The sequence below is a fragment of the Trachypithecus francoisi genome, unplaced genomic scaffold, assembly GCF_009764315.1.
Source record: "Trachypithecus francoisi isolate TF-2019V2 unplaced genomic scaffold, Tfra_2.0 Lachesis_group8, whole genome shotgun sequence".
In the NCBI taxonomy this organism is placed as follows: domain Eukaryota; kingdom Metazoa; phylum Chordata; class Mammalia; order Primates; family Cercopithecidae; genus Trachypithecus; species Trachypithecus francoisi.
In genome coordinates, this window is record NW_022681473.1 from 86,694,876 (window position 1) to 86,766,964 (window position 72,089).

The 72,089-nt window shown below is 36.5% G+C and overlaps 1 long non-coding RNA gene across 1 annotated transcript; it reads left to right on the forward strand.

The window, feature by feature from the left end:
• The first annotated feature begins 791 nt into the window (after window positions 1–791).
• Window positions 792–57,303, forward strand: LOC117080535. Its single transcript, XR_004435885.1, has 3 exons — window positions 792–909; window positions 1,947–2,109; window positions 56,081–57,303. It is a non-coding gene; the product is annotated as an uncharacterized LOC117080535 (long non-coding RNA).
• The last annotated feature ends 14,786 nt before the right edge of the window (window positions 57,304–72,089 follow it).

A 72,089-nucleotide genomic window follows, 5' to 3' on the forward strand; every position in this document is an offset into this window, starting at 1 on the left:
ATTAACCTCTTTATCCAAAGGAAAATAAATTCCTTCCATGAAGGCCAACTGTGTTGACTCTACCTCACTTTAAATAAAGTGTGAAGAAAAAATGCCTTACATGGACACATGCATTTTCAATTTATGTCAATTTTACCTGTATTTTTTGGTATGAGAACTCAGTGTTTCATTTAAGCAATATTTAGACTTTTAATTCAAATAGCCCTTTCATGCTAATTTATATGCATTTACATAGGAATTTTAAAGGTAAAGGCAGTACTCTTATATTTCAATATTTGGAAAGGAAACTTCTGTCTAATGCCTCATTTAAGATTCAGTGGAATCTTTCTTGCTTCAGTAATTTTCCTATTAAATTACAACTATTAGTTCTAGTTCCTCACCCTAAAGGAAACTAATAAAATCACCCAAATTAATGAAGTTGTTTCCAACAGCAAACTCCTCGTTATGGGGGTACTTCTAATTACTGTTAAAATGAACTGGAACGGAATGTCTCCAGAATGGGGTGTCCCAGAGCTATAAACCAAAACTGTAAACAGCTGTGCAACTCCTAATCTATTCATTTCACCTTTGCAATTGCAGCACAATATCAACTAATTTTTAAAATGTTGGTAGACAGGGACAAGAATGGATTTGGAAACAAAACAGCAAACACTGATAAGAATCTTCTTATGTTATTATAACAAAGGCATATTGGTTATAGTTTGTTTTGCATATAGGATTTATCCTCTCTCCTAGATGTTATCTTATTTACTCACACATTTATGTCTCTCTGCATTAATTATCAAGTTTAGATAGTTCTTCAGTCAAGACTACATTGAATAAGGATGGTGATGCAGCTTGTACAGCAGAAAACACTGTTGGTGCTGAAATAGTTTGTACAAGAGAATGACTATAGATCATTTAATTAAGGTGTGTATTGCTTTCCAATTTAATTTTATGCCTAAATCAATAGAAAGCTGAACTTCTATCTGAATCAGAACGTAGACACTCTGTAGATAAACAATAAAGCATACTGCTTTTGTTGACTCTAATTTGTTCTTAGTATGGATTTAAAAACAGAAATGCATGCATCAATTCAGCTGATAAATTCAAATAACTGTAGAAATGAAATACACAGAAAACAGAAACTTGTAAAGCCTTGAAGAAGAAGCTATTATAGAGGAAGTTAGAAGAATCATAGTAGATTTGGAGACTGTGTAAAGGCAATCTTAAAATTCAGCCTCTGCTTTCTCCCAAGTGAAAGGAAAAGAAAAATGACAGTGTGAATAATAACATTATTGAACAATAGTATTGTTTTTACATTTATTGTTTATAAATTACACAAATATATGAATTACATATAAAAACACCAGACTGATGGAAAGGAGATATGGCTTCTAGCTCTGGCTAGAAGAGGTTTCTCTTGCCTGAGAAGGATTGTGTATCTGATTCAACCCACTAACCTTGCTGAGTCTGTTTCTTTAACTATAAAACAGACATAGTAAAATGAATATATGATCTTCATGGTCTCCTCTAGGTCTCCTTGTCCCTCATGCTACTCTGTGACTTGGGGACACTCATAGTGTACACAGGGGCCATTTGTGGAATAAGCAGCATTCAAGATCCATGAAATAATTTTTATTCCATTTGTAAAAATCAGCAAGAAGATAGATGCATAATTATTTCAGTGTGAGGAATGTATGCTTTTATTTAATGATAAAAATGGCTAAACAATATGGTAGGTTTGTATTGTTTCAGTCTTGCTCAGCTGGAACTATTTTCTGACAGCTCCCTTTCCAGAACGTTTCTGGTCAGTATGGGCCACTAGACATTTTGGGAGAGGTTTGGCAGGTGGAAGTGAAGCACCAGCCATAAGCTGCATTGAGACTTATCTGCTGGCTTACCTTGTTGGCATGGGCAGCAGCTGGACCAAGCTCCTTCAGCTCCTGCTGGATCTCCTCTTTCAGCTCCTCTGATTTCTAGGCCGGGTCCATGGTTAGCAACATGATGAAGGATGCCAGCTTCCTGTGAAGATCAAACCATCATCGAAGTTGAAAACTTTGAGATCACAAGACACCAATAGACGTTCCAGTTCATCTTTGTGGACTCCAAGACATCCTCACAGAGTGAGTTATTTATTCCCTTACATAAGGTCTGTCTTTGCTTTCTTATTACCTTATATGTGTACTTCAGACTCCTCCATCAAATATAGATGTATGAGCCTCACAGGCACTATGTTACCAGCTTCCATAATTACATAAGGTCAAATCTCTCTTTAAATCTATAGATATATACACATATATACAGACAGATATATAGATATATAAATATGTATATAGGTAGGTAGATAGATCGATCAATCTGCTGCTGCTTTGGCTGATCTCTGACTGACACAGATCTCAAAAGTTATTTTCCATGCTTCTTTGAGAAATAATTTGATGTCCTTTAACATATTTAAAGAATAAACTGGATGGAATTGGCAGTTGTTGCACTTTAATTGTTCTCGTAAAATTTCTGGTGCAGTCATGTGAAAGAAAGAATAATCGCATTCCAAGTAGACCCATAATATAGATATAGTGCCAATAGTGATCCTTGAAAAAGGGCCATATGAGTATATAACGTAATTCTTTCAGTAACTACTAAAGCTGTTCATAAAAAGGAGGAATTACCTTGCCCTGGAGGTGTTTAGTCAGTAGATTCGAAAGGACTGACAGTGAGGGTATGTTCCCTAATTTCGTGTGTGCGTGTTTGTGTGTGTACACTCACATGTTTGGAAAATCTCCTTTGCTAGAGAATATTATTGCTCTTCCCCAACTGTCCCATCAGTTGAGAATCGCTACTCTAGTATGCCTTGAAACTCTTGTATGTAATCCATATAGTATATTAAGATCCAATTTATAGCTTCATTGAATATAGTTTTGGAATAGGTACATATTTATTTGATACTGAATTTATACTCTGGAAAACAAGCCTTTATTTTGTTGCAAATCATTATAATGTGTTGAAAAACAAAACATACAAAAAGGAGGAGAAGTTTACCATGGATTTTAAACCATGTTTAAAAATATGCATCGGAAGAGCATAACAGAAAGCAATATTTGAAAATACAGGACATTACAAAAACGCATATATTGGCCTTTGTAGTTAGAATTTGGAGTATATGTGACCAAGGTGAAACCTAGAAATTTATTTTTATTTCTAGGTTTCAAATTTTTCTCCCTTCTGTCAATGGTCAAAATACTCCTTTTCTGAACATGAAATTGTTAACACTTCGCTCCCTAAATAATTTATTTGACAGAGCTGTGCTCATCTCTCTGCGCCCCACAAATCACCCTGGCTTATTTGCATCATCACTGGTCATTCCTTTCCAATTAGTCCCTCTGCTTGACATTTAGGGACAATAAAATTGAGAATGCTTGTTCGTGACTTGAACACACACTGTTTTCCCATCTTTCTTGCTGATAAATGTCTGTTTTAAATTTCATAGTCTATATGAAGGACAACTAAATATTGAAGGGATTTATTTGTGTGTGTGTATGAGAAGAGAGGTGTGTTTCTACATTTTAAAAATTTGGGTGTTAACCTTGAATGGGACAACACATAGAAAGCTCAAAAGGAATAGTATTAAGACTTCCCGTCCAGAGATTTATTACAAGTGCTAAGATTACATATGTTACCCTGAACTTATTTCTATGTTTAGGACACATGATACTGTCCTATATGCTATATTCTGTTCTTATTCATTGCTAGGATTGCTTAATTTTACAGTTAATATTGTCATTATCTATATACTTAAATTTTGATTATTTTGAGAGTAATTTATATGCTCTTTGAGCAGTTATGGCATGGTCAGAATTCTTTATCCATAGCACAGGTATCTGTAAGTTCAAAGTTATCTTTTTGTCTTTGATGTTTAGTCGCTGTTCTTTGAGCAACGGGGTGTGTAGTTTTTAGCAGAATCTCTGGGGGCCAAATGCATAAGCATAGGCTCCTATATATCCAAACGCTCTGAACAGAAACTGCTATAAGGGTGAGAGGACTACCAGGTGAGATCTTCTTGGTCAATATCAAGACATTGTGAAAAAGTGCACAGCTAAATCTCTCACATTTTTCATGACTCCTCAGTATGAATCCCTCTGCCCAGTTTGGGTGGGGGGGATGTTTTATGCAGAACCAATATGTTGATATTACAAATTATGACAACTGGTATCATGAATCGATCAGCTAGTTCATTTTTTAAAATAGCCAGAAAAGCATTAAATGGAATTAAAAAGAGCAGTATTATAAATTGTTCTGGTAAAGCTTTAATGCTGCATTTTCATCCCATGAAATAAGGTCCTAACTGCTAGAGTGGTTATAATAAGGTCTTAACAGTGTTTTTTGTTCTATTTTATTATTGCTTTCAGGCAGGCTATGAGCTTTATGAATTTTTAGCTTACCAGAGTAGATAGTTAGGGAAGGAAGAGTTTTTCTTTCCTTATTTGTATTTAGTGTATCTCCACACTTTAAACTTGACTTAAACTAAGAGAACTATACAAATGTCTTGGCATGGCTTTAAAGAAAGCACTCTATAATCAAGTTCAGTACTCTCTTTTATATCTCATTCTTTTATAGTTCTTCCCATTGCAGGACTAGAAAATTCCCCAATGTGGCATATTCTTATAATTCAACACATTTTCTTAGCCTATTTTCTCTAACTCCAAGGCTTTCCCTTGTCCTTCTCTGACAGACAAATACCTCTGAGCCTTCCAGACCCAAATGACGTCTTCCTTATGAGACCTTCCCCAACCCAACCTACTCTCTCTAATACTAATCCCAACTCTATATGGTTTATAACAGAAAAGATGACTGTAACATGTGTTATATTTATAAAGACTAATCATATCTGCAAATTGAACCTAAAAGATACCTAGATTTTAAAATTTTTAACAGATTGAAGATTAAATTGTAAAAATCAAAGTAGCTCTGAACAATATTTTCTGTGCAAAAGGGGACTTTGGAGTGGGATTTTAATTAATGTCTGATCCTATTTACAAATTTAGTTTATGAAACTCATGGAAAGATTTTAAACCATGTTTATAACTTTAGTATGTTTTATTTGTCTTATAAATATGTCAATTGTTTAAAAACCTCGTATAGCTCTAATACATTTTAAAATAGGAAAAAGAAAAAAAGAAACATGGCCCTAGTTTCAAGCCCAGGGGTATCATGGGTAATTTGCAAACAAAATAAAACAAAATACTTAAAATTCTTTAGTGTTCTAAGAAATTTTGTGTTATTTCCAAATGTGAATCTTCACCACAAAGAGTGCAGAATATGGTGTACTGATGGTTAATACATTACCATGTCTTATTGGTTTTATCTGAAATATATCCAACTTTCATTTACTTGTCTCTATCCCTACAGCCAAACATGAGTTCAAGCCACCATTATCTGTTATGTGGATTTCTGTGGTAGTCTTTTAGATGAATTATCTGATTCATCACTTGTTTATCTCCAGTCTGTTCTCTGGAGCAGGGTTTGGCAAATTGAAACCTGATAGCCAACTTTGGCTTGCTGCCTGTTTTCGTAAGCCCTCAGAGTAAGATTGGCTTTTGTACTTTCTATGGTTGGAATTTTTTTTTTAATCTTGAGACACATGGAAATGGATGAAAATCAAATTTTGGTGTCCACAAAGGAAGTTGTCTATTGTTCTGTTGTTTTCATCCCAGACTCTTTTTTTTTTTTAATAACTGATAGAAATTAAGTTATCATAGAAAGCATCCTTTTGGTGAAATTACAAAGTTCCTGTTTAGGTGTTGACTCACAGGTAGTTGAAAACACAAATTTTGTTTTCTGTGAATCTATGAGAAACCATAAGTTGGGTGGTGGGGCTGGGGGTAGAAGTGATAGTTAAAAGAGTGAGAAATAGTTAAGAAAGTTGGAGGTAGAGTGATGGTGGCCTTGTCAAATTCTAAGTAAACTGGGACTTGACTTCTTAGCAGTAGGGTAAGAATTAAGAGAGTTTGACTGCACTGCCTGTAACAGCAGCAGTACAGATAGCCATTGTGCCCCAGGTCCATTCTTTTATTATCACTGTGAATAGAAAAGTCCCTGAAACTGCTATTGACTTTTACCCTCTAAAATTAGGAGTGGCCTGGGAGGAGTGGATTCAAAACAGTGACTATAAATAAGTATGTTATTTTCTTTCTCTATTTAAGTAAATTGATTTAATTGTGTTTTCAAGAAGTCAGGATTTTGGAAAAGACTGAGTAATTTAATGCATTTAATTTGAACTTGGGTTCAAAAAATTAGTTTTTATTTTCAACTCCATTATTTATGAGTTGACTTGGGCACCTGTGGGCAAGCATTTGCTAAATAAGCCATTTTCATTCAGAAACTACATATATTCCTTAGATGCAACCTATTAGTGAAAATGTTTGTTAGTACTTCATTTTTTTTTAGCCTGAAAGTCTGCTCTGACTATGAATGTATTCCATCATGGTAGATTATTTTGATAGAGATTTTTATCAAAGAAACTGTATTGTGAAGAAAATAAGTAAAAATATGAGCTTTTCCTCTTAGACAAGATCTCATCTGACTATTTAGAGCCTACATCTGTTAAAATATTCTTATATAAGCCACACACACACACACATTTTTATGTACGTATCTTTAATTCAGTAACTTTTCTTTGACATGTAACATCATCATTATAATTCAGCCTTTATTGAGTACCTGTGCTTCCCGATCGTGAATTTGGATGCTGGAGAATAAGTGCATAGTTTTAGAAAATGACTTTTTCCTCATAGTACCTATTAGGTCATTTGGAATAAGACACTATCTTTTACTTTCTCTCCCTTGACAATTGCAATAAAATGTTAGTTTCTGCCTGTAATCCCAGCACTTTGGGAGGCCGAGACGGGCGGATCACGAGGTCAGGAGATCGAGACCATCCTGGCGAACACGGTGAAACCCCGTCTCTACTGAAAAATACAAAAAACTAGCCGGGCGAGGTGGCGGGAGCCTGTAATCCCAGCCACTTGGGAGGCTGAGGCAGGAGAATGGCGTGAACCCGGGAGGCGGAGCTTGCAGTGAGCTGAGATCCGGCCACTGCACTCCAGCCTGGGCGACAGAGCGAGACTCCGTCTCAAAAAAAAAAAAAAAAAAAAAAAAAAAATGTTTCTTCATGCTTATGTGAAATTATAATGAACATTAATAAAAATCCATATTTAGATTGAAAATTGACATAGAGCCCTGGAGAGAGTAATTATTTTTTTCATGACTATTATAGGCCAAATTTCCATGCTATAGCTTTAAATAACAATTGTAAAGAAAGAATATATTAAGTCTTTATGATTGTCTTTTGGAGCCACTCTGAATTACTCTGGTTACTGAAGTGAAAAAAAGTACATTGATCACTCGGTTCCTTCATTCACATCCAGTAATGAGAAAGATGAAAGCTGATAGGACATTGCCTGTGGTAGGACATAAAAGTTGGAGAAATGATCCTATCATTACACCATTGTTTCAAGAGAATATGGCTACACATTATTATTTTCTTATATACCATTTCCTTAGTCATTTTATTTCCTTAGTAAAGCATAGGCTATTTCATATTCAGATAATTTTATTGTCAGTTCACAGTATTTGGCTGATTTACAAAGTGTCATTAGACTTATTTAGTGATACATAACTCTGGAGAAGAGCTCGCTACCTTTTTAACAGAAAAAGAAGTGATTTTCCATCCTATGATGGACTGACAAATCAAGGCAAGTCTCTCCCTACTTTTAGCCAAGAAGTTTGAATGGAATTGATTTAGAAATAAAAGTGATGTCTCAGATACATTGGACTATAATAAAAGATATATTAAAAGATGATTTACAGTTTTCAGAACTTTGTCTAATGTTTGAAAAATTAGGCAGATAGCCTCTTTCCTAAGCTAGAGATAGTATGATTATTATTAAAAATTACTATTATTGAAAGTTATCTTGGCTAAACTTGTGATATCACAGACTTCTCTATACTTAATATGATAAAGGCTACCTATGTAAAGGTAAAGGGAAGATTTTTCATGAGAACAGGAATGAAACAAGCATGTCAATCAGCGCTTCTACTCAACATTTTACTAGAGGATTGAGGGTGGTACAATAAAGCAGGGAAAAAACTGTTGCTACAAAGATTGAAAAGGAAGAAATAAAATTCACTATTCAGACTCTATGAATGCATACATAGTTAAAAATCTACAGATAAACTATTACAATTAATATATGAATATAGCAAATTTTCTGCATACAGATTTAATATCCAAAAGTTAATCTCCATTGTATATACTAGCACAAACAGCTGAAAGATAAAATAATGTGAGAAGTATGCAATAAACAAACAGAAATGTGCTGGGGAGAAGGATATGGCAGGGTAATGAGATAGAGAATTGTATGATACATCTTCTTGGATGGTGTATGCTTTATTCCTTTGTATTTTACTGAAGACTTTTTATTGTATCTTAATACCAGGAAGTAGTAGAAAAATTTTGAATTCCTGAAAAGGAGAAAGTGATTCATTTTGAAAAAGGAAAGGGATCACAAGGAGATAGCAGGCTTGGGAGGCTGGGAACATTAAAGAGCTTTCGTACTTTCTTCATTGGTTGGTTGAAGGCAGACCCTACTAATTACGAGAACATCCAAAGTGGTAAGGAAGAACTCTGATTAGAACTTATTTAGAAAATTCATACCAATATCTTAGGAATAGTCTCCAAGTTAAAATAAAGCAAAAATCCTCCTTTTCCTTCTTTAAGTGTTCTATATCAAAATGTATCAAAATGATTCTAGGCATACAGTTAATGGAGCGCTATAAAAATACAGGAGATGTGCAGATAGATTGCCTTTTCTCACTAAAAAGCAACCAGGATATACCTAGAAGCAAAAAAAAAAAAAAAAACCAAAAAACCCCCAGCTTTCAAAATATGAGGATCCTGTTCAATTTTGTGTTTAAAAATAAGATAATTTATTTCCTCTATCAAATTTTATTTTTTTCTACATGTATTATATACACTTGAATTAAATGTGTAAATAGGATTATTTATGCTGTCCTGAATACAGTAATTGAAATTAAACTGATGCCAAATTACAATTTAGGATCACACTGAATCTCATAGAATTAACATTATGCTGAATTGTTTTTGGGCAGGCAAACATTTGCAGAGATACACACTTTGATCAAGCATGCCTCAGAAACCTTCAGGACTTGGTACCAGTGTTAAAAAGATAATTTTGGAATATTTCTAAATCTTCTCTGAAATCAACAACATCTTGGAAAAATATCTTTCATTAAAGTAGTAGTTGTTACACTATATCCGATTTAAAACCTGGTTTTCCATCCCTGACTTGTTCTCATGCTTGTTTCCTCCAGCCCAGACCTTATTTATTAGTGACAGATACCAATTTGGGTTTTTCATTCTTGATGGATATATTTATTTTTACCCTTGTTATTTCTCTTGTTGACACCATCTTGATGCTTTGTAAAAGGCAGATGAAAATGCCGAATCTACTGTAATCCAACTTCATTACTGATTTTCTTAGAAAAACCTTATTTGGGAGAAGTCTTATGGGTATTTAAAAGTATATGTGATAGACCCTGACACTGTAGGAACTTTCAATTCAATTTTTCAATCAAAAAATGACCTGGTGTTTCAACTTTTGAATCAAAATAAGTAGAGACATGTAAAATTTTACATCTGCCCAAGTTATACCATAAAGCCATGTGCTCCAATTATGTAATTTCATACATGAGAAAACATATATAAACTACACAAAAGCTTAATTTTAAGTTCTAGCAGAGCTGCAAATTGAACTAGTAACTGATAATTTCAGGTTGTCCATTTAGAGTTGGGTAGAATCAACTAAAGGACGCTTCTTGCAGGAAGATAATTTTCTTCTTATTGAAGTGAAATCTCTGTACAAGACAACGATAAATGTACAATATGTAGAGTTTGACAAATGTATATGCTTATGTAACAAGCATCTCAGTCTAGGTAGAGCCTTTCCATCCTGGAAAATTTTCTAGTGTGCCATAGAAAAATCACTATTCTGCCTTCTCTTAGTATACTTAAGTTTTACCTGCTCTTGTACTGTATAAATAAAATTATATAGTATCTACTCCTTTGTGTCTGGATTTTTTGATCAATATTTTGGGTTTAAAATTCATTTATGTTCTTAGTATTTCATTTGTTTATTCATATTCCTATTGATAAACATTTTCGGGTTTTTAATTTTTGGCAACATAAGATAAATGCCTTGCCTATAGAGTTGATGCATATTTAACAATATAAGAAAGTGCCAAACAGTTTTTCAAAGTGCCTTTGCCATTTTAATTTCTTATTTGCAACTAATCAGTCTCCACTTACTCCCTGTTCTTACCAATACTTGGTGTTGTGGGCCTTTTTGATTTTAGCTGTAATAGTGAGTGTGAAATAGTATCATATTATAGTTTTTTTCCTGTCAACGAAGTTCAAGAACCTTTTAATGTTCTTATTAATAATTTGGATATTTTCTTTTGTCAGGTATCTGTTCAAATTTTTTACCCATTTAAAACATTGGCCTGTGTTTTTATTATTGATTTGTAGATTTTTTTTCCATATTCTGTCAGATACATGTATCTTAATGTTTTTTTCAAGTGCAAGGCTTACAATTTGACTTTTTTAATGGTGTATTTTGATGAGCAGAAGTTTTAATTGCAATAATCTCAAATTAATAACTGATTCAAGCTTTTTGGATCATCTCTCAGAAATCCCTGTTTACAAAATGCCATTGATATATTACCGTTTGGTATCTTAGAAAAGACTCCAAAATTAAACTTTTATATTTAGGTATATTTATTGGATAATACTGCACAAAACACATCAATCATACTTTATTTTGAAAGGACTTCTGTAAGGTAAATATTATTTTTTCCCTGAATAACTGATAGAATTAAACAGCAAAATATCAATTTCCTGGACTTGGTGTGTCTTTTTTTTTAGTTTTTATCTTAATAAATGCAATTTCCTTAGTATATGTATGGTTAATCAGATTTTGTTTATTCTTGTGTTAATTTTGATAGTTTAATTTTCCATGAATTTGTTTATTTCTTCTATGTTTTGGCAGAATATGGTTCATAATACTTCTTCAATATCCTTTGTATCTGTAATGATGTTCTTCTCTAAATTCTTATTTTGCATTTTCTCTTTTTTTCTAGTTAGTATTTTAGGGGTATATTGATTGCACTAATTTTTCTAAAAGAATGATTTTTGTTTTTTTCTTTGTTATGAATTTTCTATTTTATTGATCTCTACTGTTATTTTCTTTTTTTTTTACCCCCTTTATGTTTAATTTGTTTTTTTCTCACTTATTAATGTGGAAACACATTTTTAGACCTTTATGTTGAATAAATAAGCATTGAAACTAAATTTATTTAAGTACTTCCTTAGGTGTGTTTCATAAATTTGATATGGTGCATGTTCAGTATGTCAACAAATATTTTCCTAATTTTTCCTTTTTTAAATTTTTCTTATTTTATTTTATTTTTCCATAAGTTATTAGAGTGCAGGTGGTATTTGGTTACATGAGTAAGTCCTTTAGTGGTGATTTGTGAGATTTTGGTGCACCCATCACCCGAACAGTATATAGTGCAGCATATTTTATTGCATTTGCCTTGGGGTTTTGGGTCACGAAATCCTTACCTAAGCCAAAGTCTAGAAGGATTTTTCCAATGTTATCTTCTAGAATTTTTACAGTTTCAGGTCTTAGGTTTAAGTTCTTAATCCAGGTTGAGCTTCAATAGATGCAGAAAAAGCATTTGACAAAATCCAGCATCCTTTATGATTAAAACCCTCAAAAAAGTCAGCATACAAGGGACCTTGTATATACCTTAATATAATAAAAGCTCTCTATGACAAACCCACAGCCAACATAATACTGAATGGGGAAAAGTTGAAAGCATTCCCTCTGAGAAGGGGAACAAGACAAGGATGCCCACTCTCACCACTCCTCTTCAACATAGCACTAGAACTCCTAGCCAGAGCAATTCGACAAGAGGAAGAAATAAAGGGCATCCAAATAGGTAAAGAGGAAGTCATAACTGTTCTTGTTTGCTGACTATAGGCTCGTTTACCTTGAAAACCCTAAGGACTCCTCCAGAAAGCTCCTAGAACTGATACAAGAATTTGCAAAGTTTCTGGATACAAGATTAATATCCACAAAACAGTAGCTCTTCTATACTCCAACAGTGAACAAGCAGACAATCAAATCAAGAGCTCAATCCCTTTTACAAAAGTCACCAAAAAAATAATAAAATACTTAGAAATATACCTAACCAAGGAGGTGAAAGACCTCTACAAGGAAAACTACAGAACACTGCTGAAATAAATCATAGAAGACACAAACAAATGGAAACACATCCCATGCTCATGGATGGGTAGAATCAATATTGTGAAAATGACTATACTGCCAAAAGCAATCTACAAATTCAATGCAATCCCCATCAAAATACCACCATCATTCTTCACAGAGTTAGAAAAACAATTCTAAAATTCATGTGGAACCAAAAAAGAGCCTCCATACCCAAAGCAAGACTAAGCAAAAAGAACAAATCTGGAAGCATCACACTACCTGATTTCAAACTATACTATAAGGCTATAGTCACCAAACAGTGTGGTACTGATATAAAAATAGGCACATAGACCAATGGAACAGATAGACAACTCAGAAATAAACCCAAATATTTTCCTAATTTTTAATTTCCTTTCTAAGTATCTACTTAATATTATGTTGTTTAATGTTCTAATATTTGAAGCTTTCTAGGTATGTTATTATTTATTTCTAATTTAATTCTGTAGTGTCAGAATTTTTTTCCATAGATTTTTAATACTTCAAAATGTATTGATACATGTGTTATGGGTCAGAATACAGCCTTTCTTTGTGAATATGCCATGTTAACTTGAAAAGTAAAAGTTGTTTTACTGTTCTATAAATGTCAATTCGATTAATTTGGTTAGTAATATATGAATCTTTGACATCCTTTGGATCCTTTATTCTGCCTCTATCAATTGCTGATCGGGAGTGATATAATCATGAACTTATAAATCTGGCAATCTCTTTTTTTTATTTAAATCACATTTGCTTTATATATTTTGAAGCTCTGATGTATACATATTCAGGATTGTTATGTTTTGCTGATCAATTAACTCTTTTATCATTATGACATCTCTTAAAAAAATCACTGCAAGTACACCTTGCTTAAGTTTATTTTTTTGATGTTAATATATGCTTACAAGCTTTCTAAAGATCTCATAATATATGTTTTTCCATCGTTTTATCTTTTGTGTCCTTACATTTAAAGTGCAGGTGTTTTTGGACAGCATATAGTTAGATCTTGACTATTTGTATTCAGTCTATTTCTGCCTTTTGTGTTTATTTAATTATTGATAGTTTTATTTGTCATTCTATTTGTGTCAATTTTTCCTCTGCCTTTTTTGCCTTCTTTGTTTTAACTGAATACTTTTAAATATTCTATCTCAATATTTTTATTACATTTTAACTTATACTCTATTCCTCTTGTTACCTTTTTAGTAATTACTCTAAATATTATAACATGCACTCTTTTAAAAATCATAATCTATTTAGAGTTACTATTGTACCTCACCACTGAAAATATAAGAACATTGAGTAGCATAAATATATCTACCCCAACTAATAATACTTTTGTAATATACTTTATTTTTACATACACATGAACCCTATAGCACAATGTTATTTTTACTGTAAACAACCAATTTTCGAGTTTGCATCCTTTGTAGGGACATGGATGCAGCTGGAAACCATCATTCTTAGCAAACTATCACAAGAAGAGAAAACCAAACACCGCATGTTCTCACTCATAGGTGGGAACTGAACAATGAGGAAACTTGGACTCGGGAAGGGGAACATCACACACTGGGGCCTATCATGGAGGGCGGGGGGAGGGATTGCATTGGGGAGTTATACATGATATAAATGATGACTTGATGGGTGCTGACGAGTTGATGGGTGCAGCACACCAACATGGCACAAGTATACATATGTAACAAACCTGCACGTTATGCACATGTACCCTAGAACTTAAAAGTATAATAAAAAATTTTTTTCTTTTAAAAAATTAAGTAAAATAATATTTTCTTGAAATTACCTACATCTATAATTTTTGGCACTGTCTTCTTTCCTTCAGATCTGAATTTCCATCCTGTATCTTTCTCTTTCAGTCTGAAGACCTTCCTTTAGACTATCTTCTGATGAAAAGTGTTCTTAGCTTTTATTTATTTTCCTTAAAATATATTATTTCATCTTTTTTTTGAGGGATATTTTCATTAGAATTTAGGCTTCACAGTGTTTTTTCTCATTTTCTTTGTTGCTGTAAAGATGCCGTTAATTTTATTCTAGCTTCCTTTCTTCCTCCTTAATGAGAAATTACTTGTTATTCTTGTCATTGTTCTCCTAATTGTAATATATACTTGTTCCCTTGCTTAGGCTGCTTTTTCAATTTACTCTGTTCTTTATCTTCGGTTTTCAGCAGTTTGTTTATGGCCTGAATAAGGTGTGGTTTTCTGCTTGTAAGATTCCTAGATTATTGTATTTTCATCAAATTTGGGAAATTTTGGCAAGTGCAACCTTGATTTTTTTTTTTTTTTTTTTTTCCTACTCCATACTAGCTTTTCTTTACTTTCAAGATTCCAGTTGTGGGTAATTAAACCACCTTTATTGTCTACAGTGACACTTTGTTCCTTTCATGTTTCTATCTTTTCCCCTCTCTTCTTCTGGGAGGATGATTTCTACTAATCTGCTTTCATATTTATAGACCTTCTCTTCTGCCATCGTTAATCTATTATTAAAGCCATCTATTTTAAAGATTTAGATATTGTACTTTTCCACAATAGTTTCATTTGTTTCTTTTTATAGTTTCTATGACTCTGCTGTTATTTCCCTCTTACTCACTAATTGGGCCTCTTTTGTCTCAGTTATTGGCTATGTTTACATACATCTTTTAAAGTTCTTAACTTCTAATTCCAACCTCTTAGTCTTCTTAGTCTGTTTCTGTTGCTGCTATTCTTCTTGGTAATTGGCCACTTCTCCTGCTTCTTAGATTGTGTAATTTTTATTGTATGCTGGACACTGTAGTCTAAAATATGTGTGTCTACTTTATGTTCTCTTCCTTTAAAAGTTATTGGGTTTTGCTGTAGAAAGGCTGTTAAAATTATTGGTAGATTATCTTGATCCCAAAAGCTTTGTTTTATTCCTCATTAGACAATATATGTTTCCATTTTATCATTAATTCTAGGACATGGATCTTACTTGAGGGCAGCAGTTCTCAAACATCTTAATGTTAGGATCCTTTTACCCTCTTAAAATTTACTGAGCACTTGACAGAGCTTTTTTATGCAGGTTATCTCTACCAATATGTACTATATTAGAAATTAAAACTGAGACATTTAGAAATACTTCATTACAAACATATTAAACATAACAGCAATAAATGCATTAAATGTTAACAAATATTTTAATGAAAAGTAACTGTATTTTCCAAAGCAAGAATTTAGTGGGGAAAGTAGCATTAGTTTTTTTTTTTTTTTTGAAAACTAATTTAATATCTGACTGTATGGAAAACAGTGGTCTATCTAGTTTTGCAATCGATTTGTTGCCTTGGTTATCATATGTGAAAAAATATCCAGACTCATACAGATATGTAGTTTGAAAAGTGATGAGAATTTTAATAGCTTTTTCATATAAATGAAGATATTTCTTCATGATAGCAACCAAAACATCACAAGTAGTATTTCTTAGAAGTTGGTTATAAAATGGAATATGAAACCATATCAACACCTTTTGGTTTTCTGACATATTAAAATCCACTGGACTGTCTTGTAGTTTTAATAACTTTTTCCCCCATACAGGATTTTGTAACACTGTGTATTGATAATTTGGTAAACATTGGTTCATGAGTTATAAAGATCTTCCAAATGCTGACACATTTTATTATGTAATATCAGAAATTTATATTCACCACTGTCATTAGAAAAATCATTAAGTATGGGAAGTTGTCATGCTTATGGAAGCAGATACAAGTTTTCCTAAATTATAATTTTTACTTGAAAGCTGAATATTTCTCATTGACTACAAATACTATCAGTTGTTTTCCTGAAGATACAGGCTTACTTTATAAAGTTCTGAGAAAACATCTACAAAATATCTAAATCTGAATAATCAACTATTTGGTTAATTCTTGCAAGTAAAAATGGTGTTCTTTAAAAACAACATTTAGGTGAACTTGTAACTCAGATTATTGTCTGAATGCTTTTTCCTCAGATAGCTACTGTATTTTGGCATGTAGCAGAAGTGCTCTGTGCATGTACAAAGACTATTAATAAAATACACATACTTAACACCAAAATTTAATACAACTAAGAAATTATACTGCTTCATCAAGAATATTCTTATGTTGAACTGAAAAAAATGTATATAGTGATAATAATACTAATTTTGTACTGTTACTTCATTGCAGTAAGGAATATAATGCTATTAGCAGATTTTGGTGCTGAGGTTGATTTTTAAATTGTGGGAAGTTCTACTCACCTGTTATTCTCCTTCATCAGTGTAAATGTTAACATGGGAGAAAAGGGAATAATGTGTTAGTATTATAATGAAAATATTATAATGACTTTGTGTATCCCCCAAGCTTCTAGTGACCCATTAGAAGCTGGGGAACTCACTTTGAGAACAACAGTTCTCGAAAATGATCCTTAATCCTAAAATGTGGCCTTTCTGCCATCAACTGAATGCCTGGTGTGCTCAGAAAGCTCTTTTCACTTTGGCTGGAATTCTAACACTCCCCAGTGCTGTTGAGATTGTAAAATTTCTGTTCAGCTCCCACCTTTGCAGCAGTCATTCTTGTCACCACAGAGTCTTGCTAAATTCAATTCTTGATCTTGATGTGTGGTGAAACTACACATAAAATTCTGCCACCCATCCAAACTTTTCCCACTTTACAGCCCTAAATTCCAGCAACTTCATTAGATCTAGACCCTTATCTTTGCCTCTTCAGCTCAGTGAGACTGCAGTTCCTACCATAGAAGTCCTATAAGTGGCAGAAAGCAAAAAGAATGTGGTGATGGTAGTGGGACTGACACGCGTTTTCTTTCTCTCAAGTATTAGACTCAGAAGTTGCTTGCTATCCAGTGTCTGAAAACAGTTGCTTTATATTTTTTGTCCTGTTTCACAGTTAGTTGCTTGCAGCATGAGGTAAGTGCAGTAACTGGTATTGCCACAATGTGGCCAGAATGGAAAGATCAGAATATATTTGGGGTGGGGGGTGTATTTAAAAAGTCATGTGACATATTTACTAATATATACACACACATACAGGAAAAGTTGCAAAGCAAGTTGTGTGAAAGAAATTTCACACAACTTTTACTTGACAGACACGTTTGCTTACTTGACTGAAACATTTCAAAGGTGTGTTTTCTACCTCAATTACTACTTTCTGGCAATATATTTCATAATAATTGGTACTAACACAAGAACAGTGAAGAAAGAGCAATTTTCTTTGAATCTTGGTAAATTAAGCCAGCAGAAAAATGATCCATCTTACTAATCCACAAAAGAACAATGCTAATGACAAGTCTTAAATTTTCATGCAGTGGTAAAGCTAGGAAGTTGACAGTAGATTCTATTACTAAATCTGATATTAGGTACTAGAGGGGTAATACAAATTCTAGGACTAAGCTTAACATAGTATGTATACAGGAGATGAGTAAGAAACATTTTAATGGTGTTTAGAGTATGGTTGTCCTTTCAGGCTTCAAGTGTTGAGTTGATTAGTTACTTAACATACTGTGCACAATAACCTAAGATACCTGTTAGATTACCTTAAATTTGAAGAACAAATATAGTAAGATTATTGTCTTTTGAAACTGAAAGTTCAAGTGCAAGTTAAAAAACAACAGTGAATGATCATAGGTGGGAAGTTTATTCCTTAGCATAAATTAACAAAGTATCCACCATGTTCTGGGGGCTATGGAGGCAAGGGCATGTCAGAGAGAATATCATTCCTTTTCCAGGAGTCTGGTAAATAAGATGCATAAGCAAACAGATTACAAGAGAATGAGAAATGTTTTTACAGAGGTTTGTATTAGGCATATTGAGAGTAAGACAAGATTATGTCTTTCTGAGCGGCTTACAAACAGCTCCAGAGAAGCAATGGCAATTGAATTGAACATTGAAAACTAAGTAGATTTGGAAGGTTAAAAGGTAATGAAGCGGTGACATTGTCTGGGGTAATAGCTGAGGTTCTTTGCTTCATGCCAAGAAAATTAAGGACATGGACGCACACAAGGAGTGAGTTTAAGAGAGCAAGTTTAATAAGCAAAAGAAAGAGAAAGGAAAACAGCTCTCTCTTGTGAGAGAGAGGCACGCCTGAATGGAATTCTGGCCTGCAGTGGAGTCACTGGATTTTATAGACAAGCTTGAAAGGTAGTGTCTGATTTACATAGGGCCCACAGATTAGTTGGACCAGATGTGATGTTTAGTTAGCCCTTGGGGAAGCTGGCCACCCGCCCTCATCTTTTTATTATGCAAAGGGGCTTTCCACTCGACAGGTGCCCTGTTGTCTGCCCCCTACTGCGCGCATGGTTAGAAAGGAAAAGGGAAGATGGAGCCACCATTTTGAACATGCCTAGTCCCAGGCAGCCTTTTCCTGTTGGGGCAACTGCTGGCATTCACCCATGCAAGCCTCTAGCTTGCTTGTGTATGTCTGCAGCTCAATTTTACAGGCTGCTCTTTGTTAGAAAGGAAAATGATTTGAGGGCCGCTTTTCATTAAAAGGAAAACTGTACCAAGGACTCCCATACACTCACTATCTGCCTAAATAATTTCTCTTTAACTCCTATATCACTAAGAAAAGATATTTCAATACTAGGGATGAAAGGAACAAAAGTGTGAAACCAAAAGGAATTCTTGTTTGGGGAACTCTCAACAGACCAATGAGGATCATAGCTCAAGCACATCATAGGAGATGATACCAAAATGTTGGAATCAAATTGAAAGGGTCTTGCAGATCATGCTAAGGAGTTTAACTTAATTCTGTGGCAGGGAGAGCCAAATATTGAAAGTGTCTGATGTGATTAGATTCCTTTACACCTTGCCTGCCAAGTAATACCTATTCATTGAATTATTCAGCAAATATTAATTAAACATTAACTGAGTATTAGGCATTACATTAGAAACAGGGGATAGAACAGTGATTTATCCAGTCATTGTCCTTCTCCTTCTAGAACTTATTATCTAGTAGAAGAGACAATTGAAGAATTACAATATAATGTGATAATGGCTAAGATACAGGGAGGGCTAGGTGCATTTTTAGCAAAAGCTAAGAAAATCTGATGATGGCAAGGAGGGGAGGATGCAGGTTAGGCAAAATCTTTTAGGGAAAGTCATGTCTAGGTTGAAACAGTGGGATGAAGCTGTTAACTAGAATGGACAGATGGATGACAGCCTTGGTGCCAGAAAGAACTTGGAGCAAGGAAGTGAAAGGTGATCTGAATGACTGGAATATCTCTGAGTGATTTATGACATATGAGGTACAATGTTAGGAAGATTATTTTCTTCATGATAACAGTATCAGAAAGCTATTGAAGGGTGTTAAGCTTGAGAACAATTTAATTGTATTGACATTTCAAAGGATCATTTTAGGTGGGAGGAACTGCCAGGAGATTGTTCAAAAGTCCACCAAGAGATGAAGATGGCCAAGCTAGGGCAGTAATGGAGATGGAGAGAAGTAGACAGACTGAAGAAATATTTTGTGTTGGAATAAGGGATTGGCATAAACTGAAATGGAGATGGAGAGAAGTAGACAGACTGAAGAAATATTTTGTGTTGGAATAAGGGATTGGCATAAACTGAACAGGATTTTGGGGGTACAGGGTTCAGGGAGAGGGAGAAGTGTAGTTAAGGATAAATTTCAGAGTTATGCCTGAAATTACTAGTGTTAGTTACTAAGAGACAATGGTGTTTGCCGTGGGATTGGATAGGAAGAAAGGGAAGAAAATGAATTCAGCTTTTAGTGCATCAAGATTGTGATTCACATAGGATATTACAGAGAATTTTCAGTAAGCATTTGTCTAAACTCCTGGGGAGAATTTGGGCTGGATACATTTACCCTCCCCCAACCCCTCCCCACACACTTGAGATTTGTTTGCATGTAAATAAATTATGGAAATTCAGAGCAAGGCATATTTTGAGTTTATCCATATTCTAGGTGAAACAAACCTACCTTAGCTTTCATGCTGACTGGCAGGTCTGCTAATTTCCTTATCTCTACTTTCTCATTGATGACAAACATAATCTGTTTATGCTTAGTGATCTGAAGTAAACTGTGAATAGAAATGTTTTGGCATGTTAGCAGGGACAAACAAGTTGTGGGTTTTAAACACACAGTAACAATAATCTGATCAATGGTTAGCAAAGTAGCAAAGTGATTTTATCATAATAAAAAGTATCTCTGCTTCTTCAGCTGTTGATGTCTTCTAATCAAGCTACTGCAATGAAGATATTTTTACTGAATTGCATCAGCTTCTCAGAGAAGTAAAATAAAGATTTATTAGGTAACAAATTTGTCAACATATGATCATGGCAGCTGTTCAGCATAGACCTCCCACTTTAAGGTCATATTGTTGGGAGACTGCCAAGCATCTCTAAAAGGAAAGAGACAGTGCTCCTGAATCCTATCCTTACACACACAGTGTGTCCTGATTGTTCCATGCGATTTGCAGCTCTCCAGCTTCCAATCTGGTCTAGCTCCTGTATTTTCAAGTGACTCCATTTAACTGCTCCTGTAGCTTTTCATTTATTGCATGATATTGTAGAAACAGTATAAACAGATCTAAGTTTGGGCAAGTCAGCTTCCTTATCTGGAAGATGGAGATAGTATTCTCTTTGAGCATGTGTTGTCAGCAATAAAATAGGGTGAATGTAAAGTGCTATGTGTAAAATGGGTGTGTTGTATTTTATAGGCACTTGGCAAATATTTACGTGCATTTGTGGTGACTACCACCCTTAAAACTGTTTTCTTACAAAGGACGCAAACTCATCCTTTTTGATGGCTGCATAGTATTCCATGGTGTGCAGCTGGAAACCATCATTCTTAGCAAACTATCACAAGAAGAGAAAACCAAACACCGCATGTTCTCACTCATAGGTGGGAACTGAACAATGAGATCACTTGGACTCGGGAAGGGGAACATCACACACTGGGGCCTATCATGGGGAGGGGGGAGGAGGGAGGGATTGCATTGGGGAGTTATACATGATATAAACGTTATGCACATGTACCCTAGAACTTAAAGTATAATAAAAAAAAAAAAAAAAAAAAAAACTGTTTTCTTGGAATTCCGTTCTGTGAGCTGCTTCTATGAGAAACACAGATAGAAATATGTATAGGTATTCTAGCCTGTTCTCTCTCCCTCCTCAGGAAGGAGCTAGGCACCAAGAAAAAAAAAAATGCTGTTACAAGTTTAGAAGGATCACCAAATCTAATATCTTTACAAAGCCACCCACTAACATTTTTGTATGATTAACTCATTCCCCATTGATGCAGAAAGACCTGAATAGAATAAATAGCCTGAATGCATATATAATTGTTGTATTTTTCACAGTGAATTTAATGTGCCTCAATGTCAATAATAACCAGATTTTTCAGTTGAAAACTGGGAAAACTATCAGAGTGACCCCAGAGCTTAGATTATGTGGCATTTGCTGTCTTTGACATGAAGAGATTAATAGAGAGCTTATTCTACTTCATCAATGTAGATGATAATCTGAAAAACCATCCTGTTTTATGAATAATTTTGTGTCAATTACTTCTAAATTAGGTCTATGTTCCCCTGTGAATTCTTAATTAGTATCTTTGCTCCTATCTAATTTAAATTTAACATTTTTGTTTTCTTTGCACAAATTCTATTTTTGTAGGACTCTGAAATGCACTTTTTAAAAGGATGTTTTTCAATGAGTCCAGATGGTACCAATAATTATTTATTATCTTTAGCTTCCACCATTATCTGTCATCCAATCTGTGATATTATAAATCATGTTCAGTGCTCAGAGTTGCTGTAGCAATTCACTGGAAAAATGCTTGTGTAATAAGTTCAGAGGAATCCAACATATTATCGAGGTAGAACTACTTTCAAAGCTTTAATTAAAAGTCTGATGACTACACTAGCTTCATATTAGGGTTTTATGAGTAGTTGCGCATGACTGTAATCCTTTTTGCTTGTCTCTAATTCACTGAATAATATCCAACTATATTTCCACAGAACTTGTCACAGTGTGAATTGAAGTTTTACCTGTCACCAGTGTGAAACTGGGAAAAGTCATCAGCAGAAGTGATTTGCCGATTTAATAAATAAGACCCTTTGGTTAATTTTTACTTGAAGGGGATTAGAATGCTCTTTCTGATGGGGTGGGGGTGTCTCACTAGATTGTAGTATTCAAGGAGAAGACATGACTACTCTATTTTTATTGTTTACCACAGGACCAAACCCATGTAAATGCTCAGTACATGCAATTTATTTTCAGTCACTGGAATGATCTTCAAACCCTTGCGTGCCAGTTAAAGCGTACTTACCCAAACTATTCCTTTCAAACAGAATTAATCTTGCTATTTGAGTGTTCCCTTACCATTTTGTGATGATCTGTGATATAATACTTATTATATTTTTTATGATTTGTTTTCATTCATCTCTTTAAATGGTGATCTCATTGAGGACAAAGCCAAGACTTTTCTCCTAAATCCTCATGTCAATAGTATCTGACAGAGTAGATTGCATATTTCATGTGCTCAACAAATATCTTTTGAATTAATTACTAATCAGTGTTTCTGAGAGCAGTTGATGTGTATGTGTGTGCATGAGCCATAACTTGCTGTATTATTAGGACATAGCATTTTGGTGGTCAACTAAAACTATTTTTCTTTTCTTCCTTTTTTTTTTTCTCTTTTTCTTTCTCCATTACAAATTGCTATTAAATTTGCATCCACTAAAACACAGGATATAATTAATTTAAAAAATACAAATGCAGGACTTTATGTTGGGTCTTGATATTATACATTTATTTTGCTCAGTGTTTCAGCCTATCAAAATATTTTAAAAAATCCATCAAAATTACTTTTGAATGTTTGATTTAAAAGATATTCTATGTATTTACCCAAATTGTTCAGAAGCTGCTCAATTATGAGAGCAAAAACCAAGCCACTGGAGACTTCTCTTTAGTTCTAAACCAATTTATTAATCAACTTACTGATTATATTAAGTTATAGAACTGTGAATAAGCTTAATTGTACTGTTATCCAGCTCAATTTCTATATGCTCCCCACAAGGATTTCATTAAAAAAACTACAACTTTCTTAAAATTAAATTTTATATTACAGAGTGCCAATGTCTAGTATCTCAATAGAAAACATTAAGTGACATCAATGGAAATAGTGGCATAAGAACTTTCAAAAAATTCTCTTATAAAAAGCAATTAGAACACTAGAAGAAATTAATAATAATCAATGTTTTAAGAAACCAAGGCTTATAATAATTTGTGAACATTTATTCAAGAAAAATGGGCTGGGTGGAGTGGCTTATGCCTGTAATCCCAGCACTTTGGGAGGCTGAGGCAGGTGGATCACTTGAGGTTAGGAGTTTGAGACCAGCCTGACCAACATGGTGAAACCCTTTCTCTACTAAAAATAGAAAAATTAGCCAGGCATGGTGGTGGGTGGCTGTAATCCCAGCTACTCAGAAGGCTGAGGTGGGAGAAGGAGAAAAATTGCTTTAACCTGGGAGGTGGAGGTTGCAGTGAGCCAAGATGGTATCACTGTACTCCAGCCTGGGTGACAAAGCTAGGTTCCATCTCAAAAAAAAAAAAAAAAAAAAAAAAAAGGGGCGTATTCTCAGTAAAAATATTAAGTTTTGTGATGTTTCAACTTACCCTATCCCCATCTTCCTCTTCCCATCGGTGGTAGCCTTGAAAAACAACAGCCTTGTAATTATCTTGAAAACCAGCAGTCCAGCAGCCACTGGAGAATAGATTTGGGGTTGGAATTCCTACGAAGCCCCATTTGTTGTTGTTGTTGTTGTTGTTTTTTTTGAGACAGAGTCTCGCTCTGCTGCCCAGGCTGGAGTGCAGTGGCCGGATCTCAGCTCACTGCAAGCTCCGCCTCCTGGGTCTACGCCATTCTCCTGCCTCAGCCTCCCGAGTAACTGGAACTACAGGCGCCCGCCACCTCGCCCGGCTAGTTTTTTTGTATTTTTTTAGTAGAGACGGGGTTTCACCATGTTAGCCAGGATGGTCTCGATCTCCTGACCTCGTGATCCGCCCGTCTTGGCCTCCCAAAGTGCTGGGATTACAGGCTTGAGCCACCGCGCCCGGCCCGAAGCCCCATTTTTAACTGTTATTATTTGACCTGTCTGGCAGTTCCTTGGAAAATCCTACTCCCAATGCTTGTCTGTATTTGACCCATATTAGAGCTCTTTCAGTATACACACGCTTTTGCCCAGGGATATTTGTTGAAATAATTTGAGGCAATTTCTCCAGGTAGTGAAAAGATGTGTTGACCAAAACACTTTTAAAAACGTTTGTTGAACGCATTTATTAAAGCTTTGGAAAGATCTGACATTTTCTTGGGAATACAGAAGGGCCCTCACTTGCAGAGACATGTTCCTGCTTAGGGGTATGTACATACTCATTAAAGACCCAAGAAGGCCCCAAACTCTCCACAAGTAAGAAGTAAAAGCTGCTCATGTGCCACATTTTCCTTATACTATGCAGCCATAAAAAAGAATGAGTTCATGTCCTTTGCAGGGACACGGATGAAGCTGGAACCATCGTTCTCAGCAAACTAACACAGGAACAGAAAACCAAACACCGCATGTTCTCACTCATAAGTGGGAGTTGAACAATGAGAACATATGGGCACACAGAGGGGAACATTACACACTGGGGCCTGTCGGGGGTCAAGAGGAGCGATAGCATTACAAGAAATACCTAATGTAGATGATGGGTTGATGGGTGCAGCAAACCACTATGGCACATGTATGTGTATGTAACAAACCTGCATGTTCTGCACATGTATCCCAGAACTTAAGTATAATTAAAAAAAAGAAAAGAAAAGAAAAAAAGATAGTGTAGACCTGCAGTTTACAATTAACTGTTGGCCAAGTTACTAACTTGTGGCCAAACCAGAGTAAAGATTCCAAAGGCAAAAAAAAAAAAAAAAAAAAAAAAGGTAAAAATTGACTGGGCATGGTGGCTCATGCCTGTAATCCCAGCACTTTGGGAGGTTGAGGCTGGCAGATCACCTGAGGTCAGGAGTTTGAGACCAGCCTGGCCAAGGGGGTGAAACCATGTCTCTACTAAAAATACAAACAAATGAGCTGGGTGTGGTGGCATGCACCTGTAATCCCAGCTGCTTGGGAGGTTAAGGCAGGAGAATCACTTGAACCCAGGAGGCAGAGGTTGCAGTGAGCTGAGATCGTGCCACTGCACTCCAGCCTGGGTGACAGAGCGAGATAAAAAAGCTAAGGCAGAGTGTTAAACTGCTTGACTTGAGTGTTGAAGCCATGCCCCACCAGATACACAGAGAGCCCTTTGGTAAAAGCTGGGAACTTACTGGTTACAGGCATTTAAAGAAGTTTACGTTCAGTCAGTATTTGACCAGTAAGCTGAGCAGAGACTTTGATAGCCCCATGCTACAAAGAACATAGACTTAATAAACATAGTTCAGGAAAGTCACTAAACAAACAGCAGCAACAGCAGTAGCAGCAGCAGCAACAATAACATGAACAAATACCATTAATCACATATATTTAGACAGAAGAAAATTCTCAAAGCAATTGTGTAAACTTCCACCTTGAGATTTAGAAAAAAAAAACACATTATAAGAAAACTACAGACCAATGACAGTTATGAATATAGATTCACAAATCCTCAACAAAATACTAGCAAACTGAATCCAGCAGCATACCAAAAGGATATCCACTGTGATAGGATACTAGCAGCTCGCTAAAGATGTCTACATTTGAATCCCTGGAACCTTTAAATATTTTAGGCTACCTGGTAAAGGGCAATTAAGGTTGCAAATGGAATTAATGCTGCTAATTGAAAAAACAACAACAAAAACCACATGCCTTAAAACCTTAAACAGGAAGGGTATCTTGTATTATCCAGGTGAGCCTACTGTAATCACACAGGGATGGGATTAAACAAGCGGAGGAATAAAGTGGAGGATCATGAGGGAAAGAGATCTCAAATGGCAGGACATCAAAGCCTGTAGTGATAATGAAGAGAATACTTTTGCAATTTATCCCATGGTGGGAATCTGTCTAGCATCATGGATGTATGAGAAGCGCCGGAAGAGTTTTGTGCCTCACGTGCTGTGATGTTCATGCCTTCCGTGCTCAAGCTCTCAGTCAACTCTATTATCTACGCAGTGTTCAGACTGTAATACTTTGGAGATTAAAGGAACCAATGTATGAGGAAAAGTAGCATGGAAAATAAGAATTTAGAAGGATAGGCTGGGTGCGGTGCCTGACGCCTGTAATCCCAACACTTCAGGAGGCCGAGGCAGGCAGATCACGAGGTCAGGAGTTAGAGGCCAGCCTGACCAACATGGTGAAACCCCGTCTCTACTATAAATACAAAAAATTAGCTGGGCATAGTGGCAGGTGCTTGTAATCCCAGATACTCAGGAGGCTGAGGCAGGAGAATTGCTTGAACCTGGGAGGTGGAGGTTGCAGTGAGCCGAGATCACACCATTGCACTCCAGCCTGGGCGGTAGAGTGAGACTCCATCTCAAAATAAATAATAATAATAATAATAATGACAATAAAGAATTTAGAAGGATAGAAAGGGATATAAGGATATGGAATGAAATTGGACATTGAGATGTCAGTGGAAATGGAGATTTGGAACCAGAGGTGAGTTGAATATTTGCAAACTTAAAAATCCAGATTCTCACCGTATGTGGGCTGAAATACTTGCATATATTTCAAAAGACAGGATAAATTTGCTCACTTATGTGTGACATGGAATGTAAAGACTTGTAGAATACAGCTTAGGAGGGAACATAAAAATCCCACAGAGCTGAGTGAAAATCTCATTTCATTTCCTTATGCATGTTACAGTCCATAATTCATTAAAATCCCAGAGAGCTTTGTATATGCCAATTATGAAGTTTCTAGTAGTTTGTCCAGGTCGCAGCGGTTTCCAGTTTATCCTTTTATCCCATCTATTAATTATGAAAATAAATGAATATTATACAAGCTTTCAATCTTCTTCTCCCATTTCACCTTGCTTTAGGAGTGTGCCTGAAACAGGTGCTCTAGGGCATTGCAGCTCTGGATCAAGAAATGAGATACAGATGGAGTGAGGATCTTAGGGCCCTGATGATGGAGAGTGACACTGTCACTTCTTGTGCATTTACTGTTGTTTATTCATAACAATGCAGTGCCAGTGTTTATAAATCCTTGTCTATTTTGGAGAACAAGGTTTCCTTTTGTAAACTTTCATCACGAAGAATGTGGGCACCGTGCTGTATGAGGTTCAGCTGACAATATTGAAAATGGTTGCACCTGGTTTGTGTTTCTTCTAGGAGACAATTTACTTTAAAAAGTGATAGAATTGGCCAGGTGCGGTGGCTTATGACTGTAATCCCAGCACTTTGGGAGGCCGAGGTGGGCAGATCACGAGGTCAGGAGATCGGGATCATCTTGGTCAACGTGGTGAAACCCAGTCTCTACTAAAATACAAAAAATTAGCCAGGTGTAGTGCCGCATGCTTGTAATCCCAGCTACTTGGGAGGCTGAGGCAGGGGAATCACTTGAACCCGGGAGGCAGAGGTTGCAGTGAACTGAGATTGCACCACTGCACTCCAGCCTGGTGACAGAGCAAGACTCCATCTCAAAAAAATAAATAAAAGCATTGTCAGTTTGTCACATCATATTTGTAATTTCCATGAGAGCCCCCTTTTTCCTGTTGGAACTGATGGGCCACAGTGAAAATAGATGGAACTCTTTTTCCAGTCCTCCTAGTCAACAGTCCAGACCACAGCAAAATTCTTTAAGGTAATTTAATGTTACTACTGAGAGGTGACAACGTGCTAGCAGCCCTTCTCTCGGGGCCTCCTTGGCCTGGAAGTCCACTTTGGCGGCGCTTGAGGAGCCCTTCAGCCTGCCACTGCACTGTGGGAGCCTCTCTCTCGGGGCTGGCCGAGGCCGGATCCGGCTCCCTCTGCTTGTGGGGAGGTGTGGAGGGATAGGCACGGTTGGAAACCGGGGCTGCACAGGGTGTTCACAGGCCAGCGCGAGTTCTGGGTGGGCGCAGGCTCCACCAGCACTTGGAGCCGCCCTCCAGCACCGCTGGCCTGGGCAGTGAGGGGCTTAGCACGCACTCCCAGCAGCTGTGGAGGGTGCGCCAGGTCCCCCGGCATTGCTGGCCGGCCCTCACCACTCTCGAATTCTCGCGGAGCCTCAGCCGCCTACCAAGAGGCAGGGCTCGGTACCTGCAGCCAGCCATGCCTGAGCTCCTGCCCCCCAGTCCCTCACCCTGCTCCCCATGGGCTCCCGCGCTACCAGAGCCTCCTGATGGGCACTGTTCCCTGCTCCCTGGCGCCCAGTCTCATCAACCGCCCAAGGGCTGAGAAGTGTGGGGCCTGGTGCAGGACTCCTGGGCATCTCCACCCTGTGGCCCCGCAGGGGATCCACTAGGTGAAGCCAGCTGTGTGGGAACTTGGAGAACTTTTATGTCTAGCTGGAGGATTGTATATGCACCAATCAGCACTCTGTATCTAACTCAGGGTTTGTGGATGCACCAATCAACACTCTGTATCTAGCTAATCTGGTGGGGACTTGGAGAACTTTTATGTCTAGCTAAAGGATTGTAAATGCACCAATCAGTGTTCTGTGTGTAGCTCAAGGTTTGTAAACACACCAATCAGCACTTTGTGTCTATGTCAAGGTTGGTAAATGTACCAATCAGTGCTCTGTGTCTAGTTAATCTGGGAGGGGATTTGGAGAACTTTTATGTCTAGCTAAAGGATTGTAAATGCACCAATCAGTGCTCTCTGTCTAGCTCAAGGTTTGTAAACACACCAATCAGCACCCTGTCAAAACGGACCAATCAGCTCTCTGTAAAATGGACCAATCAGCAGGATGTGGGTGGGGTCAGATAAGGGAATAAAAGCAGGCTTACAGAGCCAGCAGTGACAACCTACTCCAGTGTCCTTCCATGGTGTGGAAGTTTTGTTGTTTGGGTCTTTGCAATAGATCTTACTGCTGCTCACCCTTTGGGTCTGTGCCACCTTTATGAGCTGTGACACTCACCGCAAAGTTTGCAACTTTCCTCCTGAAGCCAGTGAGACCAGGAACCCACCTAAGGGAAGAAACTCTGAACAGGTCCAAACATCCGAAGGAAGGAACTCCAGACACACCATCTTTAGGAACTATAACAGTGCCAGGGTCTGTGGCTTCATTCTTGAAGTCAGGGAGACCAAGAACCCACCAATTCCAGACACACTGCTATCTATACTATGTTTCTGTTTTGAGATTTATGAAACCCATTTTACAAATTACTTTCATGTAGCCACTACTTCCAAGTTTGCTCACATACGTGACAATAATTACCCCATTTTGCTTTCCATGTATATTTTAGGTCATGGGCTCTCATAGGGAAAGGTGATGCTTTAGACATTCTTTGTGCCCATTGTTCCAACCATCTGAGGAGTCCTTCCCTGCCTGTTATAATTTCACTAATTCCTTCAAGATGCAGTTTTCTATTACTTCTTTCACCGAATCTTTCCCGTCATCCTTTTTTTTTTTTTTTTCTGGAGACAGAGTCTCACTCTGTCGCCCAGGCTGGAGTGCAGTGGCCGGATCTCAGCTCACTGCAAGCTCCACCTCCCGGGTTCACGCCATTCTCCTGCCTCAGCCTCCCCAGTAGCTGGGACTACAGGCGCCCGCCGCCTCGCCCGGCTAGTTTTTGTTTTTTTTTTTTTTGTTTTTGTTTTTGTTTTTTTTTAGTAGAGACGGGGTTTCACAGTGTTAGCCAGGATGGTCTCGATCTCCTGACCTCGTGATCCGCCCGCCTCGGCCTCCCAAAGTGCTGGGATTACAGGCTTGAGCCACTGCGCCCGGCCCTTTCCCGTCATCCTATCCTGAACTCATTTATTCCTTTTCTTTTACCCCATAGAAAAATTTACTTTTAATTCTGTACAGATTTAGTCAACAAAACTTTATTTTACATGTAGTAGCACGGTGGTCTGGAGCTGGACTAAAGTCTGGCTCTACTGCATCTCGCTGTGGGAATCTTGGCAAAGTACTTACTATCTGCCTCTGTTTCCTTACTTGTAAAGTGGAATAGTAATAATGCTGCTTAGGGCTGTTCTGAGGGTTATGTGTGTTAATATACGAAGTGCTTAAGGGAGGGCCACTGTTTTTGACACTCAGGCTTTGCATTATACAATTCAAGAAGCATCTTTCATATAGAATGCAATGTAAATGGTACCCTGGAGTTGTGCAGTATACTGCCTGAGCAATAATTAATGGCTACCTTACTTAGTCACTGGCACATAAAAGTAGCTCCAGATGGCCGGGCGCGTTGGCTCACACCTGTAATCCTAGCACTTTGGGAGGCTGAGGCAGGCAGATCACGCGGTCAGGAGATTGAGAACGTCCTGGCTAACACAGTGAAAACCCGTCTCTACCTAAAATACAAAAAAATTAGCTGGGCATGGTGGTGGGCACTTGCAGTCTCAGCTACTCAGGAGGCTGAGGCAGGAGGGCAGGAGAATGGCGTGAACCTGGGAGGCGGAGCTTGAAGTGAGCCGAGATCACGCCACTGCACTCCAGCATGGACGACAAAGACTCCATCTCAAAAAAAAAAAAAAAAAAAGGTAGTTCCAATTGTGTCTGCGAGTATTGATATTATTGTGTTTTTTTGTTTCGTAGGAATAAAACATCTATATCCTTAGATTATTTATTTTTTCTAACTTCACATCCTTCCCTTCTCATCTCCTGCTTGCTTCTGCTCATCTCTTACATATTTAGTTGTTAACCATGGTCAACTCAGTCTTTCACACTGTATAAACTATTTCTAGGAAATTATAAATTACTAAGCTTATACATGGAGAAAAATTAGATAAATAGGAAAGTGAGAAAATTATCTAAAAGAGACTTCATTCTCCATAAAAATGGCAGGCAAAAGCATATTCTGTGCTGAATACTTATTTTATGATGAAGAAAATTATTCCCTTGCAATCTATCTACTGTTATTTAAAATCCCTAACAAATACAACACAAATATATGATAATTTGATAAACCACATGCATAAATATTTAGGCAAAAATCTCAAAATGTTAGTAATTGAAATTTGCAGGTCACTCAAAAAACAACACAACCAATATGAAGTTTGTTTTAACTATGGTGGGATGGTTCAGTATTAGAATATCTATGAATGTAATGACTATATCAAATAATCGACAGTTTGAAAAAGCATTTCAAAAAATTATGCAGTAAAATTTAATATCTCAATAAAAGAAAACATCTGCCGTGGCTAAAACAAACTTCACATTGGTTTTGATGTTTTTTAATGTACTGCAGTTTGCAGTTACTAAGACATCTATTCTTAGAAGATATACAATTTTGTAGTGTTTCAAAATCTGATATTTGTATCTCAAATTAAGCATCAGCATTGTGCTTTAAGATTGAAAGCAGAAGAATTCATTTTGTATTAAAAGTTGTTGGTTTACCCATACGCAGGTAGAGAAATTTGTCTTGCCTTTACTTACCACGTCTTTCCCCTTTACCTACATACCTAGAAGAGGTGTTATTATTAGATGTGATTTATTGTTAAAATAAATATTGTTTACCAAAAACATTTTACATTTCAAGAATTATATTCAAGATCTCGTCTTCTATTTTTTAAATTGGTATTTCTGGTGATTGTGTGGACCTATGTTCACATGTTTAATTGACTTCAGTGCTTAATATTAGTTCGTTTTCATTTTGACGTTATTTCCTCCTGAGTTCTTGATCTTGTTTTCTATTTCAATCAGCTAGAAAATCTATAAGAAATGTTCTAAATAAAATATAAAGGTAATCATTTCTGGCATTAAATATTCATGACTATTTTATTTTCCCACAAGAATAACAACTTTATAGGTAAAAACCTTTGTGTCACAATATGTTTTTCTTAAAAATTATAGTGCTCCTTTTTCTTTGGATATGTTGATTTTTCAAGAGAACTGCAAAGCCTTTTTATAGCTAAAATTTCACTAGTTGAATGATTATAGGATTTTTTCTTTACTATCTTTGTAATATAAAACGTTATTGAGAAAAGTCAAATAAAATCTAGGTAAAAGACAAATATATCCTTTTCACGGATTGGAAGACATTAAATGGTATCAGTTTTCTCTAGAATGGTCACCCTAGCCAAATTCCTGCTAGAAATTTTTAGTGAAACATGACAAGATTATTGTAACACACACACGTATACATACATGTATATAGCCAAAGTAAAGAAGAAACAATGCACAAGATTGCTATTCTAGTAGATATCACGACTCAATAAAAAGCTATAAAACTTAAGGCAGCATGATATGCTCACAGTGAGAGAACAAATGAATAATAGAATGGAAGAGAGACCACCCTACAGTCGGACTAATGCCTATATGGACATTTGATTTATGACAAAAGTTGAAATGCATAGCAGTTTGGAAGGGACTGTCTTTTTAATAAAAATGCTGGAATAATTGGATATCCACCTGAAAAAAAATGAAACTCGATTCCTATCTCCCACTATATACAAAAATCAATTCCAATTGTTAAAGGCAAAACAACACAGTTTTCAGAAGATGAATGAAGACTATCTCCATGACCTTGCAGCTGGAAAAATTTTCTTAAACAAAATACATAAAGTGCTAAGAATAAAGAAGATTAATAAATTAGAAGATTGGTAAATGTGACTGTAATAAAATTGAGACCTTCTGTTTATCAAATGTCATTGTTGAGTGAAACAACAGACGATGTAGTGAGATAAAGTACTTGCAAAATATATAATTGTCACAAGATCCTTATCCAGAATTTCTGCAAATGAATGAGAAGACAGAGTAGAAAAATGGGTAAAGGAATGTAAAGCCAATTTACAAAGAGGATATCCAAATAGCCAAATGGAAATTTGTTCAACTTCAGTAGTAATTAGAGAAATGAAAATAAAAATCATTTATGATACCAGTATACACATATGAGAGTGGCTAAAAATGAAAAAGACTGATGATAAATTTTGGCAAAGCTGCACATCAGTGGGAATTCTCATGAACAATGCTGATGTTATCGTAAATAAGTATAATCATTTTGGAAAACACTTTGTTGTTTTTTGTTACTATTGAATGTATGCATCTCAGTAACTTGGCTATTTTTCTATTTACAGAAACTAAAACATGGACAAAACAGATAATTTATTCATAACACCCAAACTGTAAGCAAACTATATGTCCTTGTATAGTAGAATTATTAAATAGTGGTATTCTCATACAAAAATTCTATACAGCAAAGAAAGTAATAAACTTCAGATACACACAACAATATAGATGAATTCAAAAGACAATGTTTTCTGAAGAATTGTAATGAAAAAAACAGCTAAAATACGTATTTCAAAAATACAAATCCTTAAGATTAGTGACATACAAATAGTTGATGTAACTATTAACAAAAAGGGTCGATCAACATAAAATTCAAGATAGCAATTTTTTTGAGGAAAGGAAGACTTGTGAGTGGGAAGATGCATGCTGAGGATGTCTGCAATGTTGCTGGTGTTTTAAACATTTTTTCACTTGAGTGGTGGTTTAATATTGGTAATAAACATAATTTGTTAATGTGAACATTTGTATTTTCTATATGTGTGCTATTTAACTGTAAAATGTTTTGCTTCTTACAGGAAAATATGCCAAAAGTTAATTAAGTTCCTGAGGTACAGTTTTAGTATAGTGACTCTTTTCTTTCTTTTCATCTTCTAAATAAGAGATACCATCTACCAAATAATTTTATGTTTCTACCAGGTGAAGATGCGAAACTGAAAGATATTGATTAGATGCTGAAATATTAAAATTTTAGAATATCTTACTGATTTATGGTGACAACAGAAGAAAATATTTGATTTTGAAATTATCTCCCAAACAGAAAACATGTTCATTATCCACAGATAATTAAAAAATGAGTCTGCAGTCCTTCTATGACTGAGACTCTTCACCTATTGATGATGTGTGTGACAATCTATATCACCTGTAGAAATGGCCAAAATTTTGAAAATGCCTTGGCCCGGTATCAGACATCAAACTTTTGGTTTTAACATTTTCAGATTTTAACTATGTGATCCTAGAATGCCATTTGCTGGTTTTCTGTTTTAATCTACCTCCTATTAGAAATTACACTAATTGAGAGAAGGTATGAGAAATGACTAAAGCTATAGATAATTAACAGAGATTTTACATGGCCTTCAGAGGCTGGATTTGTACTTTTTAAAGTGCATGAGAGAACTGTAATTGTAAAAACCACAGGAGTCTTACATTTGCTTAATTTGAGGCTAGTTCTCTATAACTTATTAGGTTAACTATTTTGACTGAACAGACACTTTTTTCCTGATCTGCTTATAATAGGTGAGAAACTATTTCAATTCACATTTTAAAAATGCAGTTATCCCTTGTTCTTCATGGAAAATTGGTTCCAGGACTCCAATAGATACTAAAATTCATAGATACTCCAGTCCCACAGTCTGCCATGAGGAACCTGCAGATACAAAACTTTGAACTTTAGTATCCTTGGGTGCTGCATCACACAAATACGGTATTTCCGATGAGCAGTTGGTTGAAACTGCAGATATGTTGGACTGACCGTCTACAGTATTTTAAAGAATAGTTTTAGGCTCAAAAGTATTATAAAGATTGTACAGAGAGTTACCATAATCTCACCCCCCCCCAGTTTCTCCTACTGTTAATGTCTTACATTAGTATGATACATTCATTACAATTAATCAACAAACATTGATACATTATTACTAAAGTCCACACTTTAGTTTTTCTCAGTTTGTATTCAATGTACTTTTTCTTTTCCATATATGTTGTCATAACTCATTAGTCTTCTCTTGGTTATGATGATTTCTTAGATGTGCTTTTTTATGACCTTGACAGTTTTGAGGCACCTTGGTCAGATATTTTATAAAACACCCCTCAAATGAGATTTGTCTTGTGTTTGTGTAATTAAACTGGGATTATAGGTTTTTGGGGAGAAGATCACAGAAGTGCCATTTTTATCACACCATAGCAAGGGTACATACTATCAACATGTCTTATCACTATTATTGTTGACCTTAATCACCTGGCTGAGGGAGAGTTTGTCAGATTTTGCCACTCTCAAGTTACCATATTTTCATCTTTTCCTTGTTATGCTCTTTGGAAGGAGGCACAGCGCACATCATCCCAAATGTATGGAGTTTAACTCCATCTCCTTGAGAGTGGGACAGCTGCATAATTTTAGTTGTTGTTGTTTCTGCATGGGATATTTGTCTCTTTTCCTCCATTTATTTGTATTATTATGGATTAATTCACATTTTCAGTGGAGTTATGTATACCCATATTGGGTCACATCAGTCCTAATTTACCAGACCTCAAATTACCTCTTCAGCTTCATTTGGTATCCACAGGGTCACATGCATTGTTTTGAACAGGCTGAATTATCCTCTGTTCCACACACATTCATTGCTTTTTTATATTGACAAACCTCTAGCAGAAATATTCTTCCTTGCTTTCTTCATCTAGAAAAATTTTACTCATTCACTTTTCAAGATGAATTTTACATGTGATCTCATCTGTGAAACTTTCTGCAACTTTTCCAAATACTGACTCCTTTACTGCTCTTTGCTCCAAAAAACTGCACATGACTTTTTTTTAATAGGACTTCAGTTTTATGGCAATTATAGATTTATATGACTCTGTATCCCATTTGATTGTGACTTTCATCAATACAGGAACTAGATTTTATTCTTCTATACAATAGCACCTGTGGCTAGAATAGTGTCTGAAACTGAAGTTTCTATTAAATCTGAATAAATAATAAAACCAACAATGAGAGATGCTCTGAATGCTCTTGAAACACACATTTTTAACCATTGCTGTATTCTTGTGAAGGAGATCATCGGGCGGAAATCATTTGGTGCATTGTTTTTCTAATTAATCCTATTACAGCAGAGGCTGTACATACTCAATTATCTTGTTCAAAATCAATTTTCTTACTTCTTTCAGGAAATATAGCCACGCTTAAATTAAAACAATGTGTCTTCACCATCTAGTTTCCTGGGGGTGGATCTGTTTTAGGGGGCTCATTACAAATCTCTACATGCCATGGGAATTGCAAATAGATCATGATGTCATCATGGCAACTTTATATTGCTTGATCAGATTGGTCAAATACTCTATGCCAACCTTTGGCCTGAAGTCACTGTTGTTTCATTTTTGGTTGTTTTCAGTTTTCTGGAATACCAACAGATTGTAATTCCTATATAAGAGTCTTTTTTATTGTGTTAATTAGATGATGTCTCATTGTTCAGTAATTTTACCTTAAATTTACAAGAGAGGACATTATTCTGTGTTGTATTCCTATGATTTTGTGTAAGATGTGATAGAATTACTAAATGGGGCCTAAGACTTGTGGGTTTCTCTTAGAAAATATATTAGGGCATCTCTAAATGACAAAGATTTTTTAAAGTAAAGAAGATTAATTAATAGGACAGTAGAAGGGTCTTTCTGGCCCTCTATCTAAGAGACAAAAGGTTTTTTGTTTTTGTTGTTTTTTTTTAATGGGGGATTCCGCCATGTTCACTTGCGTGGTTGGTGAATGTTTCCTTGTGCCTGTCCAGTGAGCATTCTGCCAAACCCTAGATATGAGTTAGAAGAGCGCACTGGCCCACCTGTAGGTAATCCCCTCCTTAGTATGGATTCACTTTGTTTTAAACTGTCTTTTAATCAGCTCTGTTTAGCACAGATGACAGGAGAACACATTACAGAATTTTAAGTCAAGCTCTAGGTCTGTTTTGATTTGCAGAGTATTTGGTTTTGAGAAGAGTATTTTCCAGGATGTCTGGGGAGAAAATGCTTTTCTGCTGAGCAGCAAATCACAGGCCATTAAGAGGGCACCTAAGGCCCCAGGCAGAGGTTGAACAATCAACATGCGCTTGTGATAGAATGACTTTTTCCATCAGATTTCTGATTGCCAGGAGTCAGCTGGGATGAATGTTTTTTTAAAAATTAAATTTGCAACCACAAGACAGGATTGAGGTCTGACTTTTCCACTTCTTGGTTATTTATTCAATACAGGGTTAAGAGTGACTAACACTTCAGTTTAAAAGTTAAAATCCTATTAACATATAAGTTAACTTTATAACTGTATTTTTTGAGTCACTTTTAGTATATTTTAGACTTTTATTTATATAAATTATAAAGTATCACTACATATATAAATTAGCAATTTATATGAATACATAATAAGAGTAGCAATGTAAACAATTTTACATAAGATCAGGCACATTCAGGGTGGTATGGCTATAGAGGAAACAACTTTTAAAATCATTTAAAACTGTTGCTTTTCTGGCAAAAGTGAAACAATCAAAAAATAATTTTCCGGAATTATTTTTGGTGAACATAACTTTTAATTTTGCTTGATAAGAGAAAATAACTTTTAACTACTTGCTATATATTCTTTCATATATTGTCAACATTTTTATTTTCAGGACTAGATAGAATAATGTTGGATTGAATAATTTTTATAAAATTTAGTAATATATGCTGTTATTAACTTTTTTGAATTTCAGTTAACACACTAAAGTACTGAAGATCAACTAATTTCTATAAGGCAGCCAATAGCATCCATAGACATACAGAGACCCCATGCTATGACTTTGACATTGTGGAAACTCAAAGTAGAGAAAATCTTCTAACCACAGCCATCTACTCACTGTAGTTTTATAGCACTGATTTTATATATATTTTGTGTATGTTTCATGAATTCAATGCTATTGGTGCTCATGTAATACCTAAGGCAATCAATGACGGATTAAGATTTTGTCAGATAGGGAAACCATTATAATCTCTAAGATATTTTCCTTTTTCCAAGAATAAATTTTCATCCCCTGGAGGCGATATCATTCCCATTGAAATGCATGGTTTATGGTAGATTCATTGATGTTGAGAGCCTTGAATTCTCAATTAGAAAACTAGGAATTATACAATCAAAATTACATTTAAATGTATCCCAATACAATGCGTGGTTGTGTAGTTTATTATTAGTTCAAGCAGTATTTTTGACTATCAGCCATATATCACACATGATGGTAGGTGCTAGTGATACATAATTGAATAGCATATCAAGATTTGGTTTTTACACTAAAAAAACTTGCAGTATAAACAGGTAGGCAAACATATAGACAGATAATTTTAATACAAATGGCAAGTATAGTTATCGTAGTGAGCAAAGAAGGATCCTAGCTTACTTTTCCCATAGGTTAAGGAAAAGTGGAATGACAGCAAATTTATTATAAAGAATGAATGGGCTGTGCGTCTGGAAGAAGACTCATGATATATGAGGGCAGAAGGAGAACAATCTAGTTGAGAAAAACAGCATTTGGAATGGCAACATGAAACTATATAACTAATGTACTCTTTGTACAAGCAAAATCAACTTAAAAAATTTTTTTTGAGTCAGTCTCACTCTGTTGCCCAGGCTGGCTTGCAATGGCATGATCATGCTTCATGGTTCACTGTAACTTTGAACTCCTGGTCTCAAATGATCCATCCCCTGACCATTACCTCAACCTCCCAAGTAGCCAGGGCTATGGGTATGCACCACCACACCTGGCTGACTTAAAAAAAAAAAATCTTTTGTAGAGACAAGGTATTACTTTTTTGCTTAGGCTGGTCTTGAACTCCTGGCCTCACGTAACCTCCTGCCTGGGTCTCCCAAAGCAGTGGGATTACAGTGCTTCTTAATCTTTTTCACCAATGTACCCCTAACAACAGAAATGGCTGTTAATACTGCATTGTTATTTTAAAGCTTAAAAGCTGCTATTTTAAACTTAAAATTTCATATGAATTTTGGATTCTACTCTATTTTATATCTGCTTACTAATAATTTTAAATTACTTGTTAATTCAATTGCTCCAAAAAACATTTGAGTAATGCCGAGAGTCTTAAAAGATGTGCCATGTTCATGCTTTGAGCATCCTATGGTACATCTTCATATCTGTGGTAATAGGTATGTATGGGTTTGAGAATTAAGTGTGGCCTTAGGTTATTAAGGAAATTTAAAAATAGTAGAAAAGTAATAGCATGTATTTCTCCTTTAAATACAATATTCAGGTGGCAAGGAAGAGGATGAATTTGAAGGATTTAAGAGTGGAAATAATCTAGAAGCTACGGCAGTAGTTTGAGTAAGAAGGAACTTAGGTTTATATCCTCCCATGGACACTGGGAGTTAGAGACTTTATTTTTACTGCATTTCAAAGGAACAGCACCCAGGTCCTTGAGAAATACATTCCTGGGTTGTAAAACTGGCAAGAAGCATTTAAAAAGATTTACGTGTTAAAGGAGAAAAGAAAGGACTTACAATTCCAAGTTTTCTAAAGTCAATGTTCTAAGAAAAAGGAGGTGGGTGCTTAGAGATGGGAACAAGTCTGTTCAAAATTCAGTCAAGGCAGCCGGGAGCTGTGGCTCACGCCTGTAGTCCCAGCACTTTGGGAGGCCGAGGCGGGCCGATCATGAGGTCAGGAGATCTAGACCATCCTGGCTAACACGGTGAAACACCGTCTCTACTAAAAATACAAAAATTAGCCAGGCGGGCACTTGTAGTCCCAGCTACTTGGGAGGCTGAGGCAGGAGAATGGCGTGAATCCGGGAGGCGGAGCTTGCAGTGAGCAAGCGCCACTGCACTCCAACCTGGGCAAAAGAGCAAGACTCTGTCTCACAAAAAAAAAAAAAATCAATTGAAGGGGAATATCAAGGACGTTAGTCAGTGTTAAAGGTTAAATTTTAAAACTGACCTGAAGGATGAACATGGTGGCTCACACCTATAATCCCAGCACTTTGGGAAGAAGAGATGAGAGGCTCACTTGAATCCAGGAGTTTGAGACCAGCCTGAGCAACATAGCAAGACCCTGTTTCTACAAATAAATAAATAAATAAATAATAGCTGGGCATGGTGGCATGCAGATGTAGTCCCAGTTACTCAGGAGGCTGAGGAGGGAGGATTTCTTGAGCCCAGGCAAGAGCCTGTGTCTAAATAAACAAATGAAAAATAAAACTAACCAGCTGACTTCTAACAACTGTGTATGAAATAACAAGGGAAAGAGGGAGAGACAAGAAGAAAATAGCCAACATATGAACGTGTGTATGTGTGTGTATACATACACAAAACAAGTAAAGAGAAAAGACATTCCATGGGCATAAACTCATTTATGTACTTTTGCTTTGAAAAGATTACTTGATCATAAGCAATGCTGTTTGGAATACTGTCACAGTGTATAATTGTGATTGACTTTCTGCAAAATAGCACAGTCTACAGGGTTGTGAATGGTGATACAGGCAACAGCATTGTGTGAGGAAAGATTGATGCATATTCAGAATATATGTATATATTTTAGGGAAGATGAATGTCTGACCCCTCACAATGGAAAAGGTCCAACATAAGCAATCTACTACCGATTGACTGGCTGATTCTACACTAGCCTGGGAAGTTGTATTCTAGCAGGGGTTCAGGATCGGTCTCTTCTGCTGGCGTATTAGACACTCAGCAATAGCAGTAACTAGGTCAGATTTGGTAAGAGAAAGTCCAAGGTTTGAACCATGGGACGGTCTTTATCCCTGCCACCAGGGACCCTTTTACATGGGTCCATTGATCTTGTAATGAATTGGTTGGGGAAAAGAAGTAACTGGCATATGTGTAATTTTGTCCACTGGAATATTGACAATATATTGAATTGAACATGCTGAAATGTTCACTTTGGTGAACATACAATGTATTAAAGTGAACATAGTAAAATGTTCGCTTTGGTGAACATTCACATGGAACAGAGATATCTTCATAGCTATGTGCCCATTGTGAGAGGCCCATCCACGTGTCTGTCCCAGACACTCATGTTACTAATGGCCCAACCATATTCTTTCTGTCTGTGACCCTCCAGCAAAACCATCAGTAATTGTCCATGATCCAGCCTTCTCTCAGTCCAGGAAATGTAGACAACCAAATATACCGTTCGAACTTAGGCCCATATGGAATACTTTACTGCTGTCATTCACAGTCATGTTTGAGTGGGTCTCTATTGCTGCATCCACCCACTTGGATTTCTTCCTATATTTTCTGTCTGGGGAACTCCTCATTCTCTGGCTTGCATATTTTACTAAGGCATCTGAAGTACTTGCTATTTTCTGTTTATCAGATTCAATCATCAATATAGTGGACCACTGTGACATTTTTCAGAATGTTGAGATGGTCAGCATCTCTATGAACTGTATTAGGCAGAAGGTGAGAATTGTCCTAGTTGTGAGATTAGACTATGAAGGTATATTACTGGCCCTTCCAGGTAAAATAGCACTGTCTTTGGTGGCTCTTCCATATTGATAGGGAGAAAAAGCATTAGCTAGGTCAACAGCTGCATACCAAGTGCCAGGGGCCATGTTGATTTGCTCAAGTAAAGATGTTACATCTAGAACAAGAGCTGCAATTAGATTTCCTATCTAATTAAGTTTGTGATAATCCAGTCACTTCCCATATCCATCTAACTTTTTCACAGGCCAATCATGTGATTAAGTGAGATTATGATAGGTATCAACACCCTTGCATTTTGCAAATATATGAAGTTGGCAGAAATCTCTGAAATTCCCCCCAAAATGTAATACTGCTTTTGATATATTATTTCAGTTGTTATGCAAGTTCCAGGATCCTCCATTTGGTTCTTCTTACTATGGACATTACCATTTGGGTTAAAAAGCCAATTTATATATTCTACCAGTTTCCAAATACGCCTTTTTAACTATGCCATCAAGCCCTGTTGAGAAACACATACAGGGTGGATCTATGTACTTACTGGATCCACTGTCATTCACATTTGGGCAGACTCCACCGGTCACCTGACTACCATAAACCCCTACCCCTACTTTAACTGGTAAGTCACAGTGGCATTTTGGGACCCTAGGAATTACTGATACTTTGTCAATGTCTAGTAATGCCCAGAAAGTATTTACTTTTCCCTTGTATACTCTTATTCTAGTAACTGGCTGCAGTACCTTTTGGAAAAAGGTTGGAGAAATAATTGTTAGATATACTAGTGGCATTACCACAGGGCTCTTCCACAAGGAGACCCAGACTGCTCTTTAAGAGATTCTGTGTCTTAAACTGCCTTAGATATGGAAAGTGACTTAGAAGTCATGACCAAGTATTATGGTGACTCAAGTCAGGATTTGGCCATCAGACTTCAATTTTTCTTTTCTGGTACATTTAAATAATGTCCTTGCAGTTTTCCCATCTGTTTCATTCTTAGGGACATTGTAATCAATTAGTCACTCTCAGAGATCCCTGAAGGTCAGAACTCTGCTGCCCTGTGTGACAAATGTGTTTATTTTGTCTTTGGCAATTAAGTGATGTCACTTTGTCTCTGCTTCTCTAGGAATCCCATTATTCTCTTTGAAATCAGGAGCCTATCTCAATTACTATATTTCCCATTGTTATATGTGGCTGACTAAGATGCAGAACCATGGAGATTTTCAAGGATGAAGGTGCTGCCCTTAGAAATGTATTTGGCAATGAATAGTGGAGAAATTATCTCCTGGGTCTTCTTGGTGGATGGCTAGGTATATCATAGGTTAATCCACACCAACATTCCCATCTTCATAAACTTTGAATTCATTCCTGCTCATCATTGCAGGGAAGCACTAACAGATCTTCCTTATTAAACATATCTCACCATTAAGTCCTAATTTCAGTCCACCAACCAAGTAGGACATCAGAACCACTTCCAGGTGCATAAGCCAATTCATTAAATTCAGATTACTGAGTAACTGCACTCATATAAATGCATTTTGCTTTATCTGGTGTTATATTCTACCTTCCTTGGTTTAATAGCTATAGAATTAGCTACAAAACACTTATCCCAGGATTTTGCTGACACATACAATACAATGTTGCAATTCTTTGGAGTATAATCTCTTTCCTCTTGGACCAAGCTGTGTAACTGACACGTGGAGAATATCCTTACAAGGAATCGGCCCCAGGTGAGGTTATCACAGAGTTTTCAAGCAAAGGAAGACTGGCCTTTTCAGACACAGGAGTGAAAGCTACTTCCATTGGTCAGGGAGATTCAACGTGCCTCAGGGATTTGAGATGCTCTGTTTTATTTGAGTCCAACAAGATGTCCTCATTCAGAATTGTAGTGGCAAGTTGTTTTTAAAATCAACGTCCTAATGCTCACATGTGAAACTTGAGGAAGATGTAAATTTAACTGATATTTGATTCTGTAACGTGCATAACTAAATTTAGTATTTGATTTTGTGGCAATATAATCAATAAAATATCTCTATTATTTTTGTTTTATTTATATGGGGGTTTTTGTTTTTCCTATTAGCACTCAAATATATTCAGGATATTCTGTTCCAAAACATGGTCCTTGTAGTCATTTTCACTGCAGATAACTGCAGCAGTCACGTGGACATCCAAGGCACTTATTTCACTCGGAACATCATCACAGTTAAGTATGTAATAACATGACTAATTGTGATGCCACTGCTTGGCATGAATTATCAGCATACCCTTTTGCATTGGCAAGTAGTAACTCAGGGCTGTACTGAATTTCAAGGGAAGGACCAATCCCATCCCCCAGTCCCACCTTTGAGTGTCTGCCTCTTGGGACTACCTTTGCTACCAATTTTGTATCTTTCAGGGTCCAGTCATAGAAAATCACACCAATAGTTTGGAGACAGAAAATTCAGTATAAGAAAAATTAATTGGCAAAATTAGTTAAAAGTGTAATGGAGTACTTTAAGTGGTATAGAAGTAGCAAGTTCAGAAAGCAGCTGCTTCCTCTAGGATTGTAGGATGGTGAGTAAAGAGACTAAGAACTTAGCAAATCTCTCTTACCCCAAGAATGTGATTCAAACCTTTTTGGGGAGGATGGCTGAAACAGGAAAACATAGCCTGATGTTGCCAAAGAAATTTGCCATAGACTACAGGCCAGAGTTAGTTCATAAGTGTGGTTCTCCATGTGGCTGGAGACAGTTTCCAGAGATTGCTGGCTGGATCTGGTATACAGAATCAGCCAGATGGGTGGTTGGAGAGGCTTGCTGGAGAGTAGAGGCCATAGTTCTGTGAGAGTCATTAAGGACAATACTACTGGGCCACTCACATATAATCGGCAGGAAACAAAACAGCACTCTGGGGTCTGGAAAAGAAGTTTTCCCTATAATGGCTTTACAATGTCCCTCCATTACCCTCTGTTGTCAAAGCCTAACAGCAAACTGTCTGGCAAAGGAAAAATATTTATTGGACACACTCCAGTATCACAAAGCAAGGAAAAGAAGAGTAGATTTGGAGCTGAGATAAATTGGTAAGATAACCAGTATAGTTTCGGACATTGGGATTGAGTTGCCTGTAAGACATCAAGATAGATAATTAGCAAACCTTTAGATATGATGTTTTGAAAAATCTCAGGGCTTTTAATGTAGGTGGTGGTGTTATCCACATAAGAATGTTTGAGATCTCCAAGGAGAGCATACAGAGGAGAGGCTGCTGGGCTAAAACAAGAGCCAAAAGAAGGGCCATTCCTTAAGGATTGGTCAGAAATGATGTGAAGCCCCAAGAGGAGGGCTAGAAGAAGTGACAGTAGGAGAGGTAAGGGTGATAGGTTTCATGGAAGCTCAAAGAGGAGAGGTGCAAAGAAGTGAGAGTGATCACTAGGGTCAAATTTAGCAGAAGGAAATAGTAAGAAAGGACATGAATAAAGGCAATACTCCTGATTAAAAAGAAATCTGGAATAAGATGAATCTAAGTTTTATTTAGAGAGATATATGATAATTTCAAGAAGTTTAGCTGAAGACAATAGACAGGATGCAGCAATCTGGGGGCATGGTGCAAGTGGCAGCTGAATGGTCAAATGAAATAGATTATTTTTTCATAGGAAAAACATGAACATGTTTTAGCGTGCAGATGTCTTTTGTTTGGATCACATTATGTTCCTTTGAAAAAAATGTAGCCTTCAGTGTCTGAAGGCGGAGACCATGAATTCCCTATTATATTTTATCCATCTTGAAACATTCATTTATGTTACTTGCTTTGCCCTGCACATTTTAGAATACTGACATTTGGGCTGCATATTTCTTTTATTAATGGAAAAAAGGAGATTGTTAGTCATTTTTCCAGAAAGGCAATTTATAATATAATTGATAAAATGAATCTTAGAACTAAAAAATAATTTGAAATGATTGGCCTCCCTTTAATGTTTGTGTCCTCAGACCAGTGCTGTCCTAAGATGAGAAAGGGTAGATGACTTTCTCAAGATCACACAGTCAGTAAGTGGCAGATCTGTGGTTAAAACTGAAGCTTTTCTTCCTTGTACTTTTAAGAATATTAGTCTTCATTCCCATCCTGACACTCTCTTAAATATCTAGTTTCAAAAGAAAATGTGGACAAAAGAGAAACCTTATGAAAAAATAAAATTATGTCTTTTAGGAATTGATCAGAACATTATTTCACTGTTCTTCTTTCTCAACCCAGTGATTTTTTTCCTATGTGTTATCAAATAAGTCAAAGCTCTGACTAGCAATATGCTATCCCTGGGGCTTAAACTCAATAATATCTCTGATTTTAACCATACCTTAAAGCATCTCTTGGTCTATGTCTTCTTTCAGCCACCAAAATAATGTGGTTAATAAGAAAATTGTTCTTTTTTTAAAAAAAATTATATTGTGTGTATTTGAGGTTTACAACATGATGTCATTAAGTACATATAAATACAGAGATACATATAAACACATAGTACAATGGTTACTATAGTGAAGCAGATTAACATATCTATCACATAGTTAATGTTTGTATGACAAGAGTAGTTAAAATTACTAATTTTAAAAATACAGATTTTAAAATTCCTGATACAATATAGTTTTATTAACTTTAGTCCCAATGTTGTACATTAGACCTCTAGACATGTGCATCCTATATATTCGTTTTCTTTGACCTACAGCTCCCTATTTTCTCTCCTCTACCCTACCTGTGATAATCACTGTTTTTCTCTATTTCTGTATATTTCAGTGGTTTAAAATACACATACAAGTGAGAATATGCAATATTTTGGGGGGGGGGTCTGCCTTACATAGCATAATATCCTCCAGCTCCATCCATGTAGCAAATGACAGTATCTTCTTTTTTAAGGCTGAATAATATTCGTGTGTGTGTGTGTGTGTGTGTGTGTGTGTGTGTATCACATTTTCTTTATCCATTCATCTGTCGATGGGCATTTAATTTGTTTGCAAATGTTGGTTGTCATGAATGATGCTGCAATACACATAGGAATACAGATAGGAATACAGATATCCTTATGAAGTAGTGATTTCCTTTTTGGGGCGAATATATACCCAGAAAAGGGATTGTTGGGTTATATAGTAGTTATATTTTAATTTGCTTAAAAACCTCCTTTACTATGAACATTGTTCTTTAATCAGCAACACTGCTCCTTATCACTAACAAAAGTAGGAATAAAGGAGGCACTGTTGTTGGTAAATTGCTTTGAGATCCTTAGATGCTAGTGGAAAGCAAAATATCAGAAATCTCATTTTTCTTTTTACCTCCCTTCTCTCAGGAATGTATATTTCTCAGTGTGGCAATATATAGAAAACCAAGGAAATGAATATCAAGCTACAGAAAGGAGAGGCAAAGGCTGAAATTGCTTTTGCAATAATTTTTGTGAAGAAAGGAAGGAAATGAAAATGCCTGTTACCAATTGGTGAATAACTGGACTCACTGACAAGTCTCACTAAGATCCAGCTTGCCCACTTTATGCACCTCATTTTTCATATGAAATGCAGAGACAGTAGAGTGTAGTAGTTAAGAAAATATTTCTAGGGAGAGCCAGGTGTAGGTTTGATACCAGGAGCAGCCCATCGCTGTCAGTAGAAACTTAAGAAAATGATAATTTCTCTGAGGCTTGATTTCTACCGTTATCAAATGGGAATAAAATCATTTCTAATTTTTAAGATCAGACTAAGAAATCAATGAAAAATGAATATTAAGTGCCTGGGAAAGTACCTAGAGTTTCATAAGCATTTAACATATGTTGTTATTATCTATTAATATTATTGCTATAGGTAATAACAATACTAGTAATGATAATAATGATATAGTACTTATTGTCTCTCTCTCCTGTATAAAACTTTTCAGTGACTGCACTCATGAAAGAAGATTAAAGCTCAAATAGTATGGATTCAGGGTCCTGAAATTAGTCATTTTCAGATTATGTCACATACACACACACACAAACACATTTTATTGGTACAGTCTTTATAGAAATCTAGGTTGGATTTCTCATCATTCCCAAATATGTCGCATCTTTTTGTACTTCTGTGGTAGTTGTTTCTAGTGTTTACTTCACCTATTAAGAAAGGCCTTAACTCTATTGATATTTGAATAAAATCTTACTTTTCCATCAAGACATCTTTTACAAAAACATTTCTACTCTCCAAAACAGTAATTTCCATAGTCAGTCTTGCCTGGGTTCACTGTATAGACAATTTCTCTTAGCTATTAAATTGTAAGTCTCTAGGATCATGGACTATGTCATCTTGCTGTGTGCATCACCTAAGCATTGGGACGGCGCTTAGCAAATAGTAACAATGCTATGCAGTCTGTGAAAAGAGCAAGTTCTATTTCTCTTTAGCAGAAGAGGGCGGGCTATCTCTGCTTCACTGGCCTTTTGCTGCCCCTTTTTATCAAGTTCTCTTAGTTGACTGTTTGGCTGGTTGTCTCCGCTGGTTGTACTTGGGTAGAGGACATGGTGTTGTATGACTATATTATCATGATCTGAGGATTAGGAATGTTGGACCGTGTGAAAAGACCAAGAAAGACAGTGATATGAAGGCACCCAAGGCTTACAAAGCAGATATCATGTTTTAACTCTGACATTTACGTTCCCCAGACTTCCTGAGCCTCTCTTTCCTTACCTGAGAAAAAGAATAGTTATTTTTATGTTCTAGAATTCAATAAAGGATTAAATGAGATAAAATGTGAAGCATCTTGTGCAGATCTTGGCACTCAATATATTGTACTTAATGCAAGTTACTTTTCCTCTCTTTCTCCTGAGAGGTATCTAGACATAACTTGTCACCAGAAGATCAGATTCTTATCCATCCTATAGATAAGATATCCAAAGCATAGATTATTTTTATGAATATAGGTCACTTGATGATTGAAAATGATCAAATGTATAGATGATAAACTAGAATTGATAGAGAACACAGTGTTCATAAGGCATAAATATATCATTGAACAAGTACTCATTAATCTCTTAATAATGTCAGTCACAAAACCAGAGGTAAGATTAAGGTGTCAACCTTGTGATATGGTTCTTTTAATTTCTAAGTTCTTGTTTTCGAGTGACACAAAATCAATTGAAGCCTGCCAGCTGTTTGGTAAGCTATGTAAAATGAATTTGGTGAGTCAGCTGAAATCCTAATGGTAATGTCTTCAAAGTAGCAGATATATCTGATAGGTCTGATTTGTTATCAGTTATTGTGGGCTAGTCTAGCACTTTGGGTAAGAAAAGAATTGGGAGTGGACAGTTAGGGAGAGGCATTCCTGTTATCATCTAATGCTGGTCTGATGAAATTTTTCTTCTCTTAAAATATCACAACATTATTTATAAAATGTATTAAATATTAATAATATATGTATTTACATTACAAACAAGCATAACAATACACTCTGATCCTTTTTGTTGGGTTATATTCTTCCTGTTGTATGCATTTAGAATCTGTAATACAATTCTGTTAATTCCCCTCCAACCCCATCTCATCCTAGGTATATACCTTCTCAGTTTTCATAGTCTTCTTGTTGTGCCCTGCTGCTGATCAAATCATAGTGGACAATTTCTCTTCCTTTCTAATCCATTCTAATTAAAGCAACAATTATTGTTTCCCTAAATTATTTTAATCAGATTGCTCCCTACACAGGAAACCACTGTAGCTCCTACTTAGCTCTTGAATCAAACTCTTCAGCACCTGCCCCCAAGGCCTTCAACTCCTGTTGCTCATTTATGCTGGTTTTATTCCATGATACACATTCAGATAGAATAAACCTTCTTTTTCTTCAAACACACTTAGTTCACTTCTGAGGTTTAAGGCTTCTCTTTTCTCCTTTAAAATATGTGCTCTTTTTCCATTATATGAAGTTGTAACCCTGTTGTGCTGAACCCCTATTAACCTCAATAAGGAAAGAACCAGATTCAAGAGGCAGAAGAGACCCAGAGCCAGTACACAAGACATGGGGTTGCATTAGGTGTTTACATACAGGAGACAGAGGCCAGTGGCAGCAGGCTGAACAGGAGAATTACCTTATGTATAGAAGTTGTCCAGGAGTGGCCAGCATAACCACATGGCCCAGGAGTGGTGGGCTAGGCAGGAAAACTGCAACCACCTGCAAATATCATGCAGTTTATACAACATTTTCACTTAACACCCTTCCCCTAACAGCCTCCACTTGGCAACCTTCATTTAACCTGAAACTCAGGGCTTCAATCCCTTGCATGGCCCATGTTCCATGGAATGGGCCAGTGACTCAGATGTTCCTCATAGACAAAGAATGACTCTCCAGCTTGGCTGCACCTGGATTCCCTAGCTCCATAAACACATTCAGGCCGGGTGCGGTGGCTCAAGCCTGTAATCCCAGCACTTTGGGAGGCCGAGACGGGCGGATCACGAGGTCAGGAGATCGAGACCATCCTGGCTAACACGGTGAAACCCTGTCTCTACTAAAAAAATACAAAAAATTAGCCGGGCGAGATGGCGGGCGCCTGTAGTCCCAGCTACTCGGGAGGCTGAGGCGAGAGAATGGCGTAAACCCAGGAGGCGGAGCTTGCAGTGAGCTGAGATCCGGCCACTGCACTCCAGCCTGGGCGACAGAGGCCATAGAGGGTTGTTCTAAGGGTATGCTTAAGTTATTGCTGTCAGGTGCTTTTACCCTACACTCTCCATCCACCTTCAGATTTTCTTCCTCAAAATTCCCTGTCTTATTATATTCTCTGATGAACTCTCCTAAATTGTGGTTAATTCCGTAACTGTAGCATTTTCTTATTTATTTTTAAATACAGAGTTCTACAAGGTTGAACCCCCTGCCCCACCACACACATACACAGAGTTCTTAGCTTACTTCATTCTAGGCTCTCTTCAAGCACTTTCGATATGTGCTAAAAAAAATTAATACAACTCTGTATAGGATATGCTTTCCTTAAGTCATTTTACTGATAGTAAAAATGAGACAGAGAGTTAACAGTCTCAAAGTAATTGGCTAGAAAGTTTTGAAGGTAGATTCTGAAGGAGGCCCTCTGGCTTTAGAGTTTGTGCTTTATTTATTTATTTATTTATTTATTTATTTATTTATTTATTTTATTCATGTGTTTGAGATGGAGTCTCCCTCTGTCACCGGGGCTGGAGTACAGTGGCACAATCTCAGCTCACTGCAAGCTCCACCTCCCAGGTTCACGCCATTCTCCTGCCTTAGCCTCCCAAAGTACTGGGATTACAGGCGTGAGCCACCACGCCCAGCCAGAGTTTGTGCTTTTTGTTACCAAACTGTACAAAAGTCAAATTAGCTTACATTCATGTGTGCATTTTCTCTGTTGGAGGCTTTGTGTGTTAGTTATATTTGCTCATTAACCTCCCAAAATTGATTGGCAGAGTCCAGAAGTCAGGAACTATACAGATCAATTCGATATCTAGAAGTATTCTGTCCACAGAGTAGAATCTCAAAACACATTGCTGCCAAGTCCACTAGCTAATATGTCAGCAGAGTTTTTTTTCTCTGATCAACTTTTAGACTAGAGCTTTAATTTTTAATGTTGTTTTCCTTCAAATTTCAGGAGGTTAAGAAGTCAGCCCTCTATAAAAGTCTGAAGTTGTTTCATCCTCTGACTACACTCCATATATGCAACATTGAACCAATCACTGGGATTAAACTTTTTAAAAAATCCTTATTTGATGGAAATAGCTACCTTATTGGAGGACGATTATTATACCCAAAAAGGGCAAACGTTTCTTTTATTATAATTGCTATAGAAATATTCTTAATTATAATTTTAATTGCAATTGAATTATAGTTTTTATAAATGGTCTGAGGAGACACACAGGGAATTATGGGATTACATCATAAAGAGACTTAGTTTGGGGATATTAAAAAATTGTTCATGGAGAAGGCAACATGTAAGGCTAGAGGTTAATGGAAGTTGGCTAGGTCAAAGAGATGAGTACCTGGAGTAGCGTTTTACATCAAAGAACAGCACATGGGCCAGTCCTAAAATAATTGGGAATTAGAATCTTTGAGGAGCTAAAAAAAAAAAAAAAAAGAGGTCAGATGGTTGGATCAGTGTGAATGAGTAGGAACATGGTGTGGGGTGAGACTGGGGAGATAGGAAGAAAGTAGAAAATATAGGGCTTTGTGGAACATAGTAATAACATTTGTGTTTAATCATAATAAAAGCATTCTCTCTCTCAAATTCTTGTCCTTTAGATATTTCATTCAAAAGTTTCTCATCATTGTCATTGTGAGGGTGATGGGAGGGCAGGCAAGGAGGAGTATGCAGGTGGTGGTATATAAAGGAGACAGTGAAAGAATTATTAATGGTGTATGTGTGTTAATGGGAAAGGCAATTCCAGTCCTATAAATTTGTTACATAATTCTTTAATCAAGTGGCCAGCCATTTTATCCCATAAACCAATTGAAAACTTAATCCTAAATTCTTTCACTTATTTTTCACTTTAAGGAAAAAACACATTATCTAGATTTTTCTTTACATATCATGAATCATGTGGTGCTTGAACCTGCCACTTCAAGCCATGATTTATAATATGCCTAATTGCTTTCCTTTCCCTCCTCACAGCTGGCAGATGGAATACTGTATCTGTGACCGACCCACATTGGTATTTATGCTGCAAGCAAATGGTGTTACAGTCTGTGGATTTCTCCTTCTTGATCTAAATATCCTTAAGACAATGCAAAGTTCTTAAAAATTTATCTCTGTTTCCTCTTTTGTCTCTGCTGCCCTCTTAATTTTTATACCAGCACACATGGGATTTGAGCCCCAGTCTAAAGGTGAACTTCAGGATTGTGGCTTGTTTCTGTACAGCTCACAAGTTAAGTCACAGAAAATAGAAACTTTGGAAGTGATAATGAGTATATGTACTGCTTGCTTTGAGAAGAGCATTCATTGGAATTGCTGTGTTTCATAGTCTTGGCTCTTCTGTGGAATGTGTAGCTATATAATCAGAGTAGATTATTTGTCATTCATTCACCAGATTTTAAAATATCTATTTGCAATTTTTGCAGCTCCCAAACAATTTTATTTTTCACTTTTGCTAGTATTTGTCTTCAGCTTGGATAGAGTTGCTGTGTCTTCCTTAGTTAATGCCCGTTTGTTCTTCAGTTTAGTGACCTCTGAGATTGAAACATTTGGGAGAAGGAATCTCTGCCACAAGGTATTGATATTAGAGGCTAAATCATGCTCTTCACAGGTAACACCTGCTGGTGGAATTTCTGATGGAGATTTTAGTTGCACAAGTCCTATTAACCTGAATTGACATGCACCAGATGGGTAGAGAAGCAACAAGCAATGAGAGTTCACTTTCAGGGATTGTGTTTGCTGAGTAAATATTTTTATTTTGGGGATAAGTAATTCTTAATAGCATCAGGAAAACAAAAAAATTAAACCTGTGGATTTTGGGTTTTGACGGTAACTCAGAATATTTTATCATTTTAAAATTTAGATCATTTTTTAATGAGCTACAAATAAGCAGCACAAATAGCTAGATTCTTGAACTTCCTTTCCTTCCTCCCTACTTCCCTTATTTCCTACCTTTTTTCTCCCTTCCTTCTTCCCCTATATAGTTTTTGTTGTTACCAAAGTTATACACACATACTCTATAAGGTGTCAACCAATTTTTCAAACTTATTATAAAAATCTTCAGTCTCTTAGCTCTCACCACTGACTACCAATCAACTTCCCCCATCACCCTGTGCTACCACAACTTGTGGCTCTTCCTCTACCCAGGCTAGAACTCTCACTTCATTTGGCTAATGTTTTGGCTTTTATTTTTAAATTTCTAAATAACATGCTTGTATTGACATCTTGATTTTTTCAGTTAGATTATTTTTGATTTTCCACTATAAAATATGATACAGTCTTTTTCCTTTTTCACACTTTATTCATCAGCTCCTGCTACAATAAGAGGAATTTTTCCATTCCCATTCCCTCAGTGCAGTTATGTTGTAATTTTTGTCACATTGATTCAATGTTTATAGTATTTTGACTCTGTAAGCTGAGTTACAGCTGAGCCATGATATTTTCTAGGATATATTTACCGACCTGCCCATCTTTTTTATTTGAAAAAGTAAAAATGTATTTTATAATTAATGGGCACAATTGTAATTTGGCACTAAAGCTTTTAGAATGGTAGATGCACACTTGCTGGGTTTTTCTTACATGGAGCACCTTTACAGCAGCTGTCCTAACCCCAGGGATCTTTCCCTGATGTTTCTGGCACAGGTGGTGCTGCCTCTTTCTGACTGTCATGGCTTCTGCCTTAGATTCTGGCTCTTCAGATTCACCTCCTGTCTCCTCTGCTGAGCTCACTTCACCCTAGGCAGGCAGCTGTATTGGATAGGTGCAATGTATAGAATAGATCACTGCCATCCCTACTCTGGGGTTCACATTTGGCACCTTAGCTCTGCCATCAATTAATGGACACTTTGCTCTTCTATGCCAACTTCATCCAAGCTCTTACCTTTTAGGTGCCTTCGGTCATAAGTCAGGTACAACCTATATACAACCAGATGTCTCCAAACCCCAGGAACATGTGTCAAACTCTCTGAATGTTTATCTGCAGGTCCCCTCGTAAGTCTTAGTGTAGGGAAGCATCCCTCTCCCAGCCACAGCCCTGTGTGTATTCTCTCTGAACAAATTTTTGCTACAGTTCACTTTAACTTCCTGAAAATTTCTTTACTTTCCCTTATATATCCCAGGTACTGTCAGAATCACTTCCATCATTATTTAGTCTGTGAAGGTCTAGTACCATATTTTAGGGTATGGTATATTGAGCATCCATGATAATATTCTCAACCTTTTAAACTCAGTTCAAACTCCAAGACAATAGAAGTCATATGTAACCTCTAGTTAAACTAATTTTTATCAAAGATTCTTTAGTGTCAGGATTAGCATTGGACATTTTGCATGTCATTCGTCAATAATCTAATTAAAGTAGACACTATTATCACCTCCATTTTACAGATGAGGAAATTCAGGCCAAGAACTGGTAAATAATGAGAAAGAAACAAAGAACATTGATTTGGTTTGGCTCTGTGTCCTCACCCAAATCTCATCTTGAGTGGTAATCCTCATGTGTTGAGGGAGGTACCTGGTGGGAGGTGATTGGATCCTGGGGGACAGTTTCCCTCTTGCTGGTTCTTGTGATAGTGAGGGAGTTCTTACGAGATCTGATGGTTTTAAAAGTGGCAGTTTCCCCCGTGCACTCTCTTTCTTTCTTGCCACCATGTAAGATATGCCTTGCTTCCCCTTTCGCCTTCCGCCACAATTATACTGTGAGTCAATTAAACCTCTTCTCTTTATGAATTACCCAGTCTCAGGAAGTATCTTTATATCAGTGAGAAAATGGACTAATACAAATATTCACACAAATAATGAAAAGCTGAGCACTGATCAAAACTCAGGAAGGCTGCTTTTGGAGTTCATAGTCTTAATCATGACACTATCTTGCCAAGTGAGGGGTAGATAAATATGAAGTTATCTGCCTATTTCCCTCATCTGTCTATTCAAATCCTACTCTAAGTACTTTAAGACATAATGAGATATCAAAGGAATTTTAGGCAAGCTCCTTAATAATAGCAAGAGAAAAGGTTATTTGTCATGTAGGTAATCCACTTTAAGGAACGTGAATATCCAGGCTGGAATGGGGTGTGCCAGTTGAAGTATATGGGACAATGGCGAGATGAAGCTGGTACCCTGCAGGAGGGAGTGGTAGAAAAGAAAGGCGACATGAGAAGAATAATGAAGTGTTTTTATCTTTTTCTCGACTTCAAATTTTTCTGATTAGCTCCAAGGAAGGTAGGATTCTTTCTGATGGTGAATTGATGCTTTCCAATGACTCATGGGCAGAAAGGCAACATATACATACTATGAAGGAGGGAGAGCCAGTGTACTTATTGATTTGAATCTAAATGAAACAGAGGTGAAGAGAAATAGTACTCATTGATTTTGGCTGCCTTTCTAATAGTGATTATGATTATCTTGTAAATGAAAGTATTTTGTTCTTGGGTTTCCAGTGACTTTACATATTTTCAATTTCATTATTTTAAGATCCCATTAACACTTTGCTAGATCACTGTATTTGTAATTTTCTCCATCTTAGAGTCCTCCAGTTCAAACTAGTTTAGCCCTAATAGAGTGGAGACCTAGACTTGGTATTTTACTAAAGAAGGCGACTGAGTGTAAGGCACACATTTTTCAGCATGAAAAACATTCTCAATGATTTTCTAATAACGAATAATTTTAAAAATATTGATATGATCTATACAATTATCAGAACAATTATGATATTAAATTGATTTGATGGTATCCCTTCTTGCTTAATGTTAACCTTCTTGCTCCCACTGTTCTTGATTATATAGACTACAAAAATTACAGATGGGCATTTTTTATTTTATTTTATTTTTATTTTTTAAAGTGGAGTCTCTCTCTGTCTCCAGGCTGGAGTGCAGTGGCGCAATCTCGGTTCACTGCAACCTCCGCCTCCCAGGTTCAAGTGATTCTCCTGCTTTAAATTCCCGAGTAGCAGGGACTACAGGTGTGCACCACCATGCACATGGGCAATTTTTTATAGTGGGGAGTGGAATGTAACATTTGTACTTACTACATCAGATTCAAGTATAAGTAGTCTCCTATTATCAAATGCATTTAGACTCATAAATCAAATGCCTATAATTATTGCCTCCAGTATGTCAACTGCTAAAAACTACCTTTTTTTCCCTAAAAATGATTTTGTTACTGCTCCATAAATTAGCTCCCACAAAACTGCCAAGTCAAAATGTAGACCTTATTTTTGCTCTCTAGAAATGAACTTCTATTAAGAATACTGTGGTATTTAATTCCCAGCAAAATGCATCCAACCAAAATAAAGTAATATATTCAGTTTCTGATTTAAAAAGGATTCACAATGTGTTAGGTGATGGTGTTCTCTGGGTTGCTCCTTCACAGAGCTAGAGCAGACCCTTGCTCTTCCTTGATGGCTAGGCATCTGCCATGACTTCTGTCACTGCTTGCTAGATGATACTTTTTCTGCTCCGCTTGATGAAACCAATTATTTTCTTTTCCTGAGAGTGTGTCAATTATGCCATTGTCATCGTGGCAGCCAAAGGCCTATCAGTGCTGTTTTTTGTTAAATTCAGTTTGAAATCTCAGCATTTCGTTCCAAGACCTATCTGTTCTCTCCTCTCCTTTTTATTTTTATTTTTTCCTGTACTGTAATTGTATTTTGTTGTCTCTTTTGATATGAAAGTATCTGCACTTGGCATACTGTCAGAGTATTTTTCTTTATTTCTAATACTTTATTGTATATGTCACTGTGATTGTACGATTGTGTCAAAATATTTGTCACATTCTCACTTTTGATGTTCAGTATTTGTCCTATTACTGCCACAGATGCAAGATAACCTTTTATCAAATACTTTTATAGACTTCAGAAAATCTCAAAGAGTGGTAAAAGAGAAGTTATTCCTGTTATTTCTGAAGCATTCTGCATATAATTTAAAAAACAAAACAGAGAAAAGAAGTTTCTCAAACACACAGATTTCCCAGGTTGTTTATTAAAGTTGTCAATTTCACTGAACTCTTTTCATGAATGATTTTCCTGTCATGTTAAATAAATAGTTAAAGAATTTTTCCATATTATTGTTTGAATATAATAGCTCTCCTGAACTGGAAACCTGATCTTTATACTTTGAATACTCACTGCAGCAGAATTCTTTTCTTATCCTCAGTCTCTTGTGTGGGAAAATAAATTAAGTCTCTGAGCCAATGTGATTGTAAAGGTATGAGTAGGTATAAAGACCCTATAAACATTAATGGTATTTGGAAGAAAAGGAGAATTAAAGATTTTCTTCTTGTTCTACAGGGTTATCTAAGTAAAGTATTGAGGAATACGTGGATAATCCACTTCTATGAGCTAGAGGCTGGTTCTGATAACACAGGGATGAGTTACATTGCTGTTTGTTCAGAATATAAAATTAACAATGGCCCAGTGTTAATGACTTTTCCTTTTCCCAAATGGACTCGACATCTTCTGGTTTTGAAGGTGATGCTTGTTCTTGAATTCTCTAAGATCTCTTTCATCCCTTAGCTCTTCTGAAAATGTTACAATCTCAGATTGGGACTGAGCCCCAGCTCCCTGTTGTGGTCAGTACTTATTATCCAGGTTTATGCTCCAATGCTGTCTCCCTCTTGAATGTCTTTTTATTTTAACCATGTATTCCTTCAGAAGTTAGACTAGAATTGTAGACCTGTTTTTAATTATTAAAAGAAGCTGGACAATTCTCATTTCTAATCACTTGGTGTATTAGTCCATTCTCATGTATGTATGTATGTATGTATGTATGATAAAGACATACCAGAGAGTGGGCAATTTACAAAAGAAGGGGGTTTAATTGGACTTCCATGTGACTGGGGAAGCCTCACAATCATGGTGCAAGACAAGGAGGAGCAAGTCACGTCTTACTTGGATGGTGGCAGGCAAAAAGAGAGCTTGTGCAGGGCAACTCCCATTTTTAAAAACCATCAGATATCATGAGCCCCATTCAATATCACGAGAACAGCACGGGAAAGACCCACGCCCAAAATTCAGTCAACTCCCACTGGGTCCCTTCCACAACACATGGGAGTTATGGGAGCTACAAGATGAGATTTGGGTGGGGACACAGAGCCAAACCAAAGTCAGTAAAATCTAAATTGGATTAGGGACATGGTTAGGGTAAGTGTCAGAGATTATATGAATAAAATCCCAACTATTGCAAATTCCATTTCAATGAATGGAATCTTTCTCCCAGATGTAGAGACTTTTCATCAAGTTACTTAGGAATGAAGAGTACTAGCAGAAGCAAAATATATTCACTGGGAGTTTCTTCACAGTGAGGAAAAACTCAGTGGTGTGGATCGTCAGTTCTAGTGGTAAGGTTCAGTTTCATCAGACAATTATGCCTATCTGTACTCATGTCACTGCAGGCATGTTTCTCTCCTGCCTTTAGGAAGAAACAAAGGGACAGACTGGCTTCCCTTGTTATTTCAGTGTGTTAAAGCAATCATTTACTGTTTATTATACTAATTAATTATCTCCCTATTTATTTTGTGCAATTATTGCTTTTACTTAGTGGGTAGATAATTAATTCCTGTTAGCAGAAGTATAAAAGCAGAAATTTAAAAAGATCTAAAACCCTGACTCAGAATTTGGCACTTAAGTGGGAAAATTCAAATATATTCTTAGGATACCATGTACTGGCATGAACTTGGATTGCTTTTCATCACTTTTTGAGCATCGGTTCTGCTTGCTGAATTCCTGAATTATGGTTGCTCATCACTTGAACTTGAAATGAACTGCCTGCTCTAATAGGCTTTATCTTCATTATAAGTTGATATAACAAATAAGTTTAAATACATAATTAGATGCCAGGGCTCTTGAAGAGTGATTTATTAGGAGAAGATAAATTTTTAGAAAACAAATATGAGATTATTAAGATGTTGACAGAAGATGAGGACAGTTGCTATTAGAATTTTATAAACAAATGTTAAAGAGTCTCTTTTTAATGAAACAGTATATTTAAGCAACTCATTGGCTGCATTTTTCCTTGACATTACATTTTCCTATTAATTACATATTCAGTCTGGATATCACGATGTAAAAGTTTGATTAGTAAATAACTGATAAAAAAATGATGATGAATATTTCAGAGGTTTCAGGAACTCAGCCTCTCAGCAGTTCTTCTTCTTATTGATGCCAGCAAACTATTTCACAATGTGTCAGGAGACAAAAGCATTTTAGGTAAACTTGATATATTAAATTGTATACCATTTTCATCAAGATTCATATATTAAAGGCAATCAGTTGACATTTTTCTGTGATCTATTTTGTGATTTGTCAAATTGATTATGTCAATGAAATCAAAGGAAATTTTCCTTAACAGCTTTTATATTTCAGTGTTGCTTGAAGTTTTTTTATTCACTTAATAGAATGTAATACACATGTGTATTTTGAAATACTCTTATGGTATATATGTGTATGTGTATATATATACACATACATCACATGCATATGTGTGCATGTGTGTGTATATATATACATACATACAGGGAATCACATATACAGGGAAACTCTGTATCCAAACAAAAGAAAATTAAAAAACAAAAATAAAATAATCTGCAACTGACTCATGGTTTTGCTACTTCCATTATTTCATTTTGAGGAAGTAATTTGCTATAATTTTTCATATCTATTATATGGGGATAATATTATAAGTATTAGGCTGTTGTGTGGACTAAATGTGAGAAAATATAGAAAAGTGTCTAGCTCATTCTTGTTTGACACTTGTTAGAGTACAGTATAGTAATGAGCATTTGGTATGACTAATCTTTAATTTTCAAGCAATAACAAATATATAGTATTGATCACTCGCTAAATATCTGATGCAGTTGTAGATGTCTTTACATGTAATACATTTAATGTTTTACTGTAAGTCTGATTATTGCATTAATTAAATTGTAACATATAATTAACATATCCAAGGTCAACATTTTAATTTATTATTTATCTCATTCATTACAAGATGCATAACTATTTTATCTTAACACTATGAGAGAAAACACTGAGTAAAATTGTGACTATGCCATGTATGTCAAGAAGCCAATCACTTTGAGATGTTAAAATATGAAAAAAGTGAATCCTTAAATTGATGAAATATAACATCTAGTAAGTGGGAGAACTAGGATTTAGAACCCATGCATTCTCTTTCCAGAGCTTTTCTGCTTATTCATTCTACTATACTTTCATGCACAGAAGGGTTCAATCGATAAGAATTTATTTATTAAAAAATGCACCAGGTCAACACATATACCAACTATCATACTTTCTTAATACTTTTAAGGTAGGTATTTAGGAACAATGGGTAGGTGAAAAAATTGAGATGAAATGGAATTATGTGAAAGAATATTTAACTCTTTTCTTGATTGAAAATTATTGGGTAATGAATGAATGCAGACACTTGATATGCATGAAATCAGTATTTGTAGATGGAATGATCAATTAATTGTGGCAAACCAAACTAACATAAAATGTTCATAATTCCCTTTTTACTTTCAGTTTTTTTCTTTTATAACATTGATGTATACGGGAGAAAACATAACTTCCTACTAGAAGTAGGAAGGTTTTTGTCCAAAAACAAAAGAAAACAAGATAAAAAACTCTTAAACATTCTTTTCCAAATTAACGTTAGCATTCTAGTAATAAGAGTATTTCTACAATGTAATAATATTCATATTTACATATTCCGTGCTTGATATTGAATCAGAGATATTTCTCTTGAAATTTAAAAGGAAAATAATATCTCTGTGGTCACTATGATTTTACTATGACTCTAAAAGTTATGATCAATACATTGGGTCATGAAACAGAAATGATAAACTATAATCACTGAATAGAAAATTATGTAAATACCTATATTTATTTATAGTATTTACCAAGCCTTCTTAGAAACAGAGGTAACTGAAAACTGTTAGAACTAATGAAAATCCGGGGGGCGGAGCAAGATGGCCGAATAGGAACAGCTCCAGTCTCCAACCCCCAGCGTGAGCGACACAGAAGACCGGTGATTTCTGCATTTTCAACTGAGGTACTGGGGTCATCTCACTAGGGAGTGCCGGACAATCGGTGCTGGTCAGCTGCTGCAGCCTGACCAGCGAGAGCTGAAGCAGGGCAAGGCATCGCCTCACCTGGAAGCTCAAGGGGGAAGGAAATCCGTTTTCCTAGCCAGGGGAACTGAGACACACAACACCTGGAAAATCGGGTAACTCCCACCCCAATACTGCGCTTTAAGGAAACAGGCACACCAGGAGAATATATCCCACACCTGGCCGGGAGGGTCCCACGCCCACGAAGCCTCCCTCACTGCTAACACAGCAGTCTGCCGCGATCTATCCGCAAGGCAGCAGCAAGGCTGGGGGAGGGGCGCCCACCATTGCTGAGGCTTAAGTAGGTAAACAAAGCCGCGGGGAAGCTCGAACTGGGTGGAGCTCACAGCAGCTCAAGGAAACCTGCCTGTCTCTGTAGACTCCACCTCTGGGGACAGTGCACAGCTAAAGTCCAATAGGGGAAGCAGCGGGGGCCAGTGCAGACGCGAACGACTCTGTCTGACAGCTTTGGGGAGAGCCGTGGATCTCCCAACGTGGAGGTTGAGATCTGAGAACGGACAGACTGCCTGCTCAGGTGGGTCCCTGACCCCTGAGTAGCCTAGCTGGGAGACATCCCCCACTAGGGGCAGTCTGACACCCCACACCTCACAGGGTGGAGTCACCCCTGAGAGGAAACTTCCGAAGGAAGAATCAGACAGGTACACTCGCTGTTCAGCAATATTCTATCTTTGGCAAACTCTGCTGCTGATACCCAGGCAAACAGGGTCTGGAGTGGACCTCAAGCAATCTCCAATAGACCAACAGACAGTCCTTCTGACTGTCAGATGGAAAACTATCAAACAGGAAGGACACCTATACCAAAACCCCATCAGCACGTCACCATCATCAAAGACCACAGACAGATAAAACCACAAAGATGGGGAAGAAGCAGGGCAGAAAAGCTGGAAATTCAAAAAATAAGAGCGCATCTCCCCCTGCAAAGGAGCGCAGCCCATCGCCAGCAACAGATCAAAGCTGGTCAGAGAATGACTTTGACGAGATGAGAGAAGAAGGCTTCAGTCCATCAAACTTCTCAGAGCTAAAGGAGGAATTACGTACCCAGCGCAAAGAAACTAAAAATCTTGAAAAAAGAGTGGAAGAATTGACAGCTAGACTAATTAATGCAGAGAAGATCATAAACGAAATGACAGAGATGAAAACCATGACATGAGAAATACGTGACAAATGCACAAGCTTCAGTAACCGACTCGATCAACTGGAAGAAAGAGTATCAGCGATCGAGGATCAAATGAATGAAATGAAGCGAGAAGAGAAACCAAAAGAAAAAAGAAGAAAAAGAAATGAACAAAGCCTGCAAGAAGTATGGGATTATGTAAAAAGACTAAATCTACGTCTGATTGGCGTGCCTGAAAGTGAGGGGGAAAATGGAACCAGGTTGGAAAACACTCTTCAGGATATCATCCAGGAGAACTTCCCCAACCTACTAGGGCAGGCCAACATTGAAATTCAGGAAATACAGAGAACGCCACAAAGATACTCCTCCAGAAGAGCAAGTCCAAGACACATAATTGCCAGATTCACCAAAGTTGAAATGAAGGAAAAAATCTTAAGGGCAGCCAGAGAGAAAGGTCGGGTTACCCACAAGGGAAGCCCATCAGACTAACAGCAGATCTCTCGGCAGAAACTCTACAAGCCAGAAGAGAGTGGGGGCCAATATTCAACATTCTTAAAGAAAAGAATTTTCAACCCAGAATTTCATATCCAGCCAAACTAAGTTTCATCAGTGAAAGAGAAATAAAATCCTTTACAGATAAGCAAATGCTTAGAGATTTTGTCGCCACCAGGCCTGCCTTACAAGAGACCCTGAAGGAAGCCCTAAACATGGAAAGGAACAACCGCTACCAGCCATTGCAAAAACATGCCAAAATGTAAAGACCATCGAGGCTAGGAAGAAACTGCATCAACTAACGAGCAAAATAACCAGTTAATATCATAATGACATGATCAAGTTCACACATAACAATATTAACCTTAAATGTAAATGGACTAAATGCTCCAATGAAAAGACACAGACTGGCAAACTGGATAAAGAACCAAGACCCATCAGTCTGCTGTATTCAAGAGACCCATCTCACATGCAGAGACATACATAGGCTCAAAATAAAGGGATGGAGGAAGATCTACCAAGCAAATGGAGAACAAAAAAAAGCAGGGGTTGCAATCCTAGTCTCTGATAAAACAGACTTGAAACCATCAAAGATCAAAAGAGACAAAGAAGGCCATTACATAATGGTAAAGGGATCAATTCAACAGGATGAGCTAACTCTCCTAAATATATATGCACCCAATACAGGAGCACCCAGTTTCATAAAGCAAGTCCTTAGAGACCTACAAAGAGACTTAGACTCCCATACAATAATAATGGGAGACTTCAACACTCCACTGTCAACATTAGACAGATCAACGAGACAGAAAGTTAACAAGGATATCCAGGAATTGAACTCATCTCTGCACCAAGCGGACCTAATAGACATCTATAGAACTCTCCACCCCAAATCAACAGAATATACATTCTTCTCAGCACCACATCGCACTTATTCCAAAATGGACCACATAATTGGAAGTCAAGCACTCCTCAGCAAATGTAAAAGAACAGAAATTATAACAAACTGTCTCTCAGACCACAGTGCAATCAAACTAGAACTCAGGACTAAGAAACTCAATCAAAACCGCTCAACTACATGGAAACTGAACAACCTGCTCCTGAATGACTACTGGGTACATAACGAAATGAAAGCAGAAATAAAGATGTTCTTTGAAACCAATGAGAACAAAGATACAACATACCAGAATCTCTGGGACACATTTAAAGCAGTGTGTAGAGGGAAATTTATAGCACTAAATGCCCACAAGAGAAAGCAGGAAGATCTAAAATTGACACTCTAACATCACAATTAAAAGAACTAGAGAGGCAAGAGCAAACACATTCAAAAGCTAGCAGAAGGCAAGAAATAACTAAGATCAGAGCAGAACTGAAGGACATAGAGACACAAAAAACCCTCCAAAAAATCAATGAATCCAGGAGATGGTTTTTTGAAAAGATCAACAAAATTGACAGACCACTAGCAAGACTAATAAAGAAGAAAAGAGAGAGGAATCAAATAGACGCAATAAAAAATGATAAAGGGGATATCACCACTGACCCCACAGAAACACAAACAACCATCAGAGAATACTATAAATGCCTCTACGCAAATCAACTAGAAAATCTAGAAGAAATGGATAATTTCCTGGACACTTACACTCTCCCAAGACTAAACCAGGAAGAAGTTGAATTCCTGAATAGACCAATAGCAGGCTCTGAAATTGAGGCAACAATTAATAGCCTACCCACCAAAAAAAGTCCAGTACCAGATGGATTCACAGCTGAATTCTACCAGAGGTACAAGGAGGAGCTGGTACCATTCCTTCTGAAACTATTCCAATCAATAGAAAAAGAGGGAATCCTCCCTAACTCATTTGATGAGGCCAACATCATCCTGATACCAAAGCCTGGCAGAAACACAACAAAAAAGAGAGAATTTTAGACCAATATCCCTGATGAACATCGATGCAAAAATTCTCAATAAAATACTGGCAAACCGGATTCAGCAGCACATCAAAAAGCTTATCCACCATGATCAAGTGGGCTTCATCCCTGGGATGCAAGGCTGGTTCAACATTCGCAAATCAATAAACGTAATCCAGCTTATAAAAAGAACCAAAGACAAGAACCACATGATTATCTCAATAGATGCAGAAAAGGCTTTTGAGAAAATTCAACAGCCCTTTATGCTAAAAACGCTCAATAAATTCGGTATTGATGGAACGTACCTCAAAATAATAAGAGCTATTTATGACAAACCCACAGCTAATATCATACTGAATGGGCAAAAACTGGAAAAATTCCCTTTGAAAACTGGCACAAGACAGGGATGCCCTCTCACACCACTCCTATTCAACATAGTGTTGGAAGTTCTGGCTAGGGCAATCAGGCAAGAGAAAGAAATCAAGGGTATCCAGTTAGGAAAAGAAGAAGTCAAATTGTCCCTGTTTGCAGATGACATGATTGTATATTTAGAAAACCCCATCGTCTCAGCCCAAAATCTCCTTAAGCTGATAAGCAACTTCAGCAAAGTCTCAGGATACAAAATTAATGTGCAAAAATCACAAGCATTCTTATACACCAGTAACAGACAAGCAGAGAGCCAAATCAGGAATGAACTTCCATTCACAATTGCTTCAAAGAGAATCAAATACCTAGGAATCCAGCTTACAAGGGATGTAAAGGACCTCTTCAAGGAGAACTACAAACCACTGCTCAGTGAAATCAAAGAGGACACAAACAAATGGAAGAACATACCATGCTCATGGATAGGAAGAATCAATATCATGAAAATGGCCATACTGCCCAAGGTGATTTATAGATTCAATGCCATCCCCATCAAGCTACCAATGACTTTCTTCACAGAATTGGAAAAAACGGCTTTAAAGTTCATATGGAACCAAAAAAGAGCCCGCATTGCCAAGACAATCCTAAGTCAAAAGGACAAAGCTGGAGGCATCACGCTACCTGACTTCAAACTATACTACAAGGCTACAGTAACCAAAACAGCATGGTACTGGTACCACAACAGAGATATAGACCAATGGAACAGAACAGAGTCCTCAGAAATAATACCACACATCTACAGCCATCTGATCTTTGACAAACCTGACAAAAACAAGAAATGGGGAAAGGATTCCCTATTTAATAAATGGTGCTGGGAAAATTGGCTAGCCATAAGTAGAAAGCTGAAACTGGATCCTTTCCTTACCCCTTATACGAAGATTAATTCAAGATGGATTAGAGACTTAAATGTTAGACCTAATACCATAAAAACCCTAGAAGAAAATCTAGGTAGTACCATTCAGGACATAGGCATGGGCAAGGACTTCATGTCTAAAACACCAAAAGCAACGGCAGCAAAAGCCAAAATTGACAAATGGGATCTAATTAAACTTAAGAGCTTTTGCACAACAAAAGAAACAACCATCAGAGTGAACAGGCAACCTACAGAATGGGAGAAAATTTTTGCAACCTACTCATCTGACAAAGGGCTAATATCCAGAATCTACAAAGAACTCAAACAAATATACAAGAAAAAAACAAACAACCCCATCAAAAAGTGGGGAAAGGATATGAACAGACATTTCTCAAAAGAAGACATTCATACAGCCAACAGACACATGAAAAAATGCTCATCATCACTGGCCATCTGAGAAATGCAAATCAAAACCACAATGAGATACCATCTCACACCAGTTAGAATGGCAATCATTAAGAAGTCAGGAAACAACAGGTGTTGGAGAGGATGTGGAGAAATAGGAACACTTTTACACTGTTGGTGGGATTGTAAACTAGTTCAACCATTATGGAAAACAGTATGGCAATTCCTCAAGGATCTCGAACTAGATGTACCATATGACCCAGCCATCCCACTACTGGGTATATACCCAAAGGATTATAAATTATTCTACTATAAAGACACATGCACACGTATGTTTATTGCAGCACTATTCACAATAGCAAAGACTTGGAATCAACCCAAATGTCCATCTGTGACAGACTGGATTAAGAAAATGTGGCACATATACACCATGGAATACTATGCAGCCATAGAAAAGGATGAGTTTGCGTCCTTTGTAGGGACATGGATGCAGCTGGAAACCATCATTCTTAGGAAACTATCACAAGAAGAGAAAACCAAACACCGCATGTTCTCACTCATAGATGGGAACTGAACAATGAGATCACTTGGACCCTGGAAGGGGAACATCACACACTGGGGCCTATCATGGTGAGGGGTGAGGAGGGAGGGATTGCATTGGGGAGTTATACATGATATAAATAATGAATTGATGGGTGCTGACGAGTTGATGGGTGCAGCACACCAACATGGCATAAGTATACATATGTAACAAACCTGCACGTTATGCACATGTACCCTAGAACTTAAAGTATAATAATAATAAAAAAGAACTAATGAAAATCCAATATCAAATAATTAAGTCAAATATCAAAAAAGCAAGTCAGATATCAACTATGTAAAAATCAGTTTAGCCATAATTATTTTATTTGCTTGTTTTCCTAATTTTATTGAGGCTTAGTCAACAATTAAAAATTATATCTATTTAAAGTGTATAACCTCAATGATTTAACATCATCACACTTGATGATTTGGTAAATATTATGAAATCTTCACAGTTAAGCTAATTAACATGAAAATAATTATTTTAGAACAAGATAAAAAATTATTTTAGAACAAATTTATTTTAGAACAAAAATTCTCATTAGTAAATACAGCTGACTCTTGAACAATGCAAGTTTGAGCTTCATGGGTCTACTTATATGCAAAATTTTTTCAATAAATATATTGTAAAATTTTTTGGAGATTTGCAACAATTTGAAAAACTCTCAGAAAAACCACATGATCTAGAAATATCAAAAAGAGCAAAAAAAGTCATGAATGCATAAGATATATATAGATATTATATTTACTACCATAAATATATAAAAATCCATTATAAAAAGTTAAAATTTATTAAAACACACACACAGAAACACCTGTAAACCTGTACATTGCACTGTCATTCATAGTCGAGAGAAATGTAACAAATGTAAAGATGTGCTATTAAATCATAACTGCATAAAATTAACTATAGTACATAAAGTATTACTTTAATTATTTCATTGTCACCTCCTGTTGCTATGGCAGTGAGCTCAAGTGTTGTCAGTATCCCTTTAAAACACATTGTGAGGCTAATCATCTTCACGTAATTCGTCTCTGCAATAAATTTTATATCTGTTAAAAGTGATCTATCACAGCTCTCATATAGTTTTTCATTGTATGTTGTGCAATATAGTAAACTTTAAATAACACTATAGGATCCATACAAAATGCCACTAGTGATGCTGGAAATTTTCCCAAGAAGCACAGTAAAGTCATGACATTATAAGAAAAAGTGGAATTGCTTGATATCTACTGTAGATTGAGGTCTGCAGCTGTGGTTGCCCACCACTTAAAGATAAATAAATCTAATGTAAGGACCATTGTATAGAAAAAAAAAAAAAAGAAAGAAAGAAATTGACAAAGCCATTGCTGCAGCTATAGTAGCAGGTACAAAAACCTTGTGCTTTTTGTGATATATGTTTTTATCTCATATTGAAAATGCAGCTTTATTTTGGTTTAGAATTGCTATCAGAAAGGCATACATATAGACTCTAATATGATTGCCAAAAAAGCAAAGTCAGTACATGACAACTGAAAGCAAAAGGAAGGGGAAGGATCTAAAGCTGGAGAATTTAATGCCAGCAAATTGTAGTTTGATAATTTTAGAAAGAAGTTAGGCTTAAAAAATGTAAAGATAACAAGAGATGCAGCTTCTGCTGACCAAGAAGAGGCAACAGATGAGTTCCCAGATACTATTAAAAAAATCAAGGAGAAAGGATACCTACCTGAACAGGTTTTTAATGAAGAAAAAAGTACCCTGGAAAAAAATAAAATAAAAGCCACACAGGACATTTATTAGTGTAAGGAAAAGAAGTGAGCACCAAGATTTAGGCAGGAAGGGGTAGGCCAACTCTACTGTTTTGTGCTAACACAGTTAGGTTTGTGATTAGGACTGCCTTTATCTGTAAAGCTGCTAAGTCTTGAACCTTGAAGGGGAATGATAAACACCAACTGCCCGTCTTTTGGTTGTACCACAGGAAGTCCTGGACAATGAGAATCCATTTTCTGAGTCCTTAGGATTGATGCTTTGTCCCTGAAGTAAGGAAGTCCCTCACCAGTAAAGGATTGCCTTTTAAAGTTCCTTTGATATTGAACAATGCCCTTGGCCATTCAGAACCCCATGAGTTCAACACCAATAGTGCTGAAGTGATCTAATTGCCTGCAGACACATCATCTCTAATTTAACTTCTAGATCAGGGGATCATAAGACCTTAAGGCTCATTACCCATGGTACTCTATAGAGAGGATTGTCAATGCTGTGAAAAAAAAGAAACCCTGGTACAGATAACATAGAGAACATTATGAAAGGCTGGAAGGATTACACCACTGAAGATGTCATTATTATAGAAAAAGCTGTGAAAGCCATTAAGCTTGAAACAATAAATTCCTGCTGGAGAAAACTGCGTCCAGATGTTGTGCATGACTTCACAGGATTTACAACGGAGTCAGTCAAGGGTATCATGAAAGAGATTGTAGATATTGCAGAAAAAAAGTTGAGGAGTGGAGGTGAAAGATTTCATGATATGGATCTTGGAGAAGTTTAAGATCTAATAGATACCACACCAGGGAAATTAACAGATAATGACTTGACGGAGATGAGAGCTTCTGAACTATAGCCAGGCAATGAAAAGATGAAGAAGCAGTTCCAGAAAACAAATTGACATTAGATAATCTAGCAGAATGGTTCTGATTATTCAAGACTGCTTTTGACTTCTTTTACAACATGGACCCTTCCATGATATGGGCACTGAAAAAGCTAAATCAGTTTTTCTTATGGTAAAAGAAAAATGTATAAAGTATAGAAACATTTTTAGAGAAAGGAAAAAAAAGTTAGAAATTAGGATGTATTTCCATAAAGTTACAGTGAGTATACCTGCCTCTCTTGCCTCCCCTCCCACCTTCTCTACCTCGTCTGCCTCTGCCACCCCAAGACAGCAAGACCAACCCCTCGCCTTGTTCCTCCTTAGCCTACTCAATGTGAAAATGAGGAGAATGAAGATCTTTGATGATCCATTTCCACTTGATAAAAAGTGTATTTTCTCTTCCTTACGATTTTCTTAATAACAAGTTCTTTTCTCTATTTTAATATAAGAATACAATATATAATACATGTGAAATACAAAAGATGTGTTAATTGGCTTTGTGTTGTCATTAAAGCTTTTGGTCAACAGTAGGTTATTAGCAGTTATTGGGTGAGCCAAAAATTATACATAGTGGCCGGCATGGTGTGGCTCACACCTGCAATCCCAGTGCTTTGGGAGGCTGAGGCAGGTGGATCTACTGAGCTCAGGAGTTCGAGACCAGCCTGAGCACCATGAAAAAACTCCGTCTCTACCAAAAATACAAAAAAAGTAGCCAGATATGATGGCATGTTTCTGAAATCCCAGCTACTCAGGAGCCTGAGGTGGGAGGACCCCCTTGAACCTGGGAGGCAGAGGTTTCAGTGAGCCGAATTTGTGTTACTGCATTTCCAGCCTGGGAGACAGAGTGAGACCACATCTCAAAAAAATAAAAAAAGTTTTCAACTGTGTGGGAGTCAGTACCCCCAGGCTCTGCTTTATTCAAAGGTCAACTTTAGTAAGTAACATATGAAATACCTGAAAAATGTCTTTGAAGCTCTATGTAGGTAAAAATGATATTGAAGGATGTAAAAGCATACATGATTTAGTTGAGAGACAGATTTTGTATGATAAAAAGTCTCAATATTATAAAAACATATATTCTCCTTACTTTAGAATTTTAAATTCATATGAAAATTTCATTACGACTTACTATACATTTATTAATAATATAAGTACACCTAAATACCAACAGGATTTCTTTCTTTTTGAACTAAAGACAATTCTAAGGTTTACATAGAAGAATAGACAGAAAAACCTTAGAAAGAGAAGGAATAATTAGAGGAAACTAGCATTTCAGATATTAAATCATATTATAAAGATATAATAATTAAAGATTTGTACCAGCATACAATAGACTAAACAATTTTATGAAATTTTAAAATTCATAAATAAACCTAAACACATATGGAAATTTAGTATAGTATGTTTTACAACAGTGTAAGACATAATATTTTAGGTCTTACATTTAAGTCTTTAATCCATCGTGATTTAATTTTTGTATAAGGTGTAAGGAAAGGATCCAGTTTCAGCTTTCTATATATGGCTAGCCAGTTTTCCCAGTACCATTTATTAAATAGGGAATCCTTTCCCCATAAAGATCAGATGGTTATAGATGTGTGGTGATATTTTTGAGGCCTCTGTTCTGTTCCATTGATCTGTATATCTGTTTTGGTATCAGTACCATGCTGTTTTTGTTACTGTAGACTTGTAGTATAGTTTGAAGTCAGGTAGCATGATGCCTCCAGGTTTGTTCTTCTTGTCCAGGATTGTCTTGGCTATACAGGCTCTTTTTCGGTTCCATAAGAAATTTTAAGTAGTTTTTTCCAATTCTGTGAAGAAAGTCAGTGGTAGCTTGATGGGGATATAATTGAATCTATAAATTACTTTGGGCAGTATGGCCATTTTCACAATATTGATTCTTTCTATCCATAAGCATGGAATGTTCTTCCGTTTGTTTGTGTCCTCTTTTATTTCATTAAACAGTGGTTTGTAGTTCTCCTTGAAGAGGTCCTTCACATCCCTTGTAAGTTGGATTCCTAGGTATTTTATTCTCTTGGTAGCAATTGTGAATGGGAGTTCACTCATGATTTGGCTCTTTGCTTGTTTGTTATTGGTGTATAGGAATGCTTGTGATTTTTGCACACTGATTTTGTATCCTGAGACTTTGCTGAAGTTGCTTATCAGCTTAAGGACATTTTGGGCTGAGATAATGGAGTTTTCTAAATATACAATCATGTCATCTGAAAACAGGGAAAATTTGACTTCCTCTTTTCCTAATTGAACACCCCTTATCTGGCCAGAACTTCCAATACTATGTTGAATATGAGTGGTGAGAGAGGGCATCCTTGTC